The 72,089-nt window shown below is 40.9% G+C and overlaps 2 protein-coding genes across 3 annotated transcripts in view; both read left to right on the plus strand.

The window, feature by feature from the left end:
• Nucleotides 1-1,808: 1,808 nt before the first annotated feature.
• On the plus strand, nucleotides 1,809-28,341 carry bap1 (BRCA1 associated protein-1 (ubiquitin carboxy-terminal hydrolase)). The gene is made up of 17 exons (XM_034166475.1): nucleotides 1,809-2,007; nucleotides 2,415-2,444; nucleotides 4,182-4,236; nucleotides 5,064-5,196; nucleotides 6,948-7,067; nucleotides 12,240-12,301; nucleotides 12,448-12,590; nucleotides 15,028-15,106; nucleotides 15,200-15,323; nucleotides 15,951-16,086; nucleotides 16,190-16,374; nucleotides 19,824-19,957; nucleotides 20,050-20,513; nucleotides 20,737-20,975; nucleotides 22,093-22,185; nucleotides 22,282-22,354; nucleotides 27,371-28,341. Exons 1-17 carry the CDS (start codon nucleotides 1,971-1,973, stop codon nucleotides 27,502-27,504), a joined length of 2,241 nt encoding a protein of 746 aa, XP_034022366.1. The 5' UTR covers nucleotides 1,809-1,970; the 3' UTR covers nucleotides 27,505-28,341.
• Nucleotides 28,342-31,047: 2,706 nt separating this feature from the next.
• Nucleotides 31,048-72,089, plus strand: part of LOC117506842 (protein bassoon-like) — a 57,586-nt gene continuing 16,544 nt past the window's right edge. The window contains exon 1 of one of the 2 annotated variants that reach the window (XM_034166477.1): nucleotides 31,048-31,396. In XM_034166477.1, the coding sequence (XP_034022368.1) occupies nucleotides 31,218-31,396 (179 nt within the window). In that variant the 5' untranslated portion in view covers nucleotides 31,048-31,217. Of the gene's footprint in view, nucleotides 31,398-72,089 lie in introns of both variants that reach the window. The other variant, XM_034166478.1, reaches the window with a different exon arrangement.

Consider the following 72,089-nt stretch of genomic DNA (forward strand, 5'->3'; position numbering starts at 1 on the left):
TTGATCACCTACCAACCAGCAAGAATTCTGTCTCTCACAGACCTCTTAGTTCTTCTTTAAGAAGCCCTCCTATTCTGCACTCTTTATCTGTATTAATTGCGCCTGTTTGAACTTAATTACCTGTATAAAGACACTTGTCCACACAACTCAGTCAGTCACACTTCATCCTATCCACCATGGCCAAGACCAAAGAGCTGTCTAAGGACACCAGGGACAAAACTGTAGAATTGCATAAGGCTGGGATGGACTACAGGACAATAGGCAAGCAGCTTGGTGAGAAGGCAACAGCTGTTGGTGTAATTATTAGAAAATGGAAGACAGACAAGATGACTGTCAATCTTCCTTGGTCTGGGGCTCCATGTAAGATCTCGCCTCATGGGGAAAGGATGATAAATAATAAACTTGATCCAGAATCTGGATCCAGATCCAGATCCCCTCCAAAATGTAATGGAGTCTTCCATGGCCTAATATGTGTCTCTCTTAAAAATTTTGTCAAAATCTGTGCAGTAGTTGTGACGTAATCCTGCTAAGAGTAATCCTTCAAAGCGTATATAAAGTGAAACTTGATCCACAATCCAGATCTGGATCTGGATCAACTCCAAAATTTAATGGGTTCTTCCTTGGTCTAATACCTCTCCATTCTTTGTAGTTGGGAAACTTGCAAAATTGACAGTGTATCAAATACATCTATCATAATATCATAATAATATCTACATGGATGACCTGAGCCACAGTCTAAATAACTGTCATGTTGGTTGCTAGTGGCATACTAATTAACCACATGATGTATGCACATTACCTGATGCTAATGGCACCCTCACCACTATGTACTATACAACCCCAAGAAGAGTGTGGTAATGTTCTTTAGGGGGCCAGCTATCTAAAAGGGGTAGATTTTCCAGTGTTTAATTTAAATGGTAATGTACTGAAAGAAGTTGACTCATGTAGATACCTCGGACACATAATCAGTATAATGACCTAAGTGATGACCTTGATATAGCCAGACAATGCAGACAGCTATATGCTGAAAAGAATATGAGCCTACGCAAATTTCATATGTGTAATCTTGATGTTAAATTAACCTTGTTTCGTTCATACAGCTTGCCTATGTGCACAGCTCAACTTTGGTGAAACTACAAGAAATCATCTATAAACAAACTGTATGTGTCCTATCATAATATTTTTAAATTATTTATTGGATGCACTCTATACAGTCTGACATACAGTCTTGTCAGGCTGTGATCAGGAATTTGGTATATCGGTTCATGCAGCATTTAGACGAGTCTGTGAATCCCACCATATGTGCTATTATTGATACCATCTTAAAATATAAAGTAATTATACCATAGTAAAGTGTAATGATAGCAAAGTGTAATATAGCATGGTAAAACTTAATATACTGTAGTAAAGCATGATTTACAAAAAAAAGACTAGTGATATAGAAAAGTGTTATATAGTAAATTGATATAGAAAAGCAAAGTATAATATAGTAAAGTGTAATATGGCAAAGTGTGATGTAGAACACAGTATAATACAGTAAAAATAATACTTAAAAGTAAAGTATAAAGTAAAGAATGGGCTCTAAAGTAACATGTAGCAAATAATGTGAAATATGTAAAGGAAACTTGGTTATGTTATTTCACATAGTAGGGTGATATAGCATATAGTCAAGTGTAATAGAGTAAAGAGTGACATAGTGTCTGCTTTCTCTTGTGACATTTTCTTAATGTCCATTTTTACATCAAGCTCATAAGCTAAGCTAGTGGCGCGCGTCATGCGTCCCATCTGTAAATTGCTGATGACGTATATTGTGTGCGACCATTTTTGTCTTTTTTTCTGTGTGTTTATGTTCTGCTGTCTTGCTGTATTTCGCTAATGGATGCGCTTTTATCGTTAAAGTTTTGTGCACATCCTCTGGATATGGACTGGATAACATTTTAAATATTGCTAGGCTGCCGTTTTTGCCCAGAATGAACAAAGGGTGGTTGGAGCTCGAGAGTGACCCAGGTGAGACAACACGGCTAATGACTGTTAGCTTCAAGCTATCTGAACGGCTGGTGTCAGTCAACGGATTCGAGCTAACACGCAAACAGCTCGCACCTGTGTCATGGACAGGTCCAAGATATTAAGTGATCGAACCATTAGAATGGGCAAAGAGTCAAAATTACGACTGATGTCAAAGTAAAAGCTGGCCATGCGAGAAAATGACCCCAGATGTGTCACCATATAGCCCACTATGCGTGAAAATGACTGTCTGGCACAGCTAACGATGCTATATCGGGCTAAAAGTTCGCGATGTTGATGGAGTGAGCAAATGGCTAACTACACGAATGTGTCGGAGCAGCAGATAAAAGTGGTGTTTTGTTTTCTTAATGGATCACACGAAAATCCCCGAATTGTTTTTCTGATTTCAGGACTGTTCACTCTCCTGGTGGAAGATTTTGGTGAGTAACTGTGATATAATAGGCCATAATCAACCTTTTGGTCTCTGTGTTTGAAGTTGTAAGCCAGACAGTATGCTTAATATACTGTAGTAGACAGACACCAAGATATACATGTATTTGCTGTTGATACGTAGATTCCTAAACTATGTTAACCACAACCACTAATCCAAACCCTAACCATAACAAGGATGCGCTACATGCAGATGTTATTAATACTGCTACGTACGAATAGCCGATAATGGCTCGAGGTACGGGAGATGGAATAACTCAGGTTGGCAGATTGTGCCATCTATTTTACTTGAGTTTCTACGGATACAGTCCATTGGTTCACCCTAAGGGCCCCTTCACACATAGTGCGAAGTTTGGACGAAGTGGACACTTAGTGCGCATGACGCAAGAATCGTGTGCAAACCGTGTAATGTCTTCCCTGTCGGCAACGTTTCGTACACCTGTTGCTACAACTATTTGTGCAAACAAGCACCTGAAAGACAAAGTGTGCGCTGTGCGAACCCATGGCACCCTCTTGTGGCAGGTGCCAGCCAAATTCCAGGTGACACACATGAACACCTAACACCACTCGCATGGCACTTAGAAAATGTGTGGCCAGTCGCACTCTTAGCACAAAAACAGACTGCAGACAATCACTGTCATATTGCTATGAAATTTGTCTAAGTTCCTTATGAGTGTGACTTGGCAAACACACAGACTGACACGTGGGCATGTGCGCTCCACTCACGGGAGGCGTGGCTTCCGACAGAAGCAGCTGTGGTGATCTGTCATTCTGGACATTCCAGCTACACAACACGTACTGTTTGGACAGTTATGGACTAACAACTGTCCACTGTGAGGCATGTGTGTCTGATTGCTGTATTTACATGGAGATAAATAAAAACATATATCGCCATGGTGGCGACAAGCTGCAGCAAGTGAGTGTGCGCACGGTGCAGACACTGACAGTCCCCCAGGTTGAAACGGGCCGTCAGATCAGAACACGCAGAATTGGCAGCAGAGATAATTTGCACGTGCAGAGATAATTTGCACGCGCGCAGTTAATATCTATGCGTGAACATATTTTTTACATGAGTGGGGTTTTGTCACTGATGTGACGCCATGCTCCAGCTGCTGGTGTCCTCAGCACTCAGGCACCTGTGTGCTCAGTCATGCACAGAGAAACATGACACACGGCCAAAATGTAAAAACAAAAAATTACAAAACACGCTCCCTCTCAATGCAAGTGACATTCCTCATCTTTAGTCTCTCTGAGTAATTGCTCATTACTTAGAGGTCCCCAAAAATCCTCCAAACAGACCTAGTACCAAAGACATCCAGCCTTAGGTCACTGGGTAGCATCCAAGTCTTTCTACCAAACAGCAAGACAGGATGTACCAGGACCCCAAAGAATTGGATGTTTGTTCTCCTGCAAAGATATTGCAGTTGCCAAACGCCTCTGTCCAAGGACTTCATTCCCATAGGTTTGTCATAGTACATGTCAGCTTAATGACAAGATTAACATCAGGCATTGGATTACAAATCAATGGACTGTGTTTATTCCATTTGAATCAGAAGCTCAAACCTCTTTACAATGATGCCCTCTTTCTCTGTCTCTTTCACACACACACATCAGCGTGCTCCTGTGCAAGGCACTGAACTGCACACTAGGAGCAACTTTGTATGTTTGTGCATACAAATAAGTTTGTGCTTGTTGTAAATGCAGTCCATTTACCATTTGTTGTATAGGTGTCAAAGGTGTCCAAGTAGAAGAAATTTATGATCTTCAAAGCAAATGTCAAAGGTATGTAAAATGGAGTCCATATTTCCATGTTTTTGGTAGGCAATAGTTGCACTGATATTTTGACAGTCATGTCCACATTCAAACACCAATGATTTATTTCAAGATGCACTACTGAAATAAGAACCGAAGCCATCTGTAAAATTACAGTGAAAAATGCCTGTTACCCCATATCTGCACAAATAACATCTGATTCTTCACTTTTGTGGATCACAATTTATCCCAATGTCACAGTTTTTTTTTTGAGCTGTTCAAAACATTCCTGATTGGTTACAACATTGTACAACACTATTATTACCACAACATACACGTTTTCAGGCCCTTTTTGGATATCTGATTTATTTATTTATTTTTTTATTCGGTCATTTGTTTCGATGCTTGTTGCATTCACCCAAGAAAGTTAATGCAGAATGTTTACAAGTCCGGTATGATTGGGCTTCATTTATAGCCAAGCTTTAGGTCTCTTGTAACTGCTGGGACTTGTGTCTGAGAAGATATCCAGGCTTATGTTGCAGAGACCCGAATCATTGCCTATGATATAATCTTTGTCATTGTAATTGTCTTTTTTTGTGTGTCTTTGAAAAGTTGCATTATCAATGTTGAAAGAATGTTAAAGAAATGTGATATTTCTACACTCTCCCTTTAGTTTTAAGAGAGAGTGTAGAAATCTGTACAAATGCTTCACCTTCAATAGAAATTAATTTGTATGATTTCCATGTCTAAATGTATTAATTATACAAAAAATGAAAATGATCCCCAACTTGTTATTTCACATTTAAATCCCAGTTTTGCAGTGACAAAAGAATCATCTCTGACGTTTTGTTTTCCAGTCCTGTCTATGGCTTCATCTTCTTGTTCAAATGGATTGAGGAGCGCCGCTCCAGGAGGAAAGTTAATACTTTGGTGGATGAAACATCTGTTATTGATGAGGAAATTGTAAATGATATGTTCTTCGCTCATCAGGTAGGTGTCTGTCATTAGAGCTGGGTATCAATTCAAATTCCATTCTGATTCTTACGATTCAGAATCGATTATTTCGATTCAATTCGATCCGATATTGATTTGGGTTAGTGTTATTAAAACTGTTTTTGAGCTGAATTGTCTAGTTATGCAACATAATACTAGTATTATATTGACATTTGACAGCAAATTAATGAAGTATTGGTAGTTAATAATGATGGCTCTAAGACTGATGGCACGGACCAATCCCCCTCCCAGAATGATAGACTAGTATTTTTATTTTACAAACATACTGAGCGGCAGAATTACTGAACAGATCCAGGGCAGACAAAAGAGGGCACCAGAGGTACATGGTTCATTGGCCCTGACACAGGTACATTTCTACACCCTTCCATGTTTTGGCCTGATGCCTTGTTTCTTTTGGCTTTGAAGTAAGGCTGTAACAAAGATTAAAAAACAAAGTATGGCTTTACTTCACAAAATTTGGCCCTCAAAATGCAGGCAACAGTGTTTCAGAGAGTTAGCAATTTAAAATATTCCGGGAGAAAATGGTCCCAGTCTCCCCTACAAACACAAGCCTCTGCAGCGCTGGCTGTGCAGCACGCTGCAAGAGAACTCCCACAGCCATGCAGACTAACATTTCAGTCAGTCTTCTCCCACAGCTGCACAGCAAGTGCTGGTGGAAAAGACTGACTGAAAAGTCAGTCCACACCAGAGAACCTTCGTGCACGGTCCCACGGAAAAGGCATGTTATGAGGAACGAAAGAGAGAGGGAAAAAAAACTGTGAATTAAACGGTGGAAGATGTTCTTTTCTTGCCTGCAACAGACAAGAGTCCCAGTCGTCATGATTGACATCTTTAAATGGCTTTGACAGAGGTTGATGAATAAACTGTGGATGCGTTGCTTCTTAATCAGAACCAGTGGGTCCACAATCAATGTAGAGAAATGGTCATTTTTACACCCTCAGAAACAGCACAACGGCCCAACTGCGCCGTCATTTTTTTCAGGGACAGTATAATATATATATATATATATATATATATATATATATATATATATATATATAATATATATATATATATATATATATATATATATATATATATATAATATATTTAAATCAATATTTGGATGTGTGAATTGATCTGTGGGAATTAAAATGAGAATTGATTTAAAATTGGCGAATCGATCTTTTCAACCCACCACTATCTGTCACCACTGATTGGCAGTAATTGTTATTTCTCAGAATCAAATTTATTGCTGAGTAAGTTCTCACATACAAGGAATTTGATCTGGTGTCATTGGTGCATAAACAACAATAAAAGAAAATACTTATGTAACAAGTAATAGCTGCATAAACAACAATAAAAAGAAAAGGAAAAAGAAGTCTGTATTATTTCTTTATATAGTAAGTCCCTTCGGTTGCTCCCTTGTTTGCACTCGGGGACGCCACAGCAAATCCAAGGTGGATCTGCATGTTGAATTGGCACAGGTTTTACGCCGGATGCCCTTCCTGACACAACTCCACATTACTCCAGAAATGTGGCAGGGATGGGATTTGAACCCGGAGCCTTCTGAACTGAAACCAAGCACATTAACCACTTGGCCACCACCCCTGCCGTATTATTTCTTTATATAAAGTCTGTTAATGAAAAAAGTGAAATGTTGAACCACACTTAGACTGCGTTATTATTTATTTGTTTGTTTATATATATATATATATATATATATATACATGTTTTTTATCTTTTAGTTGATACCAAATTCCTGTGCCACTCATGCATTGCTCAGTGTGCTTCTGAACTGCAGTGGCGTTGAGCTTGGCACCACCCTCAGTCGTATGAAAGCTTTTACTAAAGGTTTTAGTCCAGAGGTAAGATGTGTCTCTTATACTTTTCTTTTTTACTATGACTCACTCATGTCTGTGTATCTTTGTTCATTTATTTGTGTGTACTGGCTCTATTGTTTTGCTGCATGCTATAATATTTTGCTTTTTTATTCACTGATCATCACCACGTAACAAACATAGTTTCATTGGGGGATATATAGCACCATCCATCCAAATATTTGGCACTACACCATCTCAGGCTTTTGGGCCGAAACTAAAAAATGCAATATTGGCCAAAAGGCATTGAGTCCCCCGTTGCAGAAACGTGTGTAGTCCCATGCGTATTTGTGAGTGGGCAATGTTTTCATGCAGCCATGTCATAATAAGAAGAATGTAACAAGGCAACTTCAAACTGAATGTAATAATTATTGTGGAGATTAGTTTCCAAATTTTTATTGGGGAGACTACATTGAGAGAAAAAGGCAACGAGGAACAAAGTGTGTGTAAGTTATGATTTTAGTGGTTTGTAAAAGTAATCCAGTCATTTTATGAAAAAAATGGGGTCAACCCGGAACAAATTGCAACAGAAATGATTTTGGTGGCAATTGAACCCTGAAACTGTTTTATAAAACATACTAAAAGTCTAGAAAGATAAAAAATCGGGAACACTCCCAAAATCCAAGATGGCCGTCCGAAAACATGCAAAAATTTAGTTTCTCCAAAATAACAAAAAAAAAAATAATCAATATTTAAGCACATAAATGTATTGATGTTAAATATAAACTTGGGTATTGTGGACATTTTGACACCAAAATTAGGTCTCTATCTGTAATGGTTCTTGAGATACAGCCTATATGTAGTTTACATACACTCAAGGATGGCAATTTGGTTTGTGTCCTATTACGTTAAAAATATTGCAGTTAAGGCCCATAAATATATTGAAGTTGAATATAAACTTGTGCATTGTGGACATTTTGGCACCAAAAAAAAATAGCTGTAGCTATTACAGTTTTTGAGATATGGTATAAAAATACATCTGCACTCGACAAAAATTGATGAAATTGAGCATTGTTATGTTGAAAACTAAGTGCCATTTCTGAAATGTTCATCTAAAGAAGGTAATAATAATCTTTTTGAGTCAATATTTCACTGGAATATGAATAGAGAAGTTACTCATATATTATGTATAATAGAGTGGATGTCAATGCACAATCAGGGCACACTGGTGACACCACTGCTGTGTGGACAACCTGGAGAAAGCCTCAATTCTCTCAGATACAGGCGCTTTTATGATAAGGTTGCAACAAAGACAACTCATGTGCAGCGACAGTGTTTGCCACCCACTTTGGCAGCTGCCAAGTTTCATAGTCTGAGAGTTTACTTGCAAGTTCAGGAATGGAAAGGTGAAGATGAAGGTGACAGCATGCCATTGCAAGAATGGGGATGGAAAGTTTCTGATAGTCAGGTTGTCCCAATCATGACTGACTTGCAAGCAGCACCAGATTCTCTTCTGCATTCTGTGAGATGTAACTGCAGTACTGACTGTAGTACATTGCGATGTACATGTCGCAAACTTAACTTAGATTGCTCAGCAGCGTGTGGCAACTGCAGAGGTACAGGGTGTACAAATGCAGGCCAACTCAATGATAACCAGGATGATGAGACTGAAATTTGAACAAGTAAAATTTCAAGTGTCATGATGTACACAATACTGATTTCACCTGAACTTTTATTATTATCATGCTTCATTGGTTTTACTGTAAAATTAGTGTGTGATTACATCTGTGTCATTAAAAAAGTTAGTGCAGCTGACAAGCACTAAGAATATTATTATTACATTCTTTAAATGAACATTTCAAAACAGTTACTTGGTTTCAACATAACAATTTCACCATTTTTAGCCAAGTGTAGATGGCTTATGTGCTGTATCTCAAAAACTGTGAGAGCTACAGCCATTCTTTCGGTGCTAAAATGTCCACAATACACAAGTTTATATTCAACTTCAATACATTTCTGGGCCTTAACTGCAATATTTTTAAAGTAATAGGACACAAACCAAATTGCCGTCCTTGAGTGTATGTAAAACTACAAATAGACTGTATCTCAAGAACCATTACAGATAGAGACTTCCGACAACAGCTCACACCAGCTCAGGCTACCTTCATTAAGGGCCAGCAGGTGGAGTGTGTGGAAACTTCTAAGTATCTGGGGACTATAATTGACCACAAGCTAAATTTTAATGTTAATACTGACATGTTGCGTAAAAAGGGTCAACAATATCTGTTTTGTCTTCTTAAATTGTCTTATTTTCAAGTGGATAAGACTATTATGATTCTTTTTTACAAATCTTGTATTGAGTCTGTTTTAACCTTTTCTATGTTGTGCTGGTATGGGAATCTCAGTCTTAAGGCTAAAAATTCACTGGTTAAAATAGTGAAGGTACTGGGAGTACCACAGAGTACGTTGTCTGACCTATACTGCAGACAAGTAAAGAGAAAAGCATTGAGTATACTGTCGAACTCTGCTCATCCTCTTTTTAGTGATTTTCAATATTTACCTTCTGGCTCACGGCTCAGGTTTCCCTCTGTGAAGGATAACAGATTTAAGTTCTCTTTTGTTCCTGCAGCCATTACTGTTCTGAACACAGGCCAAGGAAGGAGTTAAAACTGTGGAAGCATTTTAATGGACTGTATTTTTAATGTTTGGACTGTGTAATTGTTTGTGATGCTGCACCATGGTACTGATATGTGTTCTGTGTGTCATGTGCTTTTAATGTGTTCTCAAGCTGCAAAACTAATTGGCCCATGGGGGACACAAATAAAGTGAAGTGAAGAGACTTAATTTTGTGTCAAAATGTCCACAATACCCAAGTTTATATTTAACATCAATACATTTATGTGCTTAAATATTGATATTTTTTGAGTGATTTGGGAAAAAACAAATTTTTGCATGTTTTTGGGTGGCCATCTTGGATTTTGGGAGTGTTCCCGATTTTTTTTTTTTTTTTATCTTTCTAGACTTTTAGTATGTTTTATAAAACAGTTTCACGGTTCAAATGCCACCAAAATCATTTCTGTTGCAATTTGTTCTGGGTCAAACCATAAAATGACTGGACTAAAGGTGTAGGAAAGTTGTTGAAGTTTGAGTGAAAAGGGCATGAAGGCTACAGTGTTGGAGTAGGAACTTGACCTAGATCTTCAAGGGATGCAACGCTGCTATAAATTTGGTAAACCTGTCTAAAATCTGTGAAAAGTTATAGGCAGGTCAGGGTTGCGGACAGACAGCATTTCTGTGCCCCTCCATTGGGCCGATTGGGGGGGTGGGGTGGGGTGGGCAACAAACATGGTACATGGGTATTCCTAACGGTGGGACAATGATCACCATGCCAACAGTGACCGATTTGCATATTAATTAGCTCACATGATCAGTTAGTGTAAATCATATTTTGGCTTATTGAGACTGCTTGAGTTCGATACACAAAATTTTGACATAACATACAGCTGACTCCAAGGCACTTTAAGACTTTAAGATTGAGTTCATCAGGTCATCCAGAGGAAAATTTTATCCACAGCTGGATATGGAATTTGCTGTTTTGAAGTATTGAAATTTTTTTAATGCTGTGACCATGGATATAGACCTGGAATGGACGTGCGCGCCTCAATCTATTAGTGTCACTCAGGACAGGAAGGCACCATTGCTAAGGGTGGAAATGTGCCAATCATCAATAATAAACTGACCGCTTTTTTTGTGCTAGCGTCGCTGTTTCTTAACGGATTTTAATAAATGTAGGCTTGTTTTAAAGCCCTTTGAAAGCTCTTTCCAATGAACCTATGCATGTGTGGGTGAAAAAAAAAAAAAACCTTTTATGTAAAATGCAGAAATTTGGGGAAATTATGACAAACTGCGCTGCTTTTCTCGCTCTGTTGTTGCTATTTGTTAACAGATTTTAATAAATGTAGGTTTATTTTAAAGCCCTTTAATTGCTCTTTCTAATGAACCCATACATGCCTGGGTAGAAAAAAAATGTTTTATGTAAAGTGTGGAAATTTGGGGAAAAATATGCCATTCAGTTCATTTACTGTGATGGTTTTTTTCCTGTCATCATAATTCTTGATGGATTTTTATGAATGAGGCCTTGTAAGTTGTATTCAAGCTGATTAAAAGCTCTAACGAACCCATACATGCCTGGATAAACAATCCTTATGTATTAAAATATAAATCTGAAGTATGTCTTGCCATTGTACTCATTTACCTTGCTGCTTTTTCCACTGTAATATTATTGCTAGTCTTTTAATGACAGCAACATATATATGATTTTTACTAACATTTTATTACAAGTAGATATAAAGCCATTCAGAATTTATGACTTTTGACCCTCAGTCAGGGTAAAAAGTACCTCCTCCATCCCCTCCAACCACACTGTTAAAATTTAAATGCCGCTTGTTACCACCATGTACATATCATAATAAACAACACTGCAAGTATATATACATAAATATAAACATTTTTGTTTCTGTATTTGTATGCATGTGAATGCAGCTTAATGAAAAGAACTTACGGTGTTGAGTTATAGTCTCACTATATAGATATTAAATTGCGACATAACGACTTTAAAATAGACATTTATTTTACATAATTACATTAAGGCTCTTGTACAGTTCATTTTAGTATTGGAGAATTTGTTTTTGTAGTTGGTGCAGTTGATGGTGAAGCACTGGCTGCCTTTTTCCCCTCATTTCACTTCTGTTTAACAGGTGCCTTAACTGGCTCAAGACGCTCTGTCCACCCTTAGTAATGGCCGTCGTGCGGCACACCGCTAGTCACGTGACGTCCATTCCAGGTCTCTATTTCCATGGCTGTGACATTCTGAAAAGGACAGTGAGTTGCTGGAGAGTGCATAGGTAGTTATTAGTAGTAGAGCAAAAATAGTTAAGAGAGCAATCAGTAGTAAATGTGTCAGACCTGACAATTGCCATGCACAGATTGGGGCAAAAACTGACAGTTGCCAACAGTTGTAAAATATACCTGACAGAGTTTCAGTAGAGAAATCAACAGTGTTCACATGGCTTGAAAAATCACAGGCCACTGTAAATGGTGCATATATTTCACTACTGGTGAACAATCTCATTTGTCTCACTTGCTCTCTTTGGCCTCTGTCTCTTTTGCTTGCTCTCTTCTTGCCTCCCTGTGATGTTGGAGTTTTGATTTATTTTTCAGAGCAAAGGTTATGCAATAGGAAATGCCCCAGAACTTGCTCGAGCACATAATAGCCATGCCAGGTAGGTGTCAGACATGTGGCTCTTTTGAAGTTTCTGAATTTTATGGGGAGGTGGGGAAAAGTGTGCCTGATTTGCCCTACTTTAGCAGGTGTCAGGCTGTGTGCGGTCATCATCTCCTCAAGTTCTCTTTTTGTGTTTCCATGGAGACCGGAGCCCAGGCACCTGCCGGAGAAACAGAATGGAATTAGTGCAGTGCGGACTATGGAAGCTTTCCACTTTGTTAGCTATGTGCCCATCAAAGATCGCCTCTTTGAGCTCGATGGACTCAAGGCATACCCCATTGACCATGGTAAGTCTCCATGTTAATACAGAAATAAAGTACACTGTTCTGACTTTGTAACAATGTAACCAAGGATGGGTGGTCACTAGAGGGTGCCTAGCTCCCTGTCCCCCAACATATTACAACTACGATATAATTAATAAATAAGAAATAAGTATGGTTTGCGCAGAGTCTGTGTATGCAAGTGCTTGTCAGTACCAGTATGCATTTACTGTATTTTCCGGAGTATAAGTTGCACCATTTTCTGTGTTATGATCTCTTTAATTTGGGAATTTTTTTTGTGCATTGTTGTAGTGTATTTTTTTATTACTGCCATTTTTTTCTTTTATTATTGTAACTTATTTTGATTAGTGCTTTGGTTCTTGGGAAAGTTTTGTATAAACAGACATTATAATTGCTATTATTAACACACTTGGGAATTTTCAGAATATAAGTCACGCTGGAGTACAAATCACAGAGTATTCCAAACTTACGTACCTTGATCTCTGCTGGCATGGCCACACAACCATACTGCATGTTCCCCATAATTTACACATACACACTGCCTTGGTTAAAGATTTGCTAACAAGTGACATAAGACAGAAACACTGACATACAGACTTGACATCAACAACAGCCCATTACAGCGGGTAGACGGCATAGTGGCCATTAATACACAGGACCATTAAAATGCAGAAAAAATTTAACAATAAATACATAGTCCTAAAAGATAAAGTAAATAGTTAAAAAAAGGTAATATAGTTCCCCTGTTCAGACCCCTTGAGCAGAGAACTGGTTTGAAATATTTCCTTTCAGCTGTTTTCTTAAAGGACCGGTCACACGGCATACGACGATTCCTAAACGAAGGGAAAAAAGTTACAAATCATTGAGAAAAGGTGGACGAACGAGCTTTATCACCAAATAGCCTGTGAATCAAGCACGCAAAAGGAACGAAAGAGGAACAAAATGAAACTGAAATGCGCCTGGAGCCACTGCTGGAGCAGTGTGTGTCTGCATCTCTGCATTCCAGGACTCTGAGCTGGGACGGGGCTCATAGCACCTGAGTCCTGGAGAAACTGCAAACAGAAGCATGTGAGCCGACCCAGTGTGGAGATCTATGTGCACATCGGTGGATCCACCTGCTCTGGTTCCTTGTCCAGAACAAAAGAGGGATCATCTCCTTCATCAGAGGCCTCACTGTCTGGTGCAGACTCGCTGACACACTACGTGCGCCGTCTTGCTCCAATTTCTAAAAAAAAAAAAAAAAAAAAAAAAAAGCGCTAAACATTCATAAGACGCCTCATTTTTACAAACCCCCCCACCACACTAACCACCTGTGCTAAATACTCCACCAAAATTATACACACTACAAACACGCCAAATATTTCTCAAATCTCTCAAATACCAAAACTCTAATCACTGTCTGTACACCTGAAATGCGCACGTAGTCAGTGTTTTTCGTGTGTTGTTGCATTCGTAGATTTGCTTGCAGTTGTCTGTGTTTGCTTTTAGTGTATGCATTCTGTCGTGTGGAGCCCTTGCCTCACTCCTGCATTCATTTTTTAAATTTTTTTGGCGTTGTAGAAATATGCTCCGTTCTCAAAATGGTAACGCAAACGGCACTCAGGTTTGAAGATGTACAGCGGGACACGCTGCTTCCACACTGCTGGGCTGGGAACAACATCAGATCACAAAGTTCAGAGTCCTTCTGTCCCCCCCCCCCCCAAAAAAAAAACAAAAAAACATAGGCACTTAACCTCGCAAACAAACTTAAAACCGACTGTCTCTTGGCGAGAGAGACGGACAGACGAGGGTTACTGTATGTGGCTACACATATACACTCAGTTTCCACTTTATTAGGTGCAGTTAGTGAAAAGTAATGTGACCCTGTAGCAAATCCCCCTACATGAAGATGTGAAAGTGTGCCCTCTTAAAAATCAGACTACCCGCCGCCACTGATTATAACATTCATATTTTGGTTGTAATGGCACCATTTCAGTTTATTTATGTAGCTTCAAATCACAACAGAAGCCATCTAAAAGTGCTTTACACAAGAGTAAACCTTATCCACCCCGCAACACAAAATTATCATAATTTGCTGTGACTTTTATTTATACATTTATAGACTTTATACATACATAAGTGATATGTTGATAATGAGTAAAGTGCATTATTCAAGCATGCAGATTCTTCCAAAATTATATAATTATATAAGTATGTGAACCGCGGATTAATTGCAGAGTTCACATAAGTGTGATTTCGTGCCACAGTGACTTGTTTTTAATTTAATAAATGCATTAATTTTGATGCAGTTGCAGTGAAATCCCAGTCTGAATGGAGGAAGCTGTGTGTTCATGTGAAGTCTTGAACATAGCCTGTACAAACATCCTCATGCTCCACTAGCAGCTTGCTGCTTTATCCAAACATGGAAAGAATCTCTCAAAAATCTTAAATTTATGTATGTTAGGACCCTGGGGTGAAGAGGAGGAATGGACTGATAAAGCTCGACGTGTTATCATGGAGAGGATTGGTCTGGCCACTGCTGGGTGAGTTCTGCACCCGTTAGCTAAAGTTGATGTTGTGTAGGATCTACCTGCTGTGAACACTTTATTCACATTTTGCTGTTCGTGTCTGTTTAGTGAGCCTTACCATGACATCCGCTTTAACCTGATGGCGGTAGTGCCTGACCGCAGGATGAAGTACGAGTCCAAACTAGAAATTCTAAAGAAGAATCGACAAACTGTCCTGGAGGGTTTACAGAAGGTGAAGAAAGCATTGAAATGATTTCATCTTTTGACTGAATCAGTGACTTTATTTCAGTCTGAATATACCTTCACAAATAGTGTGTACAAACATAAATTCGTAAAAAGAGCTACAAAACCGGTTTTCACAAACATTCCCTTGCATATGATCACTTTAAGTTGAGGGGAGGAGGTCATCAGGAAAACCATCTGCTGAGGTGAACAGCTGCAAGGAAAATCGGCACCATCTTGGCCTTTCTTGGCACGTTATTGTCTGACCCTGATATAGCCGAGCTGAGTCCCACGAGCCTTGCAGCATTATAGTCTACTTATTTACTCTTGCCACATAAATCACAAGAAAATTAAACTTCTGTTGCAATTCACATTCATCCCCCAGTAATTGACACCGCTATCTGCAGCAGCTCAGCTTGTTTTATTGAGAAAGGTCGAACAACACGAATAGCCTGAAAACATAGATGGTAGTTGCCAGCTATACCTACATAAGCAGTGATTTGATTTTTCGGAGTGAATACATTATTGAGTGGCACAGTCGCTTGAGTTCATTTTGAGGTACCCATTTGTCGTTGTAATAAAACACTGTGGCTGTTTGTATCACAGAGAGATGCTTAAAATCTTTTGTTATGACTAGATGATCCGCCTCACACAGCCAGAGCTCGTCCAGGACAAGAAGCAGCAGGAGTCTTCCTCTCCTGATGATGGCACTGCTGCCATTAAGAAAGAAGCTGATGCCGAGCCAGCCCAGGGGGCTGATCAGGCTTCTTCAGGTACCTAAATGGATTGATTCCCTGATGTTTTTACAAAATTGTCATCCCTTATCATAGACGTGTTGGTTATGTATACAGAAAATATTTTTCCTTCTTGTTCCAGATTCAGTTGAGGAACCACGAGTTCAGTCCCAAGCTGCGTCCAGCCCTGCAAGCAACACTAAGGCTATCTGTAAGCCACCTGTACCGACTGCAGGAGGCCCCCAGCAGGTCACGAGCCCTAACCCCATTTTTCAGCGCCTCCCTGCCTTTTTGGACAACCACAACTATGCCAAGTCCCCAATGCAGGTAAGGTGGTGTTAAATGTATGCCAAAGCTCAAAAAGGCTTTTTGACTGCACTCAAAGTCTGAACAAGCAGTTCTGTCTCGTTTAAACTTCAGATAGGTCTCAGAGGTCCCCAAAACATATCTTTGAAGTTTCTTGCTAAAAATCTCTTCCAGTCTTGGTTTTTAGCATGCCTATGAATGTGTCTGTTTCAGCCCTGCTCAGAACAGGCCATTTCTGTATCTGTAGCTTCAAAAGCAGTTGAGCTGTCTGACCACACCCCTCCTGGAAGGAGATGTGTGTGAGAGATACATGCATCAGGGGTGGCAGCCCAAGCCATGTGCACGCAACTGTGGTGGCATGTTTCAGGTGTAATACATACACGTGCAGCAGTGGAGTAACGCACATAGTATGTGTCAGGTGTAACATTAACTACACTAACAGCACGGTCATCACGCTACACACTGTAGAGCAGCATAAAGTTTGACGTTGCATCACAGACAGTTTTTGCTTATCCATACTTTGTCTTCAGACAATTCAGAAAATCCTGCATACTGTTGTTTGTACTCCTTTGTGGAGCCAGACAGAAGTGTTTGACACATACACTTAGCTCAAGCACAATGATAAGACTAAAAGAAGGTTTAAACAAATCAGGAGATTAAAAATATTATTCAAATTAGGTACCAAAATTAATGTTGCAGATATAAAGACTATTTTAATCATCCCTCCAGGAAGGTGTGACTGTTTAAATAAATAAAAGCTTCACTATAAATGTTAAAAAAATTGTGCTGACGTTCATTTGACCCCAGTTTAATTTGAAGGCTATTTTTATGCCCCACGTGGTCCGCAAGGCAGGGCATATAGCATCCGGGTTGTCCGACAGTCCGTCCGTCCATCTGTCCGTCTGTCTGACTGCAATTTGTTCGCCGCAATGTAGCTCAGCACCTATTGCTCGCAGAAACTTCATATTTGGTGGGTACATGCTTTGGAGGAGTACTTTGCATGGGTTTAAAGGGTGGTGACCTTGACCTACTTTTAAAGGTCACCAGTGGCCACAACTGTCAAATCCTTCGCCTGAAATTTGCCTTCAGCTTTCAGGCTCCTCTCCTGTGGAACCAGCTCCCAATTCAGATCAGGGAGACAGATACCCTCTCTACTTTTAAGATTAGGCTTAAAACTTTCCTTTTCGCTAAGGCTTATAGTTAGGGCTGGATCGGGTGACCCTGGACCATCCCTTGGTTATGTTGCTTTAGACGTAGACTGTGTTTCATAATTATTGTATGGCCTTGCCTTGCAATGTGGAGCGCCTTGGGGCAACTGTTTGTTGTGATTTGGCGCTATACAAGAAAAAAGTTGATTGATTGATTGATTGAAATTTGTTCGCCACAATGTACCTCGGCACCTATTGCTTGCAGATACTTCATATTTGGTGGGTACATGCCTTGGAGGAGTAGTTTGCATGGGTTCGAAGGCCGGTGACCTTGACCTACTTTTAAAAAATTACCAACAGTTGCACTTGTTCGAAGACTACCGACTTTTTATGGTCACTGTTGGCCACATCCTCTAAATAAATACAACCCCTGGTAATAATTATGGAATCACCGGCCTCGGAGGATGTTCATTCAGTTGTTTAATTTTGTAGAAAAAAAGCAGATCACAGACATGACACAAAACTAAAGTCATTTCAAATGGCAACTTTCTGGCTTTAAGAAACACTATAAGAAATCAGGAAAAAAAAATTGTGGCAGTCAGTAACGGTTACTTTTTAGACCAAGCAGAGGGAAAAAATATGGACTCACTCAATTCTGAGGAATAAATTATAGAATCACCCTGTAAATTTTCATCCCCAAAACTAATACCTGCATCAAATCAGATCTGCTCGTTAGTCTGCATCTAAAAAGGAGTGATCACACCTTGGAGAGCTGTTGCACCAAGTGGACTGACATGAATCATGGCTCCAACATGAGAGATGTCAATTGAAACAAAGGAGAGGATTATCAAAGTCTTAAAAGAGGGTAAATCACGCAATGTTGCAAAAGATGTTGATTGTTCACAGTCAGCTGTGTCTAAACTCTGGACCAAATACAAACAACATCGGAAGGTTGTTAAAGGCAAACATACTGGTAGACCAAGGAAGACATCAAAGCGTCAAGACAGAAAACTTAAAGCAATATGTCTCAAAAATAGAAAATGCACAACAAAACAAATGAGGAATGAATGGGAGGAAACTGGAGTCAATGTCTGTGACCGAACTGTAAGAAACCACCTAAAGGAAATGGGATTTACATACAGAAAAGCTAAACGAAAGCCATCATTAACACCTAAACAGAAAAAAACAAGGTTACAATGGGCTAAGGAAAAGCAATTGTGGACTGTGGATGACTGGATGAAAGTCATATTCAGTGATGAATCTCGAATCTGCATTGGGCAAGGTGATGATGCTGGAACTTTTGTTTGGTGCCGTTCCAATGAGATTTATAAAGATAACTGCCTGAAGAGAACATGTAAATTTCCACAGTCATTGATGATATGGGGCTGCATGTCAGGTAAAGGCACTGGGGAGATGGCTGTCATTACATCATCAATAAATGCACAAGTTTACGTTGATATTTGGACACTTTTCTTATCCCATCAATTGAAAGAATGTTTGGGGATGATGAAATCATTTTTCAAGATGATAATGCATCTTGCCATAGAGCAAAAACTGTGAAAACATTCCTTGCAAAAAGACACATAGTGTCAATGTCATGGCCTGCAAATAGTCTGGATCTTAATCCAATTGAAAATCTGTGGTGGAAGTTGAAGAAAATGGGCTCCAACCTGCAAAGCTGATCTGGCAACAGCAATCAGAGAAAGTTGGAGCCAGATTGATGAAGAGTACTGTTTGTCACTCATTAAGTCCATGCCTCAGAGACTGCAAGCTGTTATAAAAGCCAGAGGTGGTGCAACAAAATACTAGTGATGTGTTGGAGCATTCTTTTGTTTTTCATGATTCCATAAGTTTTTCCTCAGAATTGAGTGATTCCATATTTTTTCCCTCTGCTTGGTCTAAAAAAGTAACCGTTACTGACTGCCACAATTTTTTTTTCCTGATTTCTTAGTGTTTCTTAAAGCCAGAAAGTTGCCATTTGAAATGACTTTAGTTTTGTGTCATGTCTGTGACCTGCTTTTTTTCTACAAAATTAAACAACTGAATGTACATCCTCCAAGGCTGGTGATTCCATAATTTTTGCCAGGGGTTGTATAATGTTAATCTCCAATTTTTCCACTGTGTATCCCAGTTTACATCAAACACATAAGGGTTCAACCAAATACCTATACATATTACCTATACATACATACATACATACATACATATTATTGCATTTTACATGGTAAATTGTACCGCGCGTGGGGCATTTCATGACGAATATCTTTAGTTTTTTTTTTTTTAGTAGACAAAAACCTGAGTTTATTGAATCTTCTCTGACAGGAAGAGGAGGATCTTGCTGCTGGAGTTGGTCGCACTCGGATGTCAGCGCCTCCTCAACCCACATACTCAGATGATGAGGATGATTATGAGGATGACGATGAGGAAGGAACGGCGACAGCAGGCACATCCCGCAGGTTAGCTCACTAATATTTATGTCATGGAATTTATGTGTGATAAAATTCCCCTCCTCCCCTTCATTTAAATTTTTTTTTTTTTTTTTAATTAGATTTAGACGGAAGCCCAGTCTCCGCTCACGAACAGGACGGGTTGGGAGTGGAATGGAGAGCCAGATTGCTCTCAGTGTCTTAGAAGAGAAACTTAAGAAGGAGGCTCAAAGAAAGGACACTATAAATACACCCATATCTGTACGCACAGAAGGACGCACAGGAGGCATTTGTATCACATCTGCTTCACAGCCTTCCCCAACACCCAGCAATGAAAGCACTGACACAGCCTCAGAGATTGGCAGTGCATTCAATTCTCCACTGCGGTCACCAGCACGTTCTCAGGCCGCCACGCGCCCGTCCAGTCCAGTCGCCTCCCATCTGTCTCGTGTGCTGTTTGGAGAGGACGAGATGTTACGGCTAGACTCCAGACACAACCGTGCTGTCAGAGAATTGGGTCCATCTGTCAGCATAGCCGTGCTAAAGCTGCAGGAGGATGGCGTTATTTATGCTCTGTCCCCGTCTGGTGAGTCCAGAAGGTCATTACTGATGCATGTTATTGTCAAAGGTGCTTTAAAACATGGGGCTTAAATTGAACATTTGGAATATATTTGTGGAATGTCAGTTACTTTTGAGGTCAACTTTTTTATGGTGGGTGGGGGAGAGGGATCTGAATGATTACAAATATGTGGAACATGGATTGTTTGTATCTTTGTAACTTTAAAAAGTTTGTTAAATTATGTGTGCAGGGGACTTGGCTGCTGATGGTGTGAAGCGGCCAAACAGTCCTGAGAAGAAAAAAGAGAAAGAACAAGCAGGCAGTGTCACAGAAGAAAGGCTGGGAGGTAATGAAGGTGAAGAGGGGCCATCTGTGAAGGTGAAAGAGGAGGAGAGCAAAGATGGAGCTGAGGTGAAACCCAACAAGAAGTTCAGTGCTATGGAAACTGCTGGAGACACCAAGCCCTCTGGGGACAAGTACTCTCCAAAAGTACGTAGCGATAGTCCCTCATCGTCTCATGTAGCATGGACTTGGTTGTCCTCTGTTCTTCGTCAGGTTGTCCACAGGCCATGGTCTGTCTCCTTCATGTCTCCACAGCTGGTCAGCACGTCTTTTATTTTGTTGATGAGCTACTTAAAATGCTCATTAAAATGAATGTAAAATGTTGATCTTAACATGGCATTTGTAGAATTTTAAGAGTGTCTTAACAAGCAACAGAAACACTACGAGGAGCAAAAATTCCATGATTAATTCATGAAATCTTTCTGCTCATTCAGCTGCATTTTACAGTTTTGAATTTTTAAAATTGCCATTGGCAGTTAGATTTTATTTTACACTTGAAATAAACTTGACTTTTTATCTCCTGAACACACATGGTAGAGACACAGTGTGACAGGTAATTGTCCAAGTAGTTTTGTTCCCTTAAAAATGATGTAATTTCCCTAAAGTTAAAGTTCAGAGTTTGCACTGTAACGTTTCACAAAAATTATGGAATTGCTGTATGTAGAGGATGTTCACTCAGCGTTTTCATAGGCATGGTGAAAGACTGGGTTTGTACTCTCTAAGAAGTGAATAGATAAATGATTAAAGGCACGAGTGCATCCCCTCCAGTTCAACACAGTAATTCAAAAATAATAAATGTTATCATCTTGTAACTCGCCAAATTAAAATGGCCTCTATGGGGGCAGCCCCTTTCACACAAAAAGCAGCTTTTCTTTTACCTGTGTAATAACCTTTCAAAAAGCAAAGCAAATTAGTGACGGCAAATTCAAACATTGTTTCAAATCTTTCTTCTGGAATGTATTCCATATCCAGTCAGTACCACAAATACAAGAACTTAAGAAGCCTATAACAGTGCATGTGCCAGATGATAAATGCTGCTTTGGGTAACAACAGTCTTGTTTTTGTTAGAAATGAGGTCCATGTGTGTAAAGAGGAGACCACATCACTAATCATCACCTGCAGCTCTGACTGATCTGGATGTCTTAGACTTAAGCCTGAAGACTTTTTCCCCCTTGATACTGTCACATAGGAAGTTGTTTTGGTATCAGTGTTGCTAATAATATAAATAAATGTATTTCTGTTCATTTTTTTCTGTCACTTACAGGAGCTGCTTGCTCTGCTCAAATGTGTAGAGGCCGACATTGCCAATTATGAGGTGTCTCTAAAAGAGGAAGTGGAAAAGAGAAAGAAATATAAAGTAGGATTTGTTTGTTAGCCCGAGTGTATTATACTTGGTGGACTTTTTGCTTTTATTGGCTTCCAATCAAAATGTTTTGTCTTAATTTTTTTTTAGATTGATGATCAGAGGAGGACCCATAATTATGATGAGTTCATCTGCACCTTCATATCAATGCTGGCCCAAGAAGGTACATTATTTACATGCATTTGTTTTTCATTTCATATATGTGTGACGTGTGGAAGTGTTTTCACAAGAATTTTTTTAGGTCCAGTGGTGCGTACTAAAAAACAAACAAAAAAAATCTCACAAATTGTGAGGTGCATTGCAAAGAAAAATGTGAAGTGCTCAGAAAACTAAAAGCTCAAGTTAAGGGATGTGCTAATTATTTATGTAATCTTACCATGGTCCTGCAAAGCTTCATCCTGAGTTAAAAAAAAAAACCTTTATACTATATATATGCTTTTCTGTGAATGCACTGCTTTTACCAGTGAATGTGTGTGTTACATAGAAAAATCAAGTATATTAAAAAAATGGTCAAAAACAAGGATCTCTCAGTTTCAGGTTCATTAACCTCCCTTCTACCAACTACATGGGTGTAAGCAAGATGCTTGGGTATAAGCAAAATTTAATGTGGATTTTTTTTTTTTTTATTATTGTTGTTGTCAGAATCCCCCCCCCCCCCCCCCCCCCCTTATCACTGGCAGTTCTTAGGGTGCATATATACCCACTTTCTTCTTCAAAGTTTAACTCCAAACACCCTGCTAAAGCAGGTCAAAACAAAAGATCAGACCAAATGTGGTCCGCCCACCGCAAGTCAGAAGCCCCGAGTCAGGCACTGCACAGCGGCACATGGAACAAACCAATGTACAATAAAACCATCACATAGATCACATTAAGGATCACCAAGATTTGTCTTTTTTTTTTGAATGTCATTTTTCTTGAAACACTGCATCTGTCTGCTGTGAAACCGGAGTTATTAGCGAGGAGTTTTAGTGACACTAACAAATTGCGCAAACTGTGAAGAAGCGCGTCATGAAAAAAAAAAAGACTCCCCCGAAGAAAAAAATATATATTCAACGAGGGAGAAGTCGGAGGTTAATACAAGACATTTATGTCAAAATCTGCTGAGTGTATGTCAGATTCTGACATCTGTTGACTTCTGTTTAACAGTCTGACTGCTAACTTAAATTGATGTTGGACAGCAGGCAATTTAATGGGGGTTTTTAGCAATATGTTGCTCTCAGTTGACTGCTGATAATATGGTGCATCCGGAAAGTATTCACAGCGTTTTACTTTTTCCACATTTTATGTTACAGCCTTATTCCAAAATGGAGTAAATTCATTTTCCCTCAAAATTATACTCACAACACCCCATAGTGACAACATGAAAAAGTTTCTTTGAAATTTTTGCAAATTTATTAAAAATAAAAAACTAACAAATCACATGTCCATAAGTATTCACATCTTTTGATCAGTACTTTGTTGATTCACCATTGGCAGCAATTACAGCCTCAGGTCTTCTTGAATACAATGCCACAAGGTTGGTGCACCAATCTTTGAGCAGTTTTGTCCATTCCTCTTTGCAGCACCTCTCAACCTCCATCGGGTTGGATGGGGAGCGTCGGTGCACAGCCATTTTTAGATCTCTCCAGAGATGTTCAATCGGGCTCTGGCTGGGTCACTCAAGGACATTCACAGAGTTGTCCTAAAGCCACTCCTTTGATATCTGGGCTGTGTGCTTAGGGTCATTGTCCTGCTGAAAGATGATCTGTCACCCCAATCTGAGGCCAAGGGCGCTCTGGAGCAGGTTTTCATCCAGGATGTCTCTGTACATTGCTACATTCATCTTTCCCTCAATCCTGATTAATCTCCCAGTTCCTGCCACTTAAAACTTTCCCACAGTATCATGCTGCCACCACCATGCTTCACTATAGTGATGGTGCCTGGTTTCCTCCAAACATGATGCCTGGCATTCATACGAAAGAGTTCAATCTTTGACTCATCGGATCACAGAATTTTGTTTCTCGTGGTTTGAGAGTCCTTCAGGTGCCTTTTGGCAAACTCCAAGTGGGCTGCCATGTGCCTTTTACTAAGGAGTGGCTTCCATCTGGACACTCCTCCACAGTTGACTCTTCCTGTCAACTGTGGGACCTTATATGTATGACAGATGTGTGTCTTTCCAAATCATGTCCACTCAACTGAATTTGCCCCAGGTGGACTCCAGTTAAGCTGTAGAAACATCTCAAGGATGATCAGTGTAAACAGGATGCACCTGAGCTGAATTTTGTGCTTCATGGCAAAGGCTGAGAATACTTATGCACTTGTTATTTCTTTTTTTAATGAATTTGCAAAAATCTAAAAAAAACCATTTGCAATGAGGCTCTAACATAACAAAATGTGGAAAAGGTGAAGTCCTGTGAATACTTTCTGGATGTATTGTATAAAAAAATAATATTAAGCCAATTAGAATGCTGTCAAATCACTTCCAAACAACAGTTACTCCACAGAGGATAGTGTGAGTGAGGGGAAAACCACAATCAAAGTGCTGCAGCAGAGCCAAAATGCTTATTGACATCAAATTAATAACTACTTGATGTTATTTGTCACTATTATTTTTTCTTGGTGTTATAAAAAACTGTGTGTGTTCATGGTGCAGCATTTGCCTATTGCATCCCCATTCACTGCTTTATGTTTGAGTGGAGTAGAAAGGAATTATAAAGCAGGAAAAGACATCAAATCTAGACTCTGGTTTTCCCATGTGCCTTCTGGCAAATTGTAGCTGAAATTTTGCATGTTTGTCACAAAATCCACTTTATCATTAATTGAGACGCAACAGACAAAAGTTGCAGTTTTTTCCAGCACAACCACAGAGGTCTATACAGAAATTCCATACGAGTTGTCTTGGTGGCTTCCATCACTAGTCTCCTTCCAGCATGGAGTTTTTACAACACCCTACTTGACACAGATTTATCATACAGTACCATAATGTTTGTGTTTCTTAATGATTGATGTTCATGAATTTCAATATAATTCACTTTATTTTATTTGTACAGCGCCAAATCACAACAGTGCTGCCTCAAGGTGCTTGAATGAAAGACCCAGACATATTCAAGGACTTAGAATTGTTCATGTGTCCATCCCCTGACTTGTCTTGGCTGAAATTAAATAGAAGCCAAAGTATGTAGATGTAAGGATCATGCAGGTTTTCTTCTTCCTTTTTTCCCCCCATATCATCCCAACTTTTTTTTTTCCAATTTGGGGTTGGAACAGTACACAGAAGTCACAGTTATGTTCACACCAGGGCTGTGCAAATTTCTGAATTTTAGAATTTTAATTCTCTGCATCCTCTTTGCTACCTCATTTCAAAATTCAACTCGTATTTATGAACTGATCTGAAATTGAACAGTCATTCATCCATTTTCTGTCCACACTTACAGCATTTAAGGATCACAGATGGGGGTGGGGGCGCTGGAGTCTATCCCAGCAGTCATAGGGCGAGGAGCGGGATACACCCTGGACAGGATGCCAGTCTGTCGCAGAGCTACATATAAACAAACAAACACATTCACACCTGCACGCACACCTATGGACAGTTTAAAGTTTCCAATCCACCTAACCTGCAAGTTTTTGGAAGTAAGAGGAATCCAGAGGAAGGAACTTGTGAACACGGGGAGAACATCAAAACTCCACACAGAAAGGCCTAGGTGGGAAGTGATCCCACAACCTTCTTACTGTGAGGCAGCAGTGATAATGCTGGTCTACAGTCGAAATGCTTCTGAAATAAATGTATTCAAACTTTACTAATTTTGGCCCACTGAGAATGAAAGTGATGTTTGAAATGGTTGATTAGCGCTGGTTTAAGATATGTTACTACTATGCTACTAAGGGTTACCTTTTGATGATGTTTAAAGTGTTACAAAAAAAAAACAAGTGAAATATTATTATATGAACAGTCAGAGAAACATGAGAAGACCTGTGTGTACGTTTTATCATGAAAACTCCTCTATCAACACAATATAATTATGTAGACTTAAAATGTAAAAACTTAGATATCTTAGAAACAGTAGCCAACCAGTAATTTTTATTGTCATATTTGAATTCAGCATGCCAGAATCCATTGTAAATAGCACATTAGGTTTCTGAAGCAGACAACTAATTTATAGACCAGTGTAACCAGTAAGCCACTGTGTCGCCAACAGTCATTGTCAGTTCATTTTGAATTTGCACAGCCCGGGTTCACACTAAGGTTTGGACATCACTGTTTGGTATGAGTTTAGTGCAGTGGGGCAACAAAGAGGGTTTTTTTTTTCTCCCTACATCACCCAGATATGATGTTTGTCACATCTCGGTGATGACAAATGTGTGTTAGCATGTTCAATGTGTTATGAACAGTGTGTGTGTGTGAGAGAGTGGGAAGTGGATGGACAAAAAGGGAGAGGGAGCGGGAATTAAGTGTGACTGAATGCATTAAGAAGTTTGTGAGCGACAACAGAAAACTGAGGGCTGATTTTGACTGAGCACTCTTGCTGAAAAACTGCCACATTACACCTTCCTCGTCCAATCCAGCACTTGCTCACCATTGCTGCTGTAGCTTACTGGGAGCCCAAAGTTTTCCCATACCGCTGATTTAAAGGAAGCAGGTGGGTCTCTCCAGCTCCTCTGGCTCATTAGTTTCCACTCGCCATAGTTCTGTTAATAAATATGACAGACTCTGAGGTGTCCAGAAAGAAATTGCATGTGGACATTTGGTTCCACATTACATTTTTATGCCCTGTATTCTGCACCGAACCATCACAGTACAGATGTGACAGTTCAGTTCTAGTGTCTGAATGTCTGAATATGTCACGTAAGAGATTTGTCTCTAAATTCTTATATGAATCCCGGCAGTCAAGACAGAAGAAACAAAGTCAAGTATGCATCTGCAAAATTAAATGTTTCATTTTTATATGGTAACACAATTAGTATACTTTAATAACAAAAACACAAAATGTATGCAGTAACTGGTAATGTAGATTAATTGCACATAAAGAATTGTACTCAGTAGTGTTTGTGTCTGAATCTGCAGAGTTTGCGTTAGTTTCCTACTGGTTGAATGTGCTGCTCTAACAGAAATCTTTTAAAGACATTTACACTTTAAATATTGACTGTGTATTTGTAAAATGTCTTGGCTCATGTGTTTATTCTGACTGGGTTCTTTCTGCAGGCATGTTGGCCAGCCTCGTGGAGCAAAACATTTCAGTGCGTCGTCGGCAGGGAGTGAGTATTGGCCGCTTGCACAAACAGAGAAAACCAGATCGTAGGAAACGTTCCCGACCTTACAAAGCTAAACGTCAGTAATAAAACATTTTTGTTTTGTTTGTATTTTTATTGTCTCCATAATGCACCAAGTAATCTGTGAGGGGTAAAAAGTGTTGCACCTTTGCAATGCACTGTTGTATTTATCACCAGAGCCTTTTCTTATTCATGGAATTGACCATTGTTTCAGCAATTCTTACTGTGTGTGTGTGTGTGTGTGTATGTGTTTAGTCTGAATGTAAATGTTCTTCTATCTGTGATCTGTAAATATTTGTAAAAAAAAAAAGCATTCCCACAAAAAGCAGTTTTTGTTTGTTTTTCCTGTACGATGGATTCATTTGTATTGGGAGGACGTATGCGGTGTTATCATCAGTTGGCGTTACCTTTAGTAGATCATGAAAAAAAGTCACGTTCTTAACAATTTAACTGTAAATATTTCCTCAACTGTCTCCCTCGATGTTTTGGTAGTGCCAATAAAGTGTTGAATGTTTAAGCAAATAGCTCATATCGCTGGTCATTCATATGTGACAGACCAAACATCTGTTAATTATATGCTTCATGAACATTTGGAAACTCATGAATGCATAGGGCATTTTTTTGTTTGTTGTTTTTTTTTTTTGTTTCTTGCAGTTGAATGTCCTTTCAAGTAAAAACTAGCAGTATACATGTATACGTGTCAGTCTAGATGTCTTTGAAAAGAAACAGGAAAAGCTTTTGCCTTATTATTTTTTACTTAAAATGGATGTTAATATTCTGTTATGTGTATGAAATTGTATGTTTTGTAAATATGTGTCTGTTGGACAGCTTGGTGTCACCTCTGTACAGTGGGGCTCAGTTGTACTTTGTGTTTAAATTTATACAGTAAACTCAGTGAAAGTATCCTGCTGTGATGGATGTTTTTCTGAAATGTTTGTTGACTGACTGAAGCAATTTGACTGGTATTTGTTCCAAGCCACAGTGCAGCAATAGCATGTTTCTGAAAATGTCCTCATTAGACTCTTTAGATGGAATTGAGTGTTTTATTGTAGTACCAGTAAGGATACACTAGGGAGGGCAGTGATTCAGTATTGAGTGGAACCTAGAGGTTATTTATTTATTTATTTATTTGCTTCGTTACACATTTGAACCTTTTTATTAGTTATTTTAATGTAGTGCACTCATATTTATTTGATAAGCTAATGAACAAGCATCTAATGTAGTCTGCAGGTGCAGCAAGGTGTCCAAAAAAGAGGTCTTGAGATCAAAATGTCAAAGATGTTCTACTTGAGGAAGGAGTGAGTGGTGCAATGCACAGGACTAAGGCTCAATAGAGCACCTATTGAGATAATGGAGGATTAAGGCCCTGGAGACGCCCCAGCCTGCAAGCAACACAAGCTAAACTTCAGAGTAGACCATTTGAACAACCAAGAGTCAAAGTGGAATCCATTCAACAAAGATGTAGATTCAACAACCAAGGCTGATGTAGATCAGAGGTTCCGGATAATGACCACTTTCATAATCTCTTCAGAAGGGTTCAGTGTCAATGACCAATGGGATACTAAGACCACTGTAGGTCCAAATCCAAACTGATGGGAGGTCAATGTCTATCCTGTCTATGGCTGATGCTGAGACCCTGATTCATGCGCTTGTCTCTTCTAAATTGGACTACTGCAATGTTCTATTTTCTGATTTAACTGCAGTCCAGCACTGGGGGTCTCCAATTGGTTCAAAATGCTGCCACCAGACTTTTTACACAAAGCAGAAAGTTTGACTACCTGGTACATTACACCCATTTTGGCATCTCTTCATTGGCTTCCTCTCCGTGTGAGATAAGATTTTAAGGTTCTGCTACTAGCCTATAAAATTGTTCATGGACTGGCTCCTCCCTACCTAGCTGACTTGATTAAATCCTATGTACCGGCTCGGGCTTTGCGTTCTCAGGGTGCAGGACTACTTTGTGTCCCTAGGGTGAATTAAAAAGTCTGCAGGTCACAGAACTTTCTCTTATCATTCCCCTGTTCTGTGGAATGATCTCCCTGCATCAGTAACACAGATTCTGTAGAGATTTTCAGGTCCAGACTTAAGATGCACTTATTTTCTCTTTTGTATGGCTAGCATACTGGTATAGTATGTCACTATGCTTTTTACTCTTTAATTCATTTTATTAGGGTGGCGCATCTCAGGGTTGCTGCGTGGCCTTCACCCACTTGCCTCAATTCAGATAATGGACTTCTTCAAACTTAGTGCACATAAACCATGTCAAATGTGTATGTGCTGTTCTTAATTCTGATGTGTGCCATTATTACGGTAAACAAGTAATAATTGTGGACTAATTGCTGTCTGAGGTAACTGGAGTGTAAACATAATTTCTCCACTGTGAGATCAATAAAGTATATCTCTCATCTCGAAACTGAGTGGGCCGTGGCCTCAACTTTATCTAAATTCTGGGTCTTTTAGTGAAGCTTAGGGCTAGTGGCTGACGATCACCTTAGTATTTCTTTTGGTTTTTTTTGTTGCTTAATGCTGACAAATTATACTGTATTTGTTGTCTTTCTGATGCCTGATTCTGTTTATTTTTCTCTCTGTTTGCGGTGCGGCTCCATCCAGAAATGGGTGTGGTATCTGTTTCTGAAACCCTCCTGTCCTGTGTACCAGCAAAATTTCCTGTATGTTCGTTTTGTGAATTGTATTGTAATTTGAGTCTGGTCTGCTTGAGGTTTGTTCCTCAGAAGGAGTTTTTCCTTGCCACTGTTGCCTGTGTACTTGCTCTGGGGGTTGGTAAGGTTAGACCTTACTTGTGTGAAGAGCCTTGAGGCAACTTGGTTGTGATTTGGCACTATATAAATGAAATAAATTGAAATTGAATTGAAATTCAAGATCACACAAGACACACACACACAAAAAAAACCCTTCATGGGCCCTAGACCCATGAAGGATGCCTATTATCTATAGCCAACAGGTTTGAAAGACCCCAGATTCTACAACATGGCCTCCAGCCAACTTCATGAGCCTGTAGTAGTCCCAGTGCATTTATACCAAATACTTGTATATAACTTTTTTAATGCATAAATAAACGTTTATTAAAATAAATTAGCATGTATATACATGCATATCATTTGTTCTCAAAGCTTATACTCCAACATTCAGTCTTAAAATAGGATATAGCTGGTTTTGCAAAAAAACTGAGTTAACTGATCCATAAACCATGAAGTGGCTGCTGAGTGATTGATTTATTTAGAAATTCCATATAAGACGTACAATAAAATACAATGTGTTAAAACATATACAGTATAATATATTTATAATGAATTTCTAGAATAACACAAAAAAGTCAAAACTTATTTCCATTGTGGCCCTTTACATAAAACAGATACAAAGGCGGCAAAGATGGGTAAAATCTAGATAAATTGAAAACAAATAAACAATAAAAAAATAAAATACGAAAAAGACAATAAGCAAAAACACTGACTAGGACAGTGCGGGATTATTATTATTAATAGTAATAAGAAAATGATTATTATTACATAGATTATAACCCCCAAATGGGTAAATATGCTGTTAAAACTGGCTGGCTCGACCGTGGTGATGACTGGAAGTGTCGTGAACGCGCACGTACAGCACCCACCCATTGCGTCAGCGCGCGTGCTCCGTGCGGATGCTTGATCGTAGGCGATGATGGCGGAAGGGGAGCAGCGCTGAGTTCCGTCCGTGTTTCTACCACAGCTGTAGCTCCGTTTACGACACCGTTTGTCTCCGTCCACCGCTTTCTAGAGACGATGGGGAACGAGGCCAGTATGGAAGGGGAGGGACAGGCGGAGCAGCCCGGCCCCGCCGCGTCTGCAGCGGGAGCTCCGACTTCTATTTCAGCACCGCCGGACTCTGGACAGCTCATCAAACCGAGCAATGGAGCGCCTGCCGGGGGGAGCGGAGCCGCAGCCGGGCCGGGGATTAACAGGTAGCCGCGGTGTAGCTTCTCCGGCCAAACTGTGGCCACAAATCGTGGAGGTTACACGGCAGCGGAGATACACGATCATCCGCCTGCTTGGGGATAGACTTGAATGGGTGCTTAATTATTTATTTAAATATCCTTGTCAACACATTTCACCACCTTTTTTTCAGACGTATTGCTGCTTTTTCTTTCTTTTTTGGTAATACCACCCTGTTAGCGTCGGTTTGCATTCATCTCAAATTTATGCATCGCTTTTGATTTATATTCAGTAATATGTAAAAAATATATATAATAATAAAAATCCAGCTTTGAGTAGTAGTTTCCACGCCCGTTGTGACGGTCTGATCCGCAGCTTTAATATGAATGAATGAGCGACATCTTTTCCTTTTGCACACGACTGACACAGTAAATGAGAAAATTTAAGAATGGATCCCCTTCTTATAGTGGCTTCAGATGAAAGGGAGCGCACGCTGAAGGTTTTCATTACAGATTCATTTTCTGATCATGAATAAGTACAAAGTCAGTGCGAGAAATCACCTTCCTCCTGCTGATGAAATGTTGTGTATGACAGTGGTGCCTCCAGATAACTCACACTGAGCATAGGACCATATAGCTCAGTTATCACATCTCAATCCAAATCAGTTTGCAGAAGAAATTGTTTTCCACCACTGTCAACTGAACAGAACAAAAAAGTAATTTCTTGGAAGAATGCATTTCATCAGACACTGAGCTCGACAATGTTCTGTTGGCCGTACATGCACCACTATGTTTAATCTTAGATTTGTAATCTGCTGATGTACGACGATATATACTGGCTGATAGCTGGGTGGGTGAATTTTTTCCCCAAAAGAAACACTTATTTGTGTTCACCCACTGTCAAGTATTGGCAGAAGGTGAGAGGGCTGTTTACTGTCCTAATTACACAGTAGTGTTTTAGTACATATTGACTGTCTCATAGTTGCATTTCTGTCTGACATCCTAAAAGACGTTTCTTATTCCTCAGTTTGCAATGTTCCACAAAGGCACATTGGTAATGTGTAGGTGAGTTATGCGAACAAGATACCACTGTGAATAGAAAATGACATACCTTCAATATTCAGGCCTGTCTTCAAATTTAGTCGTGTTTCTATTTGGGACAAAAGCACATCCTGTATATTATTCACACATTCACTGCAGGTTTATATCTCATCACTCCTGTGTAACCTCATGATTATTATTATTATTTTTTTTATGCAGTGATTTCTCTCTGGTCTCTTCCCAAATGTCTGTCATAAAGTGTTGATAGACTAAGTGTGTGAAGACAGAAAAGGAAGGATGGTGAGAGGGAGAAGGAGAGTGCATCATGGGATCATATGATTGTGTTTTCTTAAGAGTGTAGTTCCACATTCAGGCTTTACTGAAACCTCGCGACACTCACGAAGGACACTGAAGTCAAAATGAAACAAGAAATCTGGATTTACGTTGACTTTCGGAGACATCGTTTAACCGTCGTCCAGCTTCGTTCCTGTAACTGGCTTGTCAGAATTTTCAAACTGTTGAAAAATGTGAACGAATCCCAACGACAACCTCAATTTGTCTGTATTCCGTTTTGGTTTCTGTCTTGATGGTTCCTCATCATTTGCATAGTTCCCGTACCATCAGCGTTCTGTTTGATTGTCGTCCAACTTTGTCCAACCTCCCAAGTCTGACGTCTTGCACGAAAGTTGACGATATCTGAACGGATCAATAACTAAAGATCAGACGAGCTGAATGTGACTCGGCCATGTGTGGGATGAAAAGCAATGTTTTCATACAGAAACAATAGCGGCAAGAATGTTTTATCAGCTACTTTAACTATTTACACACGTCCCAGCCACAAATGGGTGGGACATGTGTGTGCGCACACGTTGTTGTGAAGACAAACCTGTTGTCAAGACAACCAGATCCCACACCTGCAGGTGCTGCGGACACCACAGGCTGGCTGCAGACTTGAGCACAGACTGGCTGCGCTCGGTCTGATACTTGCTGTCAAGTCACAAACACACACTCATCTTCAACCGAATCGGTCTTTACGCGCGAAGCCTCCGTGCAGCTTTCCATGACAAAATCTCTTGTTAAAAGTGAAATCTGCCGGAAAATGGCTGATGTCCAGCTCTTGTGATAACCAGAGAAAGAGCACACGATGGTCTCGTATCCACAGAGCCATCCGTTTAGAAATGGTCTGGTGGCTTGTGCTGCGACGTCACAGCTCAGAGCGCGGCGCGCCGAGAGTCCTTAAAGGGGTACTTAAAGCTGTAGTAACAGTCCTTATTCTCTGTGAAGCCCGTAAAATTTTCACCGAAAGCCAGATAAATTTTTCAAATGGTTTCCAGGTGCCAGTCTCTAACAGTTTCTGAAAAGATTCTGATGGAAAAAAAGTCCTTTTCATTCCGCCATTTCCAGACAATGAAAATCCGACGAGGGGGCGGGACCACTCCTTCCCAAGGCGTGCTCGCAGGCGAATGACGTAACCGACAGGCATGGAAAAACTCACGCATGCGCACGAGGGTTCAAGCATGTCTGACGTAAAAACATGAATGAAATCTGTTGTGTGTGGGCCGCCAGAAGAGGAGGTACTGCTGGCCCACCACCAGTGGGCGCTCTGCCTGAAGTGCGGGCTTCAGGCACGAGAGGGCGCTGCCGCCATGGACACAGCTGGGGGTGACAGCTGTCGCTCATTACCTCTTGACAGCTGTCACCCATCTGCTCAACATCATCTCACTCCATAAAGACCAGACGTCATCTCCACCTCGTTGCCGAGATATCATACTTCATTGGAGGTAATATCCTCAGCCGTTTTGCAATATTGTTTGTATATTGTGAGTGTTTGCAGGAGTACCGGTACCGCTGTCAGTGGAAGCTGAGAGAGCGCTAGAAGGCACTCTTTTCCCTGAGGAATCTTCAGTACTCTGCAAGTTATTGAGTGAGAGGTGGAGGTGGCATTCCCACCGTTATTGTTACTGGGTGTACACACACCCACACTTGACTGTCTTTGTTCTTCGCCAGCAGTACCAGATCCGACATTCGGGGACGGTGATCACCTGGGAATTCGGGACTTGGCGGCTCCAGTATTCACCAGGTTCTGGGGCGGCGGAAATCGTGTGGTTCCGGCTCTCCTCAGGACAGACGTCTTCTATCCTGGAGCCTGCCCACACGTCACCTTTGTGTATTGACTGTTGTGATATTCTGAGATTGTCTGTATGTTCGTTGTGCACATTCACAACATTAAATTGTTATATTTTGGCTCATCTATTGACTGTTCATTTGCGCCCCCTGTTGTGGGTCCGTGTCACTACACTTTCCCAACAGGAATCCATATAGTTTTTGAAAAAAATAAAAAGGAACGTTACTTTATTGACAGACCTCGTATGTACTTTGCTAACCTAGCCTTCTGTATGTCACAGAAGTCTTAAACAAGCCGTTTCAAACCAAAACTTTTGCTTAAAGATAGGTAATTTCTATTAGGGATGGGACAATACCACCTTTTCATATCTGATACGATACTGCTACTGGAACCTTCAATATCTGCCCATACTAATACCAGTCCGATACCCCTTGCCCTGCCTCAAACTGACTAATCTGTCAATGAACACATTTATCTATGTATGTACTTTGCTAACCTCGCCTTCTAACAAAACATCAACATAAAGGTCAGTATGCATCGCTCACAGCATGACTCCGTTGTACAATACAAAACTTTGATTGGATCAGATTTAGGTTTTAAATTTCTGATATCTGATCCAGTCATTTTTGTCAATATTGGGCTGATATGATCCAAAATATCGGATTGACACACATGCTTAGTTTCTCCACTAACAGACTTTGAAGATGTTTAACATGAAATCCCAACTGTATTTAATTGTAATAGTAGATATAAGCCAATTCTGCATAAACAACTCCCTTTAAATCACAGTGTTTCATGCTGTTTCAGACTTTAGAATTCATCACAGTGTTTCATGAGTTTGTCTGTTAGTATGAATAAAGGCTTGTAGCCTTATTCAAAATTGATTGCCATATTAGCAAGAAGATCTTGGGCCCAGTCCCATCAATGCTTAGTTTTTCTGTTTTGTGTGTGTGTGTGTGTGTGTGTGTGTGTTTTCCTCCGTCCCACCGTTGAAAAAATGCACGTCAATATGATACACAAACCGGAGCAGTCAAAAAAAAAAAAAAAAAAAAAAATCTGTATATTTAATCCATCACACAGCACACAATCTGAGCTCATATAAGAGTGCATGAAGCTAAGAGAGTGGACTCTCCTGCTTGCATAAAGAGCTTTTATGGAGTGCACAGTCATTTGACCTTAATGACCATAACTGACAAGCATTCAGAGTCATAAGAAGTACTGCCGTGTGATGAATACAAGCCTCAGATGTTTTTTATGTTTTGCAAAAGTGTGCTGCTGCTATTGCCATTTCATTGTGTGCCTTTATGTTTGATAACAGGATGATGTGAATTATTGAAGACCCACGCTTGCTCTGTTGTGTCAGGGCGTAAAGCATTGGCAGTAAAATGTAGCATATGACATTTTCTTCTTCCAAATGTTTTAAATCATTAATATAGATCCAAACAAAGCTAAAGTACAGCTCACACAATCTGTGATAATAATTGAGTCAGTTGGTTTCTGTGACTTACTTTACAAACTGTCTAGGGCTCTACACGTAGGTCCAGAGGCCACTTGCCATACTGGACAAGTCCTGGTGTCACACCTATGTCCCACATGGCAAGGAAACTAATTTAACCAAATAAACCAAAGATATATATCTTACTGAGTATCTGTGAGATACAGAGTCCCAATGCTATGCTTGTATTTCCTAGATTTTCCACTTGCACAGAAACATATTGCAAGCAAATTAAAAATCAATCTATTGTGCATGCTTGACAAGTTAAAGCTATGCCATGTATTAAGGGGAACAAGAAGGAGAAGTGTGAGGAAAGCCACCAAGACACCCAGGCCCAGAAGAAGTTATAGGTTTCTGTGGCTGTGATTACAGAAATTGTGCATAGTGCATGTTAGGGCTGCTACAAATGATGATTTTGATAATCGACTAGTCACTGATTATTTTTGCGATTAGTTGACTAATAATACGATGATATGTAAATTGCGACTTAATGCACCAGCTTGCAGCTGCTCTTATAACCATCATTAGCTTCAAGTGTTTGAGGTATGTGCTAACTAAAAGTACAGACAATTAAGATGATACATCATTCAACTTTTACTTGGTAACAGTCGTTCATTGAACAGAAACACATTTTTTTATCACTTAACATAGCATTATAAAACATTAGCATTATCACATTTCCTACTCAAACATGACATCGCTGTTATTACAGCAAATCAAATCAATTTTATTTATATAGCGCCAAATCACAACAAACAGTTGCCCCAAGGCGCTTTATATTGTAAGGTAAAAGCCATACAATAATTACAGAAAAACCACAACGGTCAAAACGACCCCCTATGAGCAAGCACTTGGCGACAGTGGGAAGGAAAAACTCCCTTTTAACAGGAAGAAACCTCCAGCAGAACCAGGCTCAGGGAGGGGCAGTCTTCTGCTGGGACTGGTTGGGGCTGAGGGGAGAGAATCAGGAAAAAGACATTCTGTGGAAGAGAGCAGAGATCAATCACCAATGATTAAAAGCAGAGTGGTGCATACAGAGCAAAAAGAGGTGAATAAAAAGAAACACTGGGTGCATCATGGGAAACCCCCCAGCAGTCTAAGTCTATAGCAGCATAACTAAGGGATGGTTCAGGGTCACCTGATCCAGCCCTAACTTTAAGCTTTTTCAAAAAGGAAAGTTTTAAGCTTAATCTTAAAAGTAGAGAGGGTGTCTGTCTCTCTAATCCAAATTGGGAGCTGGTTCCACAGGAGAGGAGCCTGAAAGCTGAAGGCTCTGCCTCCCATTCTACTCTTACAAACCCTAGGAACTACAAGTAAACCTGCAGTCTGAGAGCAAAGCGCTCTGTTGGGGTGATATGGTACTAAGAGGTCCCTAAGATAAGGTGGGACATGATTATTCAAAACCTTATAAGTAAGAAGAAGAATTTTAAATTCTGTTCTGGAATTAACAGGGAGCCAATGAAGAGAGGCCAATATAGGTGAAATATGCTCTCTCCTTCTAGTCCCCGTCAGTACTCTAGCTACAGTATTTTGAATTAACTGAAGGCTTTTCAGGGAACTTTTAGGACAATCTGATAATAATGAATTACAGTAGTTCAGCCTAGAAGAAATAAATGCATGAATTAGCTTTTCAGCATCACTCTGAGACAAGACCTTTCTAATTTTAGAGATATTGCGCAAATGCAAAAAAGCAGTCCTACATATTTGCTTAATATGCGCATTGAAGGACATATCCTGATCAAAAATGACACCAAGATTTCTCACAGTATTACTGGAGGTCAGGGTAATGCCATCCAGAGTAAGGATCTGGTTAGACACCATGTTTCTAAGATTTGTGGGGCCAAGTACAATAACTTCAGTTTTATTTGAATTTAAAAGCAGGAAATTAGAGGTCATCCATGTCTTTATGTCTGAAAGACATTCCTGCAGTTTAAAGGTGATAGAGAGAGGTTGAATGGGGCATTAATCATTGTTCTGTGATATGATATGTAGCTCCCCAAAAATTGGTTGGGTCTGTAATGGCTCAGAACCTTCCTAAAAGGCTCTCGGAAACAGCTGTGTTACTATGCTGGGTTTAGAATGCTTCATTTGCCTTTAATGGCGTCATTTCGTAGCTTATTTGGCAACCTCATTATGAAATGCAAGTAGGTGGCGCTGATCGGTTGCCGTTGTTTGATTGGCTGCCCTTGCTCTCACTGAAAAGAAAGCATTATTTATTTATTTTCATTGCTTTTATATTTTCTGTTGTGTTTCTGTTTAGTTTTTTTTTGCCTCTTTCTCTAAAATTGTATATAATAATCATTAGATTATTAATATATAAACAAAAATAAATTTAAGAATATTACAATTTGAAAACAAATGCACCCGAACGTGATGACAGCTGCAATGCTAACTTTTAACACTGAAAATGCCATAGACATGCTAACGCGTTAGCCTCGCTCCCGTTTTTAAGTTATAAAATACATCTATCAACTGTTTCAGAAGAACATAACAGGTCGGTTTAACATAGAAAAGGTAAATAATACTCACAGACGTATGCTCTTTAGGGTTTTAGCAGGAGAAAATTAAGCAAAAGAAAGAAAGAATAATCGAAGCATTGCTTCAATCTGCGAAGCACTGCTTCAATTGGTTCAAGGTTCAAAGCAAAGCCGCGCTGCAGAAAAGTTGTTTACGGACCCGCTGCAGGGTCTGTAATCAATACAGAAATTATCATTTTCCTGACAAACACCCCACAAAACAACGGCCACTCTGAAGGACTGATAACATAATCGTTAAGCACAAAGCTTATTGATGTCGGTGGATCAAGTCATTTCTTAACGATACCCAAAAGGAACCGGTTCTCGATACACATCCCTAGCTGCTAAGGGGTTAGCTCATTCCCTTTAGAGGAACAAACCAGAGCTAACGTGCCATTCTAACGTGCAATTCTTACAACAGGAATATGGCGCAACACAAATTTAAAACAAAATAAAATGTGATACTCACAGGCGGTACTGATTGCTGGGGTTGATTTTGTCGCAGAGTCGGAACTGACCCTCTACTGAGTATTAAATGCCGACTGAAGCCAGCTCGAAATCGTGCAAGGTTTGTGAAACAGTCCTCCATGAAATGCGCAGAGCAAAGAAATAGTCGGCGGTTGCATGTACTGGGGATGCGGTTAAAAATGAATAAAAGCCAGTGATCGCGTACATTTCTTTCCGTGGGAAGATCGTAGTCCGCTAAAACAGCCTGGGAAAGCACACCTGTAGCTCGCCATTGCTTCTCTTCGAGTGTTACGAATGGGTGGGCACAACCTTATGAATAATTAATTTCGAAGGGGCATGTGTGAAAGGGGGTGGGTGTGGGTGTGTGTGTGTGTGGGGGGGGCTATTGGTGAAAAAGTGACATAAGTTTTCTCTCAAAAACGGATTGGCCTGTTTTCTAGGGGCAATTCAAAATGGAGAAATACTTGAAACAGAGGTTCTGAAACTTGCTGGCACTTCGTGTGTATTCCCCACAACGGGGAGACTCTGAACTAACACCAAAAACATGAAAAAGATGATTTTGATTCTCTATCCCCTTTAACTAATTGGTGTGTGTCCTCTGGCTTCATGGATAGATAAAGCTGGGTATCATCTGCGTAACAATGAAAATTTAAGCAATGCTTTCTAATAACACTGCCTAAGGGAAGCATGTATAAAGTGAATAAAATTGGTCCTAGCACAGAACCTTGTGGAAACTCATATTTAACCTTAGTCTGTGAAGAAGATTCCCCATTTACATGAACAAATTGTAATCTATTAGATAAATATGATTCAAACCACCGCAGCGCAGTACCTTTAATACCTATGGCATGCTGTAATCTCTGTAATAAAATTTTATGGTCAACAGTATCAAAAGATGCACTGAGGTCTAACAGGACAAGCACAGAGATGAGTCCACTGTCTGAGGCCATAAGAAGATCATTTGTAACCTTCACTAATGCAGTTTCTGTACTATGATGAATTCTGAAACCTGACTGAAACTCTTCAAATAGAGCATTCTTCTGCAGATGATCAGTTAGCTGTTTTACAACTACCCTTTCAAGAATTTTTGAGAGAAAAGGAAGGTTGGAGATTGGCCTATAATTAGCTAAGATAGCTGGGTCAAGTGATGGCTTTTTAAGTAATGGTTTAATTACTGCCACCTTAAAAGCCTGTGGTACATAGCCAACTAATAAAGATAGATTGATCATATTTAAGATCGAAGCATTAACTAATGGTAGGGCTTCCTTGAGCAGCCTGGTAGGAATGGGGTCTAATAGACATGTTGATGGTTTGGAGGAAGTAACTAATGAAAATAACTCAGACAGAACAATCGGAGAGAAAGAGTCTCTCAGAGACAGCAGAGAAAGAGTCAGCAAACACATATGTGTGTTAAGCAGTGGTGGGCACAGTTCTGCTAATCCACTAATCGCTAATTAGCAAAGCTAACTTTTTCATTAGCGGAATAGCTTTTGAGCTAATTGTGAAAACCATCATTGGACCATTTAGCTTCCGCTAAATTTAGTTCCACTAACTTTCAGTCCGCTGACATTTTTTTGCTGGCATAGTGAGTAAAGCTTAACGGCCAAAAACATTTGTAAATAAACCCTAAAATCATACATGTTAGTTCCTGTCTGTTGCGTGTTTTGCAACAGTCAGGCCACTGTGAGCTCTGGCCTCCCCCAGCAGAAGGGGCGGACTGGCTACCGGCTGCTGTTGCACAAAAAAGTATTATTTACTTTCCACATGTAACGACACAGGCAGTGGGCAGGAGACATGAAATGCGAAGCACGTTTCACTCATGGTTTCACTTATAAACAAAACAAATTTCAGACAGTTTATAAACATTAATGGAAACTGTCATTTTTACAAAGTGAAAATATTGCTATGCGTTAATTCTGAAGGTTTGAGCGTTAACAGACACACATGCAAAAAAAGGCATTATGGGAAAATGAGTCTCTTTCAATCACATCCCCACTGGAAAGTAAATGCCACTCTTTTTTTGGGGGGGGGGGCAGCAGTGGGCAGGGTGCATAAAGACAGAAGCTCTGGCTTGTTGTTCGTTTGGGGTTTGTGATCACCTTTGATTTTACTCAGAAACCTCAGTGGTGCTTAAACTTGAAATTGGCTTATCAGTCACCGACAATGTACCGAGTCAGTACTAAAAGCTAGCGGTTAGCTGTAACTTCCACTAAATTTTTTAGCAGTTCATCAGTTTAGCGTTATAAAAGTTAACTTTTCAGTTAGCGGATTAGCAGTTATTCAAGTTAACTTTTTGGTTAGCTGTGCCCACCACTGGTACTAAGGCTAATTAAATCATCATTGTTAATGTTAACATTTACAGCTAAGTAGCTCATTATAGATATTAATGTTAGTGGCTAACTAGCCAGTTAGCTTACCGAGATGACTCTAGCTTTGTCAGATTCTCCTGCATTGCCGTTGTACTGCCGTGGAAGGCAAGTTCTGCCTTGCAGATTTTGCATTGCACATTTTTCTCTTTGGTTAAAATGCTCCCAAAAGTTTGAGCTTTGTTGCCAGCAAGCCATGATACTGTTTGGGCATAACTTCTCCGGTGACGTCATGGGTGAGCCGGATTACCCCTACTGCCCATGTGCATCAAGGACAGAAAGGCAGCGGAAGGTACAGAGGCAGTTTTGAGAGAAAAACAAATCTTAAAAAATAAATGATTACGTTGATTATTAAATTAGTCGCCGACTACTTTACGAATTGTGCCTAGTTGACTAATTGTGGCAGCCCTAGTGCATGTTTTACATTTTGTATCACCAGTTATACAGCTTCATGATGAAGTGGACCAGAGAAGGATTTTCTTTCACCAAAACATCAGATCTAGGCTTGCATCTCAGATGTACCTTCTGGCAAATTGTAGCTGAATTTTCTTCTGGTCTTCTGCTTAAGAAAATCCTCCTCTGTACCACTTAATCATGAAGCTGTATAACTGGTGATACACAATGCAAAACATGCACTATGCACAATTTCTCCAATCACAGCCAGAGAAGCCTATAACTTCTTCTGGGTTTTCTGGGTGTCTTGGTGGCTTTCCTCACTCTTCTCCTTCTTGCACAGTCACTCAGTTTTTGAAAAATGTCTACTCCACACAGATTTACCATAAAGTGCCATATTGTTTATATTTCTTCATAATTGATGTAAATGAAGTCCAAGACATATTCGGTGACTTGGAAATGTTCATGTATCCATCCCCTGACTTGTTTGAAGACTGGCAATTAAACAGATTTTTTTTTTACAGGTATTATACCAAAGCGTTCCATTTCTTATGCAACCCACCATCTTGCCTTTTATATTTTTGATGAATTTATATCAAGTTGTTGAGATTTCGTTTGAGTTTGAGTTTAAGGAAGCATGAATGCATGAATGCAGTTTCAAATACAAAAAATTGTGTTTCATATTTAATATGAAGTAGCGTAATAATGTAGTTTTAAAACATTTGTGCTCTGTGCTGAATGCTGAGCTGTGTGTGCCTGCTCACTCCGACACTACACATTTGAGACAGGTTGAGGGGGAAACGTGCACAGATTTAGAGAATCTAGTTTCACTTTTCCTAAATCAGTCGATAAAAAAAATGCTTCTGCCGCCCCAGGAACATCACTGAAATATGTTGGTTTGTTCTAAATGCGACTGAAAATTAACTCGACACTGACAAATGAGTGGTGCTCTCAGATTAGTGCTCCATGCCAGTGTCTTGACTGATGTGGTGAGTGGACTGTCCTGTCCAGCCCTCCTGTCTGTTGTTGAATTAAATTCCAGCGACATACACGCTGTAAATGCTCGTCCTGATCATCTGCTGTTCCTTGCTAAGGCTGACTGGGGCTGAAGCATTGCCTCACACTTGCCCACTGTTTTTTAGGGTTTCGGGCGGTTTGTTTGAAATACACTGTTAGCTTTGGAGTGCATGGCAGTCTGCAGCTCATCATCCACTGGTTTAGGATTTTGGCAGCACAGCCTCAGTTACTACAGTGGTCAGTGTAGTTTTCAGCACATGCTGCCATGCACCACAGTGTTAAAAGTCACCAGAACTGTCACAGTTCAAATCGCAGCTGGAGCACACTATGCACTGTATGTCTATATGCTGTGAAGATCGACTTTGTATGATTTTGGTGTTTCTTACCTCAGGTGATGTAACTTATTTGACATTTCATCAGCACTATGGCTTCTGCATGTGATCAACAAGTTGTGCAATATAACGTCTTTGCAATTAGCTTCAAGGCTTGATATGGGCAAAAACTAGAGCCAAACTATGGATTTTTTTGTTGGCCGATACTGATATTGGGGAGTATTTTTTATTTTTTACAATACTCATTTACACTTGTGCTCAAAGGTTTACATACCCTGGCAGAATTTTTGCTTTTATGGCCATTTTTAAGAGAATATGAATGACAACACAAAAACTTTTTTTACTCATGGTTAGTGGTTGGGTGAAGCCATTTATTGTCAAACAACTGTGTTTCCTCTTTTTAAATCAAAATGACAAGAGAACTACCCAAATGAACCTGATCAAAAGTTTACATACCCCTGTTCTTAATACTGTGCATTGCCCCCTTTAACATCAATGACAGCTTGGAGTCTTTTGTGGTAGTTAGTGGACAAGGCTCTCTGATGGTAAAACTGCCACTGAATATGTTTTGGAGTTTACTTACATCAATTACAAAGAAATACAAACAGTATGGCACTGTATGGTAAATCTGCATGGAGTAGACAGTTCTCAAAAACTGAGTGACTGTGCAAGAAGGAGAAGAGTGAGGAAAGCCACCAAAACACCCAGACAACCCAGAAGAATTTATAGGCTTACGTGGCTGTGATTGGAGAAATTATGCACAGTGCAAGCTTTGCATTTTGTATCACCAGTTATCCATCTTCATGATTAAGTGGTACAGAGGAGGATTTTCTTAAAAAGAAGACCTGAAAGTTTAGTTACAAATTTCCAGAAGGTACATCTGAGATGCAAGCCTGGATTTGATCTGTTTTGGTGAAAGAAAATCCTTCTCTGCTCTACTCCACTATGAAGCTAAGAGTAGTGATGCAAATGGGTATGTAAACTTTTGAGCACAACTGTATCTACTGATATATACATAAAATTGGCAAGGATTCCAAACATTTTGTTATCAAACCCTTATGATAAAGAAATGTAATTCAGGCTTGATATTTTATAGTTTAAACATGAACTTTACTAGTGTGTTGCCTGTGGGGATCCACAGGTTCTAGATTGGGTAGTGTTTATAAAATAGGTAGCTGACATTTTTCAAAAGCGGTAATAAATTATGCAGTTTCTATTTTGAGTTAGAATGGTGTGAGAGTCCAGAATGTTTTTTAGAACCTTAGACCTTAGACCTCAATAGTTTTTAGACAATGAGCTCAACCCCTTTATTTCCTGTTAATTACATAATTTTTTTAATGTTAATTTGCTGTCTTAAATTGTTTAGGTATACACACTATTATGATTATTATTATCAGTGTTATTATTATTTAATTTTATTATTACTTCTGTTTTGTCATTTGATTTTTAAATGAGCCACAATGGAAATAAGTTTTCACTTTCTTATGTCATCCATGTATTTTTAACGTATTTACAATTATATTATGTATTTACATTGAACTTACTAAATAAAATCACACATGCACACACGCTAGGGATGCATGATACACATTTTTTTCACTTCTGTTCTGGTCCCGATACCTGAATTTGAATACCTGCCGATACCGGTGCTGTTCTGATACCAGAGCTGTGTTTGCTTTAATATTATTTTTATCATTATTGTTGATTTTGTATGAAGATAATTTGTATCCCCAGTTATACAGTTTCATGATGAAGTGGTGGTCTTGAGGAAGATTTTCTTAACAAGAAGACCTGAAAGTTCAGCTACAATTTGCCAGAAAGCACATCTAAGATGCAGGCCTAGATTTAATGTTTTGGTGAAAGAATTAAGTACTTTTATTTATTGTTAGCTCAGTGGCTGAAGTTTCATCTCTTGAATACCAGATGGCACAACCGCCCGTGTACCATTTTCAGGATTGAGTGCATTTCTAAATTTCCAAAATGCAATTAGAAACTACCAAAAAAATAAATAAAAGTGCTTTATTTACTCATATTTGGAGTCAGTCTGGGTAAATCATTGCACCCTTCCGGCTGGCTGCCTTTGTCTTTCTGGTCCCGGGTAAAAAAAAAAAAAAAAAAATCCTTGTGCTCTTTAATGTGGCACTTTTTCAAATGTTTGATTAAGTTTGCTGTATTGTAGGTCACGATGGAGCTTCTGCCTCTCGGTATGACAGCTTTGCAAACATTGCACGTTTCTGTCTTGCCTTGTGGTGTTTAGTGTAAAATACAGCGGACATGTTGTGATAAAAAGTTGGTCAGCCATGGGACTGCTTAATGCTGTCATGTTAGCTGGCTGCAAACTCTGGAAGGGATTTCCTGTATGGAGGCGTGTCTCATTACTTCACGTTTCATTGAGACTAGCGATGGGTATTGATAAGATTTTATCAATATCGATACCATTATCGATTCCGCTTATCGATCCGATTCCGTTTATCGATCCGATTCCGCTTATCGATTCCCTTATTGATACCTCTTGTGAATGTTTTGTGTACTAAAAGTAGGCTTTACAGGTTTTCTATGTCAGCGGATCAAAGAGCTTTTTCTTATCGTGCATCCGCTCTGTGGAACGGTCTTCCTGCGACCGTGAGGCAGTCGGAGTCCGTGGACATTTTTAAACAAGACTTAAAACCTATTTTTATTATCTTTCTTATGAATAGTTTTTATTTTTTCGATGTTTTATTCTTTTACTTCTGTTTTTAATTATGTATTTTAATTATTATTATTTTATTTATTTATTTTAATTTTTGTGTTGAACTGTTCTATGTGAGGCGCCTTGAGGTGGCTTTTGTTGTGATTTGGTGCTTTATAAGCTGATTAAATTGAAATTGAACAACATTTTATTGAGTCTTAAAGTAAATAAATATGAAATTAGTTACTGGATCCTTAAACTCTGGACATAATAAACTCTACATGGTGGATCCTTGATCTCTGGACATAAATAGAAATAAACAAAATCTGTAGGTTTTGTCAAAAGCATTTCCTTTCAGGTATTATTGGCATAAATGTCTTTCCATACATCCGAGCCGAGCTCTTGCAGCTGGCTGTGCTGCATGTCAGGATGTAATTCATAAAGAATGCAGGACGTCTCATTTTGGGAGGGAAAAAAACGTTTTAGTCGATTGTAGTTTCTTTTCTGTATTACAACATTTGTAAAGAGATGTCATTTTATTTAAAGCGGCAATTCGTTTTGAAGTTATTAATTCTGACCGGACTCTGTCTCGGCAGAGAGCCGCGCAGTGTTTGGAGCTGTGCCAACAGAACGGAGGACGATTCTCGTTTCTTGACTGCAACAAGACAAGAGTCCCAGTTAGTGACTTTAATACACACAGAAGTGACTCACAATATTTTAATAGCTTTGAGAGGGGTTAAGAAGCGGACTTGCCGCTTCTGAAGAGCAGTGACCCAAAGAACCAACGAGCCAGTGGATTGAAGCGTTTCTTCATTGGTTCACGCTTCAAAGCGGAGTCGTGCTGCAGAAATGGTTGATTACAGAGCTGCTACAGGGTCTGTAATCAACATAGAAAAATGATCATTTTCCCGACAAACACACTCAAAAACAACGGCCACTCTGAAGGACCGATAAGGGAATCGTTAAGCAAAAAGGCTATTGATATCGGTGGATCATTCCTTAGCGATACTCGAAAAGAACCGGTTCTCAATACCCAACCCTAATTGAGACACACCTCCATTCAGGAAAACCATTCTGCATTTTGCAGCCAACTAACAGAGCAGCCAGCAGGGAATCCTTTTTGGGAACTTTTCAGCAGAAAACACACACAGACAGATGCTCCTGGATTGGAAATGTTCGCAGGTTGGATCGGAATTTTCCGATCTGTGAATTACTTTGGTATCGGAACCTGATACCAATATTTGTTCGAATTGACCCCATCGCTAACACACGCATGCATGCTTTTAATATATAGATGATTTACCGCCCCCTGCTGGAATGGTGTGTGAGTCCAGAATGTAATTATCAACATCTGTTGTAGGGATGGGTATTGATAAGATTTTATCGATATCGATGCCATTATCGATTCTGCTTATCTATCCGCTTCCTTATCGATTCCATTATTGATCCCTCTTGTGAGTTTTCTGTGTACTAAAAGTAGGCTTTACTGCTTTTCTATGTCAACAACATTTTATTGAGTCTTAAAGTAAATAAATATGAAATTGGTCACTGGATCCTTCGTCTCTGGACATAAATAAAAATGAACAAAATCTTTTGTCAAAAGTATTTCCTTTCAGACATTTTGGCATGAATGTCTCTCCATACCCTGCAGGGGTTCTGTAATCAACGTGGAGACATGATCATTTTCCAGACAAACACCCCCAAAAACAACGGTCGCTCTGAAGGACCGATAAGGGAATTGTTAAGCAAAAAGGCTATTGATGTCGCTGGATCGAATCATTTCTTAACGATACCTGAAAAGAACCGGTTCTCGATAGCCAACCCTAGTCTGTTTTTCAGTGTTGTTAGCTAATATCTGTAGTTTCTCAAATGGCAAATGTCAGCTCTTCTTAGTTTCTCATTGATCGGAGCCAAACACACGCATGCATATACGCACACAGAGGGCACTTGGCTATTATAATATAGATAACTATAAATATAACCAGCAGCCAATCAACATATGTCACATTGCTATCATGCTACCTTCACTCAGATTGCTAGTTGCTGTGTCACATCACTTAGCATTTGCATAAAACAGACTTCTCATCTATCTTGGTCCTGCCTAGATGGTGGCACAGTGACCACTTGTCTCTTGTAGCTGTAAAATGGCAAATCTGATTGAAAATGAATGTTAGCTCGTTGCTTTGCCTCTGTCTCTTGGAGCTAATGTGACGAAGGAGTGACGGGGGTCCGTCCCAGCAATGTCACGCAGTCTGCTCTGTCCCTCTGCTGGAAAAACTGCATAATGGCACCACTTTCAAAAGCCAGTGTTTTTCTGAGTTGTTTATTCAGTAAAATAATGTTTTCATATTGGCAAAAATAAAACTGATAATGATATGTTCATGAAAGACTCATATTGACTGATATTATCAGCCAATCAGTATATTGGTTGGGCTGGTCTAAAAACCGCATGACACAATACGCATCACGATACAAATGTGTTGCAGTATGGTACATGTTGAGATACACTACAATACTTTGCGTGCTTTCTGCTAATTTAAAACTAGACCTGATGATACAGGTTGTTGTGTCCCTCCTGGGTCATCTAATATTTACATCATATTATACTGACAACCCCTGCGGCTCAATCCCGGATAAGCGGTTGAAGATGCATGTATTATACTGTCAACTCTGTGGATAATGATACAAAACAATTTCATTTTAAATTTCTATTCCAATTTATTAGGATGGTATTTGCTTTGTACATTGTCACTGAAGACACTGAAATGGAAGATGCCATAAAATCATTTGAAGATATGTTGCATACATGGAGAAGTGTGGCAGGGGTGGGGTTTGAACCGGGAACCTTCTACACTGAAGCCAAGTGCACTAACTACTTGGCCACCACTCCTGCTATGATATTAAACGTAATCGGTGCAAATTCACAAAAAGCACATACCTTAGCGAAGGTCCAACATTCTTCTGGTTTTCTGTGTTTAACTGAATTAAAATTCACATGGGATGCTATTTGTATACTTTTCCCCATGAATAAACTAATTATGAATTATTTTTCACCAAAGTATAAATACTGTGGAAACCAGTGGGAGACATTAAAGAAATCTTAAATAAAAATGTCTCTGAATTTGTATCTTGATCAAAATGTAATCAACTCTTCCTTGACATAGAACTACTGGGCAGACACACACACACACACACACACACACACACACAGACACAGACACACATCTTCAACTGCTTAGTTCAATTAAGGGTCGTGGGGGGCTGGAGCCTATCCCAGCAGTCATAGAGTGCAAGGCGGGGTACACCCAGGACAGGACACCAGTCTGTCACAGGACCACATTGAGACAAATCACGGGGAGAACACGCATACTCCATACAGAAAGGGCACAGCTGGGAATCGAACTCATGATCTTCTTGCTGTGAGGCAACAGTGCTAACCACTAATCCACCGTGCTGCCAGAACTACTGTACATCATAGTTGAAATAAATGTATTATTTATTTTTAGCCTAATAGTTAGTGTGCTTGGTTTCGGTGTGGAAGGTTCCCGATTTAAACCCCACCCCTGTATGTTTCTCCATGTAATGTGGAGTTGTGTCTGGAACGCCATCTGGCATAAAACTTGTGCCAAATCAACTTGCAGCTCCACCGTGGATTTCCTGTGGCGACCATGTGGTCCTGACCTGCAGAGCCACATGGCCGATGGTGCTGTCATGCCAGCTTTGCCTTAGAGGACAGAATTTAATGAAAGATGTCCATACGTTTCCAATATGTACACTGAATAACAGCCTTTACTCCCAAAAATTTTATCATTTACAGTGGGGCCAAAAAGTATTTAGTCAGCTCCTGATTGTGCAAGTTCTCCTACTTAGAAAGATGAGGGAGGTGTGTAATTTTCAACATAGGTACCCTTCAACTATGAGAGACAAAATGAGAAAAAAAAAAATCCAGAAAATCACATTGTAGGATTTTTAAAGAATTAATTTCTAAATTATGGTGGAAAATAAGTATGTGTTCACCCACAAACAAGCAAGATTTCTGGCTCTCACAGACCTGTAACTTATTCTTTAAGAAGGCTTTCTGTCCTCCACATGTTACCTGTATTAATGGCACCTGTCCACAGCCTCAAACGGTCAGACTCCAAACTCAACCATGGCCAAGACCAAAGAGCTGTCGAAGGACACCAGGAAGAAAATTTTAGACCTGCACCAGGCTGGGAAGAGTGAATTTACAATAGTCAAGCAGGTTGGTGTGAAAAAATCAACTGTGGGAGCAATTGTAAGAAAGTGAAAGACACACAAGACCATTGATAATCTCCCTCGATCTGGGGCGCCACGCAATGTCTCATCCCATGGGGTCAAAATGATCATGAGAACGGTGAACAAAAATCCCAGAACTACATGGAGGGACCTGATGAATGACCTGCAGAGAACTGGGACCAAAGTAACAAAGGCTACACACTACGCAGAGAGGGACTCAAATCCTGCAGTGCCAGGCATGTCCCCCTGCTTAAGCCAGTACATGTCCAGGCCCGTCTGAAGTTTGCTAGAGAGCATATGGATGATCCAGAAGAGGATTGGGAGAATATATGTGGTCAGATGAAACAAAAATAGAACTTTTTAGTAAAAACTCAACTTGTCATGTTTGGAGTTAGACGAATGCTGAGTTGCATCCCAAGAACACCATATCTACTGTGAAGCATGGGGGTGGAAACATCATGCTTTGGGGCTGTTTTTCTGCAAAGGGGACAGGATGACTGATCTGTGTTAAGGGAAGAATGAATGGGGCCATGTATCATGAGATTTTAAGCCAACACCTCCTTCCATCAGTGAAAGAATTGACAATGCAACATGGCTGGGTCTTCCAGCATGACAATGATCCCAAACACACTGCTTTGAGATGGCATTCAGACAGCTGTTGGTTGTTTTTCCATTGAGTGATTATCCGAGAAATTGTGGATGTGCCTGAACATGCCAGAACATGTCCCGTGAGGCTTCATCACGGCGTTGCTTTGCGCCATGCGGCACCGCCGCGACACGCGGAATTCCTCCGCACGTCTGTCTAAATGTGCCGAAAAAGTGCTGATGTCCACGTCTTTTCACAATTCCTGTGCTAGTCAGACGATGTCCCGGATAAAACACAGCGTCCAGTTTGGAAATGAACGGCACATTCCACTGTTACAGGAGTTTTAGTCATGGAAAGAGGAGCGGAGGCTTCGCACGTCGCGGCGGTCTTAAGCCTCACAGGACATCTTGTGGCATGTCCAGCTTGTCCACAATTTCTCAGATAGTCACACGACTGAAAAGCCACCGAAAGCTGTCTGAATCTTCCGAATGGTGCAAGAGCTGGGCATGTCAGGGCATGTCCTGTGAGACCAACACGGAGGTGCTTTTGTCCCGCGCCATTAGCGGCTCCGTGGCGAATTCCTCCGCTCCTCTTTCCATGACAAAAACTCCTGTAACAGTGGAATGTGCCGAAAAAGTGGTATGTCCACCTCTTCTTCCATTTCTGTAGTAGTCAGACGACGTCCCGGATCAACACAGCGTTCAGTTTGGAAATGATCTGGTCATTTCAGCCTGTCGATGGCCGCTCGGAGCGAGGCGCGCCCTCTGCCGCTGTGGGCCGTCTTTAATCCGGTTGTAATGCTCCTTAATCTGTGTGATCCCCATAAGATCTTCACTGAAAGCCTTCTGAATTTTCCAAATGGTTTCCACCTGGCTGTCTCTCATAGTTTCTGAAAAAAATTTGATGCAGTAAAGTGGCAGTCGCTCAGCCAATTTCCTGACAATTAAAATCCGCCGAGGAGGCTGGACCACTCTTCCCACAAGGCATGCTCACAGGCGAATGACGCAACCGACAGGCGTGAAAAAACTCACGCGTGCTCACGAAGGTTCAAGCTTTGCTGATGCAAACACACATGATTCAAATCCATATAGTTTTTACAAAAAATAAAAAGGTCGGATTCTTTTCTAACAGACCTCGTATATAAGATATATATACTGTACATATTACATATACGCACACATACATACATACACACACACACCCCCATAGGTGATCGGTGCAGAGTACATAATACAGTGTCGTTAGTGGTGACAGCAGCAATCTAGAGTTCTAAAGGTTCTTGTTGATGGGGCTTATGGCAGAGGGGAAAAAACTGTTATGGCAGGAGGTTCTGGTCCGAAGAGACTGTAGCCTCCTGCCTGAGGGGAGGAGGTCAAAAAGGCTATATCCAGGGTGAGAAGGGTCGGCTCTGAACCGACCTGAATGCCCCAGTGTCCTGAAGATGTACAGGTCCTGAAGAGATGGAAGGTTGGAGCCAATCACCTTCTCAGCAGAGCGTACAATGCGCTGTAGTCTCTGTATGTCCCTGGTGGTGGCTCCAATGTACCACACGGTGGTGGAGGTGGTGAGGATGGACTCGATGATGGCAGTGTAAAACTGCACCTTGATCCTTGCTGGCAGGTTGAATTTCTTCAACTGCCGCAGGAGGTACATCCTGTGCTGGGTCTTCTTGACAACAGAAGTAATGGTGGACTCCCACTTGAGGTCCTGGGTTAGAGTGATTCCCAGGAAACCAAAGGTGTCCACTATGGTGATGGGGGTGTCTGCCAGGGTAATGAAGGGGAGAGGGGCTGTGTTCTTTCAAAAGTCCACAATAATCTCCACTGTCTTCTCTGTGTTCGGCACTAAGTTGTTATAGCTGCACCAGGACACCAGTCGTTGGACTTCTGGCCTATAGCCGGACTCATCCCCATCTGAGATGAGTCCAATAAGGGTGGTGTCACCTGCAAATTTGATAAGCTTGACAGACTGGTGATTAGAGGTGCAGCAGTTGGTGTACAGGGAGAAAATCAGAGGAGAGAGGACACAGCCCTGAGGAGTACCGATACTGATGGTCCGGGAGTCCGAGCCATTCTTCCCCAGCCTCACGTGCTGCTTCCTATCCTTCAGGAAGTTGGCAATCCACCTACAGGTGGAATCAGGCACATTCATCTGGGAAAGCTTATCCTGGAGAAGATCTGGGAGGATGGTATTGAAATTAGAACTGAAGTCTACAAACAGGATCCTTGCGTAGGTTCCCGGGGAGTCCAGATGCTGTAGAACGAAGTGCAAAGCCAGATTGATGGTGTCACCCACAGACCTATTGGCTCTATAAGCAAACTTCAAGGGGTCCAAGAGGGAGGCCGTGAGAGATTTGAGGTGGAACACAACCAGACGTCAAATGACTTCATGAGTTGAAATCTGTCAAGATAATATCTAGCATACCCAAAACATATGAGTAACTTACTTTGAACCTATGTGTAACTTATCTCCAATGCATATTGCCTTATGTAGACATATTTGATATGTTCCAAATGGCCACAGAACTTACTGAATGTGTCAGCTACCGCATAATGGCGTATTGCACTTTTCCACAATGGGTACCAAAATAACCGACCCATACTTTACCATTCTTTCTGCACCCTTTGGCTAGTGTCCCAAAATTATGGATCGGTTACAAAAGGGAGGCGCTAACCTGCTGCTGTGCATTGATTGGCTCAACAACTGAAAGTTGTGATCAGTTCAGATTGTTTCAAATATTAAAACCATTCACAAGTAAATGTAAAATCTTAATCTTATCTGTTATGTTTCAGTTGGATTCATCATCACAGCCTGACAAAAATGTATCCACATAAAGTATCCTGATTTTGGAAAACGACATCTGAAATACTTTAACTCCTTGTCGTGACTGAAGAAGCGTAGCGTTTTTAACTCCTTGTCCTGACTGAAGAAGCATAGCGTTTTTAAAGACGTCCCTCTGTGTTTTGTCTGCTCCCGGTGCGTTTCTCAGCCTGAACCAGAAAACACCGGCTTTTTGTTCCACAACACAATTAATATTTTAAAAGTTGAAAGAGTCACAGCACCTCATTCATTCCTGTCAGCATTTACCACAGCCATGAGTCGACTCTTCAGCATTCTACATGAGATGAAAATAAATCCCATGATCTACCAAGACAAAAAAAAAAAAAGACTTAAAACTCCTCTGTTTGGCATCCATGTGGCAGGGTAAGACTGTGTGACAGAGTATGCGCGCTTCAATGATGTGCATGTCAACATTTACATACGCCTACCAAACAAGAGGGTTTGGCTGGTGGGGGAAATGCAAGTTAAGCCAGACCCGTCCCATAACGACTTGGACAGCTAGGTGGAAACGGGGATGTCAGCCTACATTGGCTAAATCATCTTGGTGTGACAGCTGCATAACGTATTTGACGTAGCCAGCGTATTCACCTAATTATTCAAAGGTCAGCATATGCTGGCTAAATTGTCAAGGTGTCACAGGCCCATTACCCATTTATGGGTTGTATGGGAGCAGTGGTGGGCACAGCGAACCAAAAAGTTAGCTTCGTAACAGATAATCAGCTAACTGAAAAGTTATCTTTTATAAAGCTAAACCGATAAACCACCCAAAAATTTATTGGAAGCTACAGCTAACTGATAACCGATAACTTCCAGTCGGTACACTTGCAACTACTAACAAGGTGATTTTGAGTTTTAACAACACAATCACTTCTGGTAGCATCAAAGGTGACCTCAGACCCAAACAGTGAGTCAGCACTTCTGTCTTTGTGCGCCCTGCACACTGCTGGAAGTTTACTACATAACTTGCAGCAGAGAAGCAGCTAAGAGGAGCAGCAAAACTCAACTCTCAATATTACTCCTACTACTCGATAGCAGTGTTGCTGTGAGGCGGAGGTCTTGGAAAATAAAGCAGTGCTGACTTATGGTTTTGATTTAGAAATAAAATTAATACCGATAGAATCACTCCATTAATGTCAATTCTGTCATTTGTACAAAGTTAAAATATAACATTTTTTTTTATTATTTTAAATAATGCACTAATTCTGAAGTTTTGTAACAAACACAGACAGATGCCAAAGGGATTATGGGTAAAATGTGCCTCCGCTAACACTGATTGGTTGACTCATTCATTCTATGTAAAAACCAACACGTGTGGTGAGGTGTGTATTGGTGTTTACATATAAATGTGCTTTTGTAAAATATGCCATTTTTTTATTTGTAAAAAAAAAAAAGGCATTTGCAAAAAGCCAAGTTGTAATTAGACAACCGTCTAGTATAACCGGTGTCAAAATAAATAGGCTGCCATCTACTGGTGCCCAGATGCTCAGTACTTAGGGTGAATACTGCCATGAACACTACTGGCCAGTAGATGGCAGTAGAGACCGTGAAAACCTGCCAAAACAAAATTCCAGATAATCTGTGTCTGCTACATTTAAGATGCATGGAACTTAATCAATGCAAACTGAATTTCAGACATCTTATATATATTACTCTGGAACAAAGACGACAGACAGTGTTTGACATAAGCAAGACGTTAAAGAGCAAACAGGAATCCAGAATCAGCTCTTTACTTAAGAAACCTAATCTTGACCGTAGCGTATTGAAAAACTATATGGCCTATATCAAATCTATCATTTTGCTCTAAAATTCTGGAAAAAGTGGTGTCACGGCAGCTCGTGGACTATCTTCTTCTTCTTTATCTTTCGGCTGTTCCCGTTAGGGGTCACCACAGCAGATCAATCGCTTCCATCTCACCCTGTCCTCTGTATCTTCCTCTGTCACACCAACCACCTGCATGTCCTCCCTCAGCACATCCATAAACCTCCTCTTTGGCCTCCTTGTTTTCCTCCTGCCTGGTGGCTCCATCCTCAGCATCCTTTTCCTTATATACCCTGGGTCCCTCCTCTGCACAGAGCGAGACGTCATGCAGCACTCCCAGGCGCCGTCGTCAGCCTGTTTCAAGCTGAAAACCTCCACATTTCAGGCTCTATTGATCCAGGACGTCGTGAGAGAACAGAGAAGTTTCAGAAGAAGTCGGTTTCAGCATTTTATCCGGATATTCCACTGTTAAAGGAGATTTTTTTAATGAAAGACGTGCGGGCGGATTGCAGCGTCGGCTCGCAGCCGCCGCGATGCTCCACCACAGGAAAAACACCTCCGTTGGAAACCTTAAGGACAAGTTGGAACATGTCCAGCTGTTAAACAATTTCTCATATACTCACTCCACTGAAAGCCATCAAAAGCCGCCTGGATTTTACAAATGGTTATCAACACGGAGGTGTTTTTCCTGTGCCGCCACACCGCGCCGGCTGCGTCCCGACACGCGGACCCGTCCGCACGTCTTTCATTAAAAAAATCTCCTTTAACAGTGGAATATCCGGATAAAATGCTGAAACCGACTTCTTCTGAAACTTCTCTGTTCTCTCACGACGTCCTGGATCAATAGAGCCTGAAATGTGGAGGTTTTCAGCTTGAAATAGGCTGACGACAGCGCCTGAGAGCGCTGCATGACGTCTCGCACCGTGGGAAGTCCTTAAAGCGACAGTATCACCTCAAAATCTCTCATCAGCCGTTAAAATTTTCACCGAAAACCAGCTTAATTTTTCAAACCGTGTCCACTTCGATGTGTCTCACAGGTTTAGAAAAATTTTTGATCAAACAAAGCGTCAGTCTCTCAGCAACTTCTCAGACAAAGGAATTCCGACGAGGGGCTGGACGACTCCTCCCACAAGGAGTGCTCACAGGCGAATGACGTCACCGACAGGCGTGGAAAAACTCACGCATGTGCACGAGGGTTCAAGCATGTCTGACGTAAAAACATATGAATGAAATCCATATAGTTTTTGAAAAAAATAAAAAGGACCTATACTTTATGGACAGCCCTCGTATCACCAAATTTACACTCTTTCAAAATATGGAAAAATTCTTCAATTGACAAAAGAACATTATGTACATACAACAATGTTCACACCACCTTCAGAGAGAGAGAGAGAGAGAGAGAAAATGTTTGTGTGTGTGAGAGAGAGAGAGTGTGAGTGAGAGCGAGAGAGAGTGTGTGTGAGAGTGAGAGCGAGAGAGAGTGTGTGTGAGAGTGAGAGCGAGAGAGAGAGTGTGAGTGTGAGAGAGTGTGAGAGAGCGAGAGAAAATTAAGGTAATATTTTGCATGAACATTACTGATTGGAATGGAGGCAAATAAAGAAGCTTGAAAAACTTAAATTAAATAACTTGACTAACTAATAACACTAAAACCTTTAAATTAAATTGGTTAAAATTATTTGACAGTGTAGAGGACAAAGCAAATTAAGTATACAAAACCACTTAATTAAATGCGTTGCTAAACTTGGGTTTGTCTATAAGTGTCTTGTGTGTACTCAGTGGCTGAGTTAGAATTTCTTTAAAAAACATGCAAATTGCTATTTTAGGGTTTTGTTTTGTTTTGTTTTTAAACTGAGCAAATAATTTGTTTTAGAGTGTGGAATACTCCAAAGAATATTTCACTTCTGTGAACTGATCCTCATAATGTGTAAAGTGAAATCAAAATACCAGCATGGCTGCAGCTTTGAACACTGTTACAAACAGCCCCGGCCTCCCCTATTACTATTATAACTGGTCTGCTGTCCCAATAAAGATCACAGCTTTGACCCCCTAAAACAAACAAAAAAACATCACTTAGTCATTTTATCTTAAATTTTCATCCTCGTTTCCACACCAGGAGCAACATTCGGGAATAAATCCGAGCAGCTCGTCAGCTCACCTGAGCTGAAGTGGATCCAGAGAAGTCAGTCCGCAGCTGGCAGAGGTGGATGCGCTCCTTTCCACCCCACAGTAAAGAGCGCAGATCAGCAGCCTTCGTGACGTGTGCGCACTGACAGTGTGAATGAAGCCTGACACGGTTTATAACGAGTCAGACAAACGTCTCTCCTCCAACCGGTATGTGCAGTTGTCATTAAACCACGAGAAATATCTGATGTGCGCAACTCCATGCGCCTCCAAAAGGATCCCCGCGAAACTTTGGTGTCATTAATTTGATTAGTTTTGTCCCGTTTTAAACCTCTGAAGAGTTCTTCAACTTACTTCAGCAAAACACACGGAGACAAAATAAAAATAAATAAATATAACCCAAACGTCGTTGTCACCATCATCTCTTCCTGCCTGCCTGACTGACTGACTGACAGCAGCTGCTGCAGCGTCACGTATATCACTGACTGTAGCAATCTAACGTTCCTGCATTTTTGTAGCAAGGGCTAAAATTCCGGCGCCCCAAAGCCATTAATTTTGGCAATGTTGATTTGCCAAATATTTATTAATTTTCCCTAGCAACTACATACAATTGGTTATTTCGCTGCACTTCAAGGGCGCTTTGAATGACCGCCCAAGAGGAGGAATGATACGTTCTCTGCTTCTGTCGGTGGAAATGCACTGTTGAATGAGAGTCAGTTGGAGGAAGTGTTGTTTTAATCATTCATATTACATGTAGGCACATATTATTAAGTAAAACTGACATTGATAATACTTTTTAAATATATATATTGTGACTTTTCCCCTCCACATCTAGGAGGGCAGTGCCCGAGCGCCCCCTATGGGCCAGCCGCCACTGGGTCGGATACTTTTCTAACAGACCTCATATGTCTGATAAACTGTATGCCTCTGGATGACTTGGGTGATATTGCCAGCGTATCAGTAGGGAGTCAAATGAAATGAGCCGCTGTCACCGCCTTCTTCTTCTTCTTCTTCTTCTTCTCCTTTTTTCTTCATCTTCTCCTTTTTCTTCATCTCCTCCTCCTCTCTCCCTTCTTTCTTCTGTGACCAGTTTCTTCTTTGCCTGCAGAGGATAGAGCGGTTTCTTCTAGAACCAGCTCTCCTCTGTTTGCAGAGGATAGAACTCCAGATCTACTACAAAACATTTAACAGGTAAGTACTCAACTGAATTTGGACTTAATAAATGTTTGTAACTGTTAAGCTTTGTTCACCACGTCTGCAAAAATATGTTAGCGGTCTAAAAATTATCGGACCCAAACTTATCGTAAGATAATTGGTCCGATGATGGTTTTCAGAGTTATCTGAAAAGCTAATCTGATAATGAAAACATTAGCTTCGATAATTAGCGGACTAGCGGAACTGTGCCCACCACTGGATGGGAGTTAGGCAGAGTCAGTCATTGCCGCGATGACTTTTAGAGCCACCTCATTTGTGCTTCAGACCACTCTGTAGTAAATTTGAGGGTGACATCATGGAGGTTTTTTTTTAGTACTTACATAGTCTGTGGGTGAAAACTAATCAAGCTCAAATTCAAACTCATCTGAGATACACTCATTTGGAATGCCCAGTTCAAATTTGGTGAAAATTCAATAAAATTTGTTCAAGTTATTACATGCGAAGTGCACTTCTGTATTCTCCTTCTGAGTGTATTGCCAGAGGAGGATAAAAAACATTTTACAAGCCACTATTCAGAAAGTTTGAACAGCTTGTTGTGGCTTGTGGTGTTATTTGTTTACACAGTATCTGCTAAAAGTGTTGTATGGCTGGGGGGCCTGGCTGCCTTTTTGTTTCTGTCTTTTGTTTTTCCTTCCAGGTGGCTTGCATTTGGGACTGAGTGGCTGTGTAGCTGAGTTTATCAGGACCTCACCCTGATCACCTGCGGCTCGTCAGGACTCACAGCTGTGGTGCATCTACATGGATTGGTACATGGTGGCATTTAAGACTGGAGTACACAGTGTGTATTTGCCAGAGACTCGACCTTGTGACCAGACGGGTGAGATCGTCGTCTCGAGAGCCATCTCATCATCAGTGGATGCAGAGAACGTCCAGGTTTGATGCATGGTCTGTGAAAGAGGAGGGGGTGAGGTCTCACGCTCGTCAGCACACTTCCTGAGGTACGTTAGATTTTGTGACTAACATTTATACAGTCAGTAAATGTGGTGTCCCTCACACCTTATTATATTGAGCTGTATGTAGTCGTTTAATCAGCTTCCACTGCTGTGGAGTTTTGTGAACTGGATGTTCCATGCCTGCAGGATGGGAAGCTGATTAGTAATTAAGCCAGGAAGTGTTTGCTGTTTGTACACCTTTGAGCGTTCTCTCTGTGTGTTGAGTGTGAACTCACATAATGATTCCTTCTTTCACAGACTCGGTTTGTCGCGGCCACCTGGGGGGTGTCGGCGGGGTCCTTGGGTCCGAACCAGTTCTGGCTCCGGACCGTTAGCGCTGCTGGGAGTGCACCGCAATCCACCACGCCAGACCGCGCACTTTTATATTTTTCACAGCACTGTTATGTTCATTAAACTCTGTTATCCTTTGTACCGTGCTCTGCTTATTTTATACTGGGTCCTTCAAACGCTGGTCGGTTCTCCGGGCTGCGTCCGACACATAACAGTAGTCTCTGGCCAAACATCACGGACCCAGCGGTAACAGAGACGGTAACGCGCCGGGAAGGCGGCAGCAGACGTTCAGAAGTTATCCGGATCAGTTGCGGGTGCTCTCCGCCCGGATGGTGCGCGTTGGAGAACCCATTACCGAATACTGATTTGAGCGCTCATGCAGCCGTGTTCCTGTGTGTGCCTTATCCGAGGGTCGTGGTGGAGTGTGACTGGCGACGGCTTCGCGTCACGCTCCGACCGGATAAGAGGTTTAAACGGGAGCTGCAAGAGTGTGTCTGTAATGGGTGCACGCGCACGGCGGAGCTCTGTGGCACGGGTCGCTGTGCTTCCCGTGTGACAGTTGTAGCCCCGTTTCCCCGGATGAAGATAACTACTGCGTCTGTTGTGTCAGCTCCGGTGTTATTTAGTTGAATCACATTTTTGGTTGTGTGCTGCTCACAGGAAAAGCAGCATGAATTATTTTCTGTCACCAAAGGGGGTTTTTCATTTTTAGCACTTTGGCTCCCTCTTTTGGTGACTGAGTCACATTACCGTCAAGCTCTTAAGTTGGAACAGGTGTGTTCCATTTGTTTGAGCTTGACGGTATAAATCGCTTATTAGTTTTGTGTGTGTTCATTTTGTGTGGGTGTTTTTTGAGTTGGTTTTTGTGTGGGGTTTTTATTTGTACACTATTTAGTGTCTGGGGTCGTGACCCTGCAGTTCTGTCAAAAAAAAAAAAAAAAAAAAAAAAAGGACCCAAGCAACCTTATGTTAGTCTGTTAGTCTTTCTTTTTATTTCTTTCAGTTTCACCTTCCAGGGTTTGATGGGACGGTCCCCTGGGGGGTCATGGGGGGGTAATTGGGTTGTTTTTTCTTTTTTTTTGTTTTGTTTTTTGTTATGCCCTCTCTTCTCCTCTGACTCCAGCCGGGTGAGTCGTAGAGTCGGCGTTGCTGGAGTGGTGCAGTTTGGTTATGCTGGGCGTTTCCCAGGTAACCTCTGCACCCGGGAGGGGGGGGGGGTTTGGGGTGTTTTCTTTTGTTCCCTCTCTTCTCCTCTGGCTCCAGCCGTGTGAGCCATAGTGTCAGCGTTGCTGGAGTGGTGCAGTTTGGTTATGCTGGGCGTTTCCCGGGTAACCTCTGCACCTGGGGGGGGGGGGGGGGGAGGGATGTTTTTGTTTGTTGTTTCCCTGTTCCACCTCCAGCTTCAGCACGCCTTTGAGCCATCTGCAATCGGCGTGGCTGAGGTTTGGGGCAGTGGGATATACCCGCAGCTGGTGGCTGGTTTAGAAGTCGGAGGAGTGGCGCCGTTTTGTGCCGTCTGCCATAGCCGCTGTTCCACTCCTCCCGGTTGGCTTCTGGGGTATAGTCACGGTTGGTGACACTGGACGTGCTTCCAGTTTCCACTGCGCCAAGGGGGTGGGGTTGGGGTTGTTTTGTTTGTATGTTTTTTTTCTCCTTTTGTTTTTCCCCCCAGTTTCCGCCCTCAGGGTTTGACTGTGGTGTCCTCTGGGGGGGGAAAGGGCTGTGGGTCCATCTAGCCATAGACGGCCGGGGCTGGGTCCGTTGGTCATGAGGGGAGGCGTCTCCTGGGGTTGATGGAATGGTCCTCTGGGAGGCGCTGGGAGTCCCCGTGGGTGACGTTGGATCCCAGAGGGACCTCGGCTGTGGTTATTACTCCTGGAGCTGGCGGGATGTCCTCTGGGGGGTGTTGGTCCCTACATGTCGTTGGGGGGGGGTGTTAGCAGTTTTATTTGCAAGCTTAAGTTTGGGTTGTTTTTCTTTTCTCCCCTTCCCGGGGTTTGATGGAACGGGCCTCTGGGGAGGGGGGGGTATTTTGGTTGTTTGTGTTTGTCTTTTTTGTTTTATGACTAATCAGACTGTGAACATGGTTGGACAAAGGCTGACCGCACAGGTTCAAGAACTCCTGGCCACACCTGTGCTAATTGACTGATAGAAACAAGGGCAAAGATGCAGCCAGAGGAGAAGACATCTACCGTTCTGTTAGATGAAGATTCTGTTGGAAGATGAATGCGGATACGGTTTCCAGCCATGGTCCCTGGAGGGGGGTGTTTCTCCTGGGCCAGGTTTGTGTGGTCGCTGGGAGGCTTCCCGTGAGGGTGGGGTACTGTTGTATGGCTGGGGGGCCTGGCTGCCTTTTTGTTTCTGTCTTTTGTTTTTCCTTCCAGGTGGCTTGCATTTGGGACTGAGTGGCTATGTAGCTGAGTTTATCAGGAGCTCACCCTGATCACCTGCGGCTCGTCAGGACTCACAGCTGTGGTGCATCTACATGGATTGGAACATGGTGGCATTTAAGACTGGAGTACACAGTGTGTATTTGCCAGAGACTCGACCTTGTGACCAGACGGGTGAAATCGTCGTCTCGAGAGCCATCTCATCATCAGTGGATGCAGAGAACGTCCAGGTTTGATGCATGGTCTGTGAAAGAGGAGGGGGTGAGGTCTCACGCTCGTCAGCACACTTCCTGAGGTACGTTAGATTTTGTGACTAACATTTATACAGTCAGTAAATGTGGTGTCCCTCACACCTTATTATATTGAGCTGTATGTAGTCGTTTAATCAGCTTCCACTGCTGTGGAGTTTTGTGAACTGGATGTTCCATGCCTGCAGGGTGGGAAGCTGATTAGTAATTAAGCCAGGAAGTGTTTGCTGTTTTTACACCTTTGAGCGTTCTCTCTGTGTGTTGAGTGTGGACTCACATAATGATTCCTTCTTTCACAGACACGGTTTGTCGCGGCCACCTGGGGGGTGTCGGCGGGGTCCTTGGGTCCGAACCAGTTCTGGCTCCGGACCGTTAGCGCTGCTGGGAGCGCACCACAATCCACCACGCCAGACCGCGCACTTTTATATTTTTCACAGCACTGTTATGTTCATTAAACTCTGTTATCCTTTGTACCGTGCTCTGCTTATTTTATACTGGGTCCTTCAAACGCTGGTCGGTTCTCTGGGCTGCGTCCGACACATAACAAAAAGTTGGTATCCTTCTGCTGCTGTGTTACTTTGTGTTTACCTTTTCAACACTGACTCTAAGATATTGTCTAGCTTATGACTACAGTGATGAAGAGAATCTGGCTTTCTGCTTCCTTTGGATGAGAAGTTACTCAGTGAGTCCCATTACAAACAACTGACCACATAAAAGCACTTCACGCTCACTTTGTGATAAAGCGAATAATTTGTAGCATGTCAGACACAAAGGCACAAGTGTCTGAATTAAGCTCCCATTTACTGATGGATGAAAATATGTCAAAAGATTTTTCAGAAAGGTGACATCCCTTTTAATCTCTCTCTCTCTCTCTCTCTCTCTCTCTCTCTCTCTTTGAGTGTGTGTGAGATTAATCCATGCACGCTGTTTTGCATAAATCACAGGAGATTCCATGTGATGTTTTTACTTTTCAAGTGATAACATTATGTAACGCACTACCTTTAATTTCAAACAGAGTGAGAGTTGTGGTCAACCACCTATCAGTAAAGTGCTGAATTTCTATAGAGGGTTTTCAATCACGTGACCGATTTGCTGCAGGACAGGTGCCGTCGCCATTCTGGATTACAAGGAGGCTGGCGCGTGATAGAAAAATGAAGAGAATGTACGGTTATTACGAGGCTTTAAATCCTCGAGATAAAGCTATTTATCGTGATAGATGTGTAGCAGTTGGTTCAGTGGATCCGTATCTTATACCAGATAGTGAGTTTAGTGTTAATGTAACGAACTGGCCGGCCGTGTCACAATGCGATATTGTGAACTAGGAAACCGCCGACCAGGTCAGCCTTGCCGGCCTCCTGCAGAGCATCACAGCGGAGCTCTGAAAGCGGAGGTCGTCTTGAAGTCCAGGCGCTGGAAGGGCAGCTTGTGGATCAGCAGCTCGGTACTCGAGGACCACAATGTAAATAAGCATCCATATTGGAAGCGTTCTTGTGTTGTCCTCTGCAGTATTTTTATGTATTGTTATATAATTTTATTCCTGAATAAAATAAAATAAAATTCTGGGAGCAGTGGATTTCTGTTAGCGGCGGATCTCTCACAGCGCCACGGTGCCGTGAGGCTTCTTCACACCGACATTGAAACTTCTGCAATTGTTCACTAAATGCACAAAGTGTAATCACAGCGGCCACCGCGTCGTAATCCAGAATGGCCGCGGGACACAAAATGACGTGACCGATACGTCACATGAAAACCCTCTATAGAATTTTTTTTTTTCCCCCCACCACTAACTGATGCAGCTGCTCCACAGAACCATGCACATGAATATCTGCTTTTGTTCAGATCATTATCTCAGCTTCATGGTGAAGTGGCACAGAGACCAATTTTCATGTAAGAAAACAGATCAGATGTAGGTGTCACTCTGTTCCACTCCATCATGAAGTTATATACCATGCATCTGGAAAGTATTCATAGCACTTCACTTCTACATTTTGTTAGTTTATACCCTTATTCCAAAATGGGGTAATTTCATTTTTTCCTCTCAAAATTCTACTCACAACACCCCATAATGACAACATGAAAAAAGTTTTTTTTTGTTTTTGCAAATTTATAAAAAAAAAAAAAGAAATCATTTGTAAGTATTCAAACCCTTTGCTCAATACTTTGTTGATGCACCTTTGGCGGCAATTACAGTCTCAAGTCTTCTTGAATATGATGCCACAAGCTTGGCGCACCTATATTTGTGCAGTTTTGCCCATTCCTCTTTGTAGCACCTCTCAAGGTCCATCAGGGTGGATGGGGAGTGTCGGTGCACAGCCATTTTCAGATCTCTCCAGAGATGTTCAATCGGATTCAAGTCTGAGCTCTGACTGGGTCACTCAAGGACATTCACAGAGTTGGCCTCTACTGGTGGTTGGCTCTCACTGCGGTATTGTATCACTTCCTGTTCCGGAGCACAGGGGTGTTTTTCTGTATCTGTTAGCTGTTTAATCTGCGCAGTTAGATTGATCTAGTTATCTAGATTACGATTTGTTTCCCAGTGTAATCTTTACGTGCCTTAACTAAAGCACTCCTTCTGCTGAATCACCTCTAAATTATTTACACATTATTCACTTTACGTGTTTTTAGGAATCCGCTAGCTTAGCGTAGCTACTAGCTCTTAGCCGATTTAGCATCGCGGATTCTCCTGTCTCTCCCGCACTTTTCTGCTCTGGGTGTGAAATGTTTAGTTATTCCTCGGCCTCCTTTAGCAGTAATGGTACTTGTAATAAGTGTAGCTTATTCGTAGCTTTGGAGGCCAGGCTGGGCGAATTGGAGACTTGGCTCCGCACCGTGGAAAATTCTACAGCTAGCCAGGCCCCTGTAGTCGGTGCGGACCAAGGTAGCTTAGTCGCCGTTAGTTACCCCCTGGCAGATCCCGAGCAGCCGGGAAAGCAGGCTGACTGGGTGACTGTGAGGAGGAAGCGTAGCCCTAAACAGAAGCCCCGTGTACACCGCCAACCCGTTCACATCTCTAACCGTTTTTCCCCACTCGACGACACACCCACCGAGGATCAAACTCTGGTTATTGGCGACTCTGTTTTGCGAAATGTGAAGTTAGCGACACCAGCAACCATAGTCAATTGTCTTCCGGGGGCCAGAGCAGGCGACATTGAAGGAAATTTGAAACTGCTGGCTAAGGCTAAGCGTAAATTTGGTAAGATTGTAATTCACGTCGGCAGTAATGACACCCGGTTACGCCAATCGGAGGTCACTAAAATTAACATTAAATCGGTGTGTAACTTTGCAAAAACAATGTTGGACTCTGTAGTTTTCTCTGGGCCCCTCCCCAATCAGACCGGGAGTGACATGTTTAGCCGCATGTTCTCCTTGAATTGCTGGCTGTCTGAGTGGTGTCCAAAAAATGAGGTGGGCTTCATAGATAATTGGCAAAGCTTCTGGGGAAAACCTGGTCTTGTTAGGAGAGACGGCATCCATCCCACTTTGGATGGAGCAGTTCTCATTTCTAGAAATCTGGCCAATTTTCTTAAATCCTCCAAACCGTGACTATCCAGGGTTGGGACCAGGAAGCAGAGTTGTAGTCTTACACACCTCTCTGCAGCTTCTCTCCCCCTGCCATCCCCTCATTACCCCATCCCCATAGAGACGGTGCCTGCTCCCAGACTACCAATAACCAGCAAAAATCTATTTAAGCATAAAAATTCAAAAAGAAAAAATAATATAGCACCTTCAACTGCACCACAGACTAAAACAGTTAAATGTGGTCTATTAAACATTAGGTCTCTCTCTTCTAAGTCCCTGTTGGTAAATGATATAATAATTGATCAACATATTGATTTATTCTGCCTTACAGAAACCTGGTTACAGCAGGATGAATATGTTAGTTTAAATGAGTCAACACCCCCGAGTCACACTAACTGTCAGAATGCTCGTAGCACGGGCCGGGGCGGAGGATTAGCAGCAATCTTCCATTCCAGCTTATTAATTAATCAAAAACCCAGACAGAGCTTTAATTCATTTGAAAGCTTGACTCTTAGTCTTGTCCATCCAAATTGGAAGTCCCAAAAACCAGTTTTATTTGTTATTATCTATCGTCCACCTGGTCGTTACTGTGAGTTTCTCTGTGAATTTTCAGACCTTTTGTCTGACTTAGTGCTTAGCTCAGATAAGATAATTATAGTGGGCGATTTTAACATCCACACAGATGCCGAGAATGACAGCCTCAACACTGCATTTAATCTATTATTACACTCTATTGGCTTTGCTCAAAAAGTAAATGAGTCCACCCACCACTTTAATCATATCTTAGATCTTGTTCTGACTTATGGTATGGAAATAGAAGACTTAACAGTATTCCCTGAAAACTCCCTTCTGTCTGATCATTTCTTAATAACATTTACATTTACTCTGATGGACTACCCAGCAGTGGGGAATAAGTTTCATTACACTAGAAGTCTTTCAGAAAGCGCTGTAACTAGGTTTAAGGATATGATTCCTTCTTTATGTTCTCTAATGCCATATACCAACACAGTGCAGAGTAGCTACCTAAACTCTGTAAGTGAGATAGAGTATCTCGTCAATAGTTTTACATCCTCATTGAAGACAACTTTGGATGCTGTAGCTCCTCTAAAAAAGAGAGCTTTAAATCAGAAGTGCCTGACTCCGTGGTATAACTCACAAACTCGTAGCTTAAAGCAGATAACCCGTAAGTTGGAGAGGAAATGGCGTCTCACTAATTTAGAAGATCTTCACTTAGCCTGGAAAAAGAGTCTGTTGCTCTATAAAAAAGCCCTCCGTAAAGCTAGGACATCTTTCTACTCATCACTAATTGAAGAAAATAAGAACAACCCCAGGTTTCTTTTCAGCACTGTAGCCAGGCTGACAAAGAGTCAGAGCTCTATTGAGCTGAGTATTCCATTAACTTTAACTAGTAATGACTTCATGACTTTCTTTGCTAACAAAATTTTAACTATTAGAGAAAAAATTACTTATAACCATCCCAAAGATGTATCGTTATCTTTGGCTGCTTTCAGTGATGCCGGTATTTGGTTAGACTCTTTCTCTCCGATTGTTCTGTCTGAGTTATTTTCATTAGTTACTTCATCCAAACCATCAACATGTTTATTAGACCCCATTCCTACCAGGCTGCTCAAGGAAGCCCTACCATTATTTAATGCTTCGATCTTAAATATGATCAATCTATCTTTGTTAGTTGGCTATGTACCACAGGCTTTTAAGGTGGCAGTAATTAAACCATTACTTAAAAAGCCATCACTTGACCCAGCTATCTTAGCTAATTATAGGCCAATCTCCAACCTTCCTTTTCTCTCAAAAATTCTTGAAAGGGTAGTTGTAAAACAGCTAACTGATCATCTGCAGAGGAATGGTCTATTTGAAGAGTTTCAGTCAGGTTTTAGAATTCATCATAGTACAGAAACAGCATTAGTGAAGGTTACAAATGATCTTCTTATGGCCTCGGACAGTGGACTCATCTCTGTGCTTGTTCTGTTAGACCTCAGTGCTGCATTTGATACTGTTGACCATAAAATTTTATTACAGAGATTAGAGCATGCCATAGGTATTAAAGGCACTGCGCTGCGGTGGTTTGAATCATATTTGTCTAATAGATTACAATTTGTTCATGTAAATGGGGAATCTTCTTCACAGACTAAAGTTAATTATGGAGTTCCACAAGGTTCTGTGCTAGGACCAATTTTATTCACTTTATACATGCTTCCCTTAGGCAGTATTATTAGACGGTATTGCTTAAATTTTCATTGTTACGCAGATGATACCCAGCTTTATCTATCCATGAAGCCAGAGGACACACACCAATTAGCTAAACTGCAGGATTGTCTTACAGACATAAAGACATGGATGACCTCTAATTTCCTGCTTTTAAACTCAGATAAAACTGAAGTTATTGTACTTGGCCCCACAAATCTTAGAAACATGGTGTCTAACCAGATCCTTACTCTGGATGGCATTACCCTGACCTCTAGTAATACTGTGAGAAATCTTGGAGTCATTTTTGATCAGGATATGTCATTCAAAGCGCATATTAAACAAATATGTAGGACTGCTTTTCTGCATTTACGCAATATCTCTAAAATCAGAAAGGTCTTGTCTCAGAGTGATGCTGAAAAACTAATTCATGCATTTATTTCCTCTAGGCTGGACTATTGTAATTCATTATTATCAGGTTGTCCTAAAAGTTCCCTAAAAAGCCTTCAGTTAATTCAAAATGCTGCAGCTAGAGTACTGACGGGGACTAGAAGGAGAGAGCATATCTCACCCATATTGGCCTCTCTTCATTGGCTTCCTGTTAATTCTAGAATATAATTTAAAATTCTTCTTCTTACTTATAAGGTTTTGAATAATCAGGTCCCATCTTATCTTAGGGACCTCGTAGTACCATATCACCCCAATAGAGCGCTTCGCTCTCAGACTGCAGGCTTACTTGTAGTTCCTAGGGTTTGTAAGAGTAGAATGGGAGGCAGAGCCTTCAGCTTTCAGGCTCCTCTCCTGTGGAACCAGCTCCCAATTCAGATTAGGGAGACAGACACCCTCTCTACTTTTAAGATTAGGCTTAAAATTTTCCTTTTTGCTAAAGCTTATAGTTAGGGCTGGATCAGGTGACCCTGAACCATCTCTTAGTTATGCTGCTATAGACGTAGACTGCTGGGGGGTTCCCATGATGCTTTCTCTTTTTGCTCTGTATGCACCACTCTGCATTTAATCATTAGTGATCGATCTCTGCTCCCCTCCACAGCATGTCTTTTTCCTGGTTCTCTCCCTCAGCCCCAACCAGTCCCAGCAGAAGACTGCCCCTCCCTGAGCCTGGTTCTGCTGGAGGTTTCTTCCTGTTAAAAGGGAGTTTTTCCTTCCCACTGTAGCCAAGTGCTTGCTCACAGGGGGTCGTTTTGACCGTTGGGGTTTTACATAATTATTGTATGGCCTTGCCTTACAATATAAAGCGCCTTGGGGCGACTGTTTGTTGTGATTTGGCGCTATATAAAAAAATTGATTGATTGATTGATTGTCCTGAAGCCGCTTCTTTGATATCTTGGCTGTGTGCTCAGGGTCATTGTCCTGCTGAAAGATGAACTGTCACCCCAGTCTGAGGTCAAGGGCACTCTGGAGCAGGTTTTCATCAAGAATGTCTCTGTACATTAGTGCATTCATCTTTCCTTCAACCCTGACAAGTCTCCCTGTTCCTACTGCTGAAAAACATCCCAGTTTGATTTGATAGGTAATAAAAAGTAAATGTGAACCTAAGATGCCTTTTCTGAGGGGCAGCAGAAACCCTGCTTTCTGTGAAATTGCTTCAATATCCGTTTCGATACTGACATGGATCACATATCTGAAAAGTTTGGAATGTTCTCCGGCAGGCAGTGTCATTACTTTTCTACATTGTCACCATCCCTTTCCACACACTTACAGTCGGCCAGTGTCAGACAAGTTTTTGCATCCTGTTGGTGAAGAAATTAGGGGTGTCTTCTCTCCGCATCAGTGTCTCACACCGCTGGTTACACCTCTTGGTCATTGTTGTAAGATTGTTCCTTCAGGTCTTCTTTCAGCTTGAAAAAAGTAAAAAGTCAGAGGGCGCGAGATTTGGACTGTGCGGTGGGTGTGGTAAGCTCTCATCAAAAATTTGACCCGCTGCAGTGTATTTGTATTTGCTTTACTGGTGTCCTGTTCAGGACAAGTCATGGAGTCTCATCCACTTTAACATGTAGAATTCAGAGATGAGCACCGTAGAGACAGGACTCAGTGCTCAGTGCCTATGTTGCTGTGGTGGGCACAGCTAACCAAAAAGTTAGCTTCCATAACAGCTAATCAGCTAACTGAAAAGTTATGTTTTATAAAGCTAAACCGATAAACCACCCAAAAATGTATTGGAAGCTACAGCTAACCGATTACTTTCAAAATTGAGTTTTAACACCAAGATCACAAACCCAAACAATGAATCACCACTTCTGTCTTTGTGCGCTGTGCCCCCTGCTGGAAGCTCCTGTTTATTACATATTTTACTCTACCACAGGAAAAGGAGCTTGACCACCAGGTTGTTACACAAAAAAAGGTCATTATTCCTCAACCTCATACACCAGTTCCGCCGTGAGGCAGAGGTCTTGGAAAATAAAGCAGTTTTGACTTATGGTTTTATTTATAAATCAAATTATTCTGGATAGAATAACTACATTAATGACAATTCTGTCATTTGTACAAAGTTAAAATGTAACACACATCTTTTAATTTTAAATAATGCACTAATTCTGAAGTTTTCTAACAAACACACAGATGCCAAAGGGATTAATTGGTAAAATGAGCTTCTGCTAACACTGATTGGTTTACTCCTTCATTCTATGTAAAAACAAACACGTTAATGTGACGTGTGTGTTGGTTTACATATAAATGTGCTTTTGTAAATTATGCCAATTTTTTCATCTGTAAAAAAAAAATCCATTGCAAAAGCCAAAAGTCAAGTTGTGATCAGACAACCATCTGATGGTGCCCAGATGCTCAAACCCTAACCCATAATCCTTTGCGCGCCAGATAGTTGCTGCGCTTTAAACAGCACAGAGAGTAAACACATGACAACAATTGTAAATGAACATTATACAACCAAAATGTACATTTTTATTTCTTTTCATCAGCTGCAGCAACTCTCTGGCACGCAAAGGATTATGGAATATCTCAATACTTAGCGTGAATACTGCCATTAACACTACTGGCCAGTAGATTGCAGTAGAGACCGTGAAAACCTACCAAAGCAAATATTCCAAATAAATAATCCTTGTCTGCTACGTTTAATCTGTGTGGAATTTAATAAACACAAACCAAATTTCAGACATCTATATTACTCTGGAACAAAGACGACAAACAGTGTTGTAAAGGACAATAACCAGGACATTATAGAGCAAACACGAAGCGATTGCAGCTCACATTGATTCCAATTGAAAATAATGGAGAAGCAACCTGAGCTTCTTCTGGCATTTTTACATAAAACAAACACAATAACAACGTCTATAAACCCAGAGAATATATTCACGAGAGTTTTAGGCACATTATACAAAGGGTTTAATGCTGTTGTCCATGTGGAGTCTGATCAGAGCGTCTCAAATGCATTTCTCTCGTTGTGAACTTTTACCCATAATGCACTGTGCACACACCATGTCCACACTAAAACCTTTAAAATTAGTGCAATACTTAAAACTAAAACATATAGGTGATATTTTCGCTTTATAAAACTTCAGACGTGATGTTAATTTAAATAACTTTCCGAAATTAGTTTGGTTAAATTTTTAACCATAAGTTAAAACTGTATGCCTCTGGTGATATTGCTGGCTAGTTAGTAGGGTGTCAACAGAAACGATTTTTTTGGCTTTTATTTTGGGTTTTATCTGTGACCTGCTCTCGTCTGATTGCAGAGGATAGAGCGGTTTCTCCTGAAACCAGCTCTCCTCTGTCTGTTCTAGAGGATAGAACTGTATGCCTACTACAAAACTATAGGTAGACTCTAAAATCTTTATCAGATTTTAAAAATGTTTATTAACTCTTAAAGCTTTATTTAATAAGCTTACAATAATACGAGGTCTGTTAGAAAAGTATCCGACCTTTTTATTTTTTGCAAAAACCATATGGATTTGAATCACGTGTGACTGC

Source organism: Thalassophryne amazonica, chromosome 3, assembly GCF_902500255.1.
Source record: "Thalassophryne amazonica chromosome 3, fThaAma1.1, whole genome shotgun sequence".
Classification (NCBI taxonomy): Eukaryota; Metazoa; Chordata; class Actinopteri; order Batrachoidiformes; family Batrachoididae; genus Thalassophryne; species Thalassophryne amazonica.

Bases quoted from the DNA above. Each gene is read 5' to 3' on its own strand.
- bap1 (XM_034166475.1), top strand. From the start codon at position 1,971: ATGAACAAAGGGTGGTTGGAGCTCGAGAGTGACCCAG. The intron at 2,008-2,414 runs GTGAGACAACAC...TTCTGATTTCAG, and splicing joins GGAGCTCGAGAGTGACCCAG to GACTGTTCACTCTCCTGGTG. The intron at 7,068-12,239 runs GTAAGATGTGTC...TTTATTTTTCAG, and splicing joins CTAAAGGTTTTAGTCCAGAG to AGCAAAGGTTATGCAATAGG.